General features: G+C 41.1%; 4 protein-coding genes across 4 annotated transcripts; 2 read left to right on the plus strand and 2 right to left on the minus strand.

Annotated features, from left to right (window-relative positions):
* Positions 1-17,757: 17,757 nt before the first annotated feature.
* On the plus strand, positions 17,758-20,455 carry cfd (complement factor D (adipsin)). Its single transcript, XM_071525752.1, has 5 exons — positions 17,758-17,822; positions 18,368-18,524; positions 18,813-18,951; positions 19,426-19,716; positions 20,301-20,455. The coding sequence occupies exons 1-5, from the start codon at positions 17,759-17,761 to the stop codon at positions 20,448-20,450; spliced, it is 801 nt and encodes a 266-aa protein (XP_071381853.1). The 5' UTR covers position 17,758; the 3' UTR covers positions 20,451-20,455.
* A 1,502-nt stretch (positions 20,456-21,957) lies between these two features.
* Positions 21,958-24,817, minus strand: LOC139649368 (GTPase IMAP family member 8-like). Its single transcript, XM_071525750.1, has 3 exons — positions 24,746-24,817; positions 23,451-24,293; positions 21,958-22,644 (listed from the first exon to the last, which is right to left on the minus strand). Exons 1-3 carry the CDS (start codon positions 24,753-24,755, stop codon positions 21,971-21,973), a joined length of 1,527 nt encoding a protein of 508 aa, XP_071381851.1. The 5' UTR covers positions 24,756-24,817; the 3' UTR covers positions 21,958-21,970.
* A 1,359-nt stretch (positions 24,818-26,176) lies between these two features.
* On the plus strand, positions 26,177-47,354 carry dnaaf9 (dynein axonemal assembly factor 9). Its single transcript, XM_071525758.1, has 37 exons — positions 26,177-26,307; positions 26,695-26,774; positions 26,951-27,076; positions 27,189-27,313; positions 27,545-27,641; positions 27,786-27,892; positions 28,118-28,195; positions 28,678-28,779; positions 29,121-29,176; positions 29,297-29,432; positions 30,629-30,710; positions 31,126-31,162; positions 31,263-31,347; positions 31,432-31,508; positions 31,898-31,942; positions 32,188-32,233; positions 32,350-32,461; positions 32,726-32,796; positions 33,199-33,246; positions 33,354-33,444; positions 33,791-33,894; positions 34,232-34,375; positions 34,822-34,907; positions 35,537-35,638; positions 36,309-36,426; positions 36,623-36,711; positions 36,901-37,035; positions 38,646-38,771; positions 41,419-41,456; positions 42,865-43,000; positions 43,447-43,533; positions 44,346-44,452; positions 44,801-44,875; positions 45,701-45,888; positions 46,309-46,374; positions 46,611-46,704; positions 47,200-47,354. The coding sequence occupies exons 1-37, from the start codon at positions 26,252-26,254 to the stop codon at positions 47,307-47,309; spliced, it is 3,462 nt and encodes a 1,153-aa protein (XP_071381859.1). The 5' UTR covers positions 26,177-26,251; the 3' UTR covers positions 47,310-47,354.
* Positions 47,355-54,943: 7,589 nt separating this feature from the next.
* ky (kyphoscoliosis peptidase) lies at positions 54,944-60,648 on the minus strand. The gene is made up of 6 exons (XM_071525754.1): positions 60,073-60,648; positions 59,289-59,403; positions 58,499-58,616; positions 57,519-57,710; positions 56,830-57,020; positions 54,944-56,268 (listed from the first exon to the last, which is right to left on the minus strand). Exons 1-6 carry the CDS (start codon positions 60,646-60,648, stop codon positions 54,944-54,946), a joined length of 2,517 nt encoding a protein of 838 aa, XP_071381855.1.
* Between the last annotated feature and the right edge of the window lie 11,126 nt (positions 60,649-71,774).

Consider the following 71,774-nt stretch of genomic DNA (forward strand, 5'->3'; position numbering starts at 1 on the left):
CCCAGCAGTAATGGAAATAACCTGCTGTCCTGGGCCAGGTAGCTCGACAGCCCCATAAATCAAACCTGTGTTTGGGGAGGAGGGGGGGGGTCACAGGGAGAGTGGGTAGAAGAGAAAAAGGAGGGTAAGGAAGGCAGGGAGGAGGAGGGAGGAGGTTCCTGTGCGTTTTGACAGGCTCAAACAGAGCAAACAGGCTCTTCGGGTGTGAGGAGCTTTCCAAATGCAGAGCAGGCCTGGAAGAGAGACAGGCAGGCAGGCAGGCAGGCAGGCAGGGATACACACAGACAGATTAGAAGGAGGACAGGCACACAGACCAGACCTGGAGCTTGGAAAAACTGTCAAAAAGAACACGACCCCAAAAAAATATTGAATTTGCTGATTAGTTCATGAAGTGCAAAAGAAGAGGTAAAAAAAAAAGTGCACTCACAGAAAATACCTGAAAGTCAGTTATTTATTTTCGGTGACTGACAATTTGTCTAACACTATCTGAGTTGTCCACTAACCCCATGATGATCCCCAAGAGCAGATTGGGTCATTATACCAACCAAAAACAGGTTTGAAAACAAAGAGTAAAAAGGGTAACAGAGCATGTAAATGAAAATGAAACAAAATTCAAAATATTGAAAGATGATATATACAAAAAGTTTATTATTATTATTATTATTATTATTATTATTATTATTATATAAGATGTTGTATCTCTGCAATGCTAATAAAACAGTAAAATGTTTCTCCATTATAGCTAAAATAAACAATGAATTCCACTCAAATTTGTAGAACATATCATACCAGCACAACTAGCTAACCTCAGATGGAAAACCCTGTTTTCCATTGGTTGCTAATGCAAATTGGAAGGTTGTTTATAATTAGCATATACACGTGTAATTCTCAGTGGTTTGCTTTGAAATAATTTGTCAAAGAGAGTCTGCGGCATTATAATAGTCAAAAGCCATTCCCGGATTTGTTTTACTTGGTTGGGATTTTGGTGATTTGTGTCTGTGAAGGGATGAAATTCCTTGTGGTGTTGTTGCCGAACAACTCTGCCTCTGTTTCCTCCTGAGTTATGGCTGATTGGGTGTCTAATTATGATCTTGCACTCTAACGGGGGGGAATCCCTGTGATCTCTATGGTTTATGTTGATTAGCTATTACGATGCGTGATTGCCGTATAATGGAGTTAGACTATGGAGTTAGTCAACTGTTTTGCACCCTGCAATGTCGGGAGAAAGTGTGCAGCATTGTACCTTCAGGCACAGGTGTTAAAACCCCAGTGAAAACACGTTTTTACTTTTTATGAGGGAAGTTTTGAGGTCACTTTGGCCAACATCCAGAACTGGCCCACAGCTTACACCCTACACTTTCAGAATAAAAGATGGAACCTCGTACCATCTGTTTAAATATAAAACATAAAAACATAAGCCATTTGTCTCTGAGAAAAAGTTAAAAAGCAATGCATTAGCCAATAAAATAAAGCCTATTTGCTTTTTCTATGAGTGGATTGCTTTGGATATTTATTTTGTTCTACTCAGTACAGATACCCCGACCTACAAGCAGCACCTCTCTGATATAATGAGGCCAAAGAAATATTCCCATTCTATGCTATTGTAACCTTTGCAACAGGAGCCATAAGAAAAAGCTATAAGAAAAGTGAAATGCATTTTTATTAAATTAAAACTTGACCTATATTAATGTCAAAATACTGTATATGGATTATTGATCGCCTTCTTCTTTGCACACAGTCATAAATGTGTTTCACAAGTGATTCAGGCACAGATGAAACTAATCCAGCTGTGTGGGCGCAGCCTGTCTGGTAGAGGTGCTATCATTGAGAGAAATCTAAAGGGAAGCCACTTAGAGAGCCGTATTTATCACTCCTATTAGTAAAAACCACAGAGGAAAACACAGTCGGGTACTAGGCACAATGGTGCAATTGTTTTCCTGGGGCGGGAGAGGATAATATTAAGTGCTTTTAATATTCGCATATATCTGTTACCAGTCTGGATTGCAGGCATCGCCTCCTTTCCAGGAGGGCTTATTTAGTGCAGAGCCCTGGGGGAAACAGGTGGATTTTAGGTGCGTTCTCTCGCTGTGCCTGCACAAACCCACACACAACAGGAGACAACATCTCAGAATGGATGGCATAGTTCAGATGTTTTTAATTAGCCAGTAATAGTGCCTTTGTGTCCCAGATTTGCGTCATTTGCATACCTCATGAGTCGGAAAAGGGCGATTATGTTCCATCATGCCACCCATAGCTGTTTTCTTTGGGCACGCGATGCTATGTGTACTTGGCAGGGGTGCCAGTCTCTGCATTTCAACACAAAGCATTTTGTTTTAGCGCTAATTACACGGCAGGCAAAGGCAGATGGGCCCTGTTTCTTCCTCCCCTCTGTGGGTGACAGTTATTGACAATCGGTCCTGTCTAGCCATAATACGCCAGAGGCAGAGGAATCAACCACTTCCAACGTAAACATTGCGGGGAGAGGCGCTTCAAATGGGGCGGCTTTTACCTTGACAACTGTAACTATGTTCAACAAATTAGTCCCAGAATCCCCAGGTGTTTACACTCCTTGAAATGAAAGAGATTGCCTTTCGCCTGACTGACAGTAGGGATCATTCAGATTCAGCGTTTGTTTTCATTGCCGTGATTGTGAATGGGCACAGCGGATGAAACCCACTCCAAGATGCCAGTTTGATTCTCCAGATCTCCAGGTTCAGAGTCCCGTGTGTATGTGCATATGTTTGTGTGTGTGTAATTGCCAGAGGGTCAAATGGTACTTCCAAACAATTCTTAGGTTATTTGTTTTAACCTGCATCACGTTCCAGATGGGTTTCCTACAGAACAGATCTGAACAATTGTCGGTTTAGCTGTCATTTACAGAAAACTACACTACATTGATTTTTTTAAAACTATATTCCAGTGATTGTCTTAATTCCCTGGCACTCATCCTATTCGTATCCTAGTCGGTGTGTGTGTATGTGTGTGTTTTTGAAGCCAGGATCAAAGATCAGCCACATAGGTCTATTTACGCCAGCAGACTGAGTCTCCGGCAGCATGCCTTCCTCCGCTGAGTGACTCTCAATCTTCTGTGAAAATGGTTTGAAGGGTCAACGGCAGTGAGTGACCCTCAGCCATTTCCCCCAGTCCTCCGCTCGTCCCCGGCCTGCATCCGACACTTAGTCACACCAGCATCAAAGGGGGGAACCCGTCACACCCCACACATCAAAGACACACCATTAACATCTATGCCAATCAAACCGTACGCACACACAAGAAGACTCGCGCTTATCGTAACATCTGGCAGAATCTTATATTTTATCACGTTGTTCTTGTGATCCTCTGTAAATGCATTGTCATATAAAAATAAAAGTTTGTACATCTTAGAGTGGGTCAGAAGATGCCACATCATTACCTGCTGTTCCAAACAGGCTAAAGACGTCCATCAATAATGTCACATGGGCTTCACATCAAAGGAGTTGTCATTGTGTCACTATGGGGCCTTGCAAGAGATGCAGCCTTTACCTGCAAGAGTTGCTTTGAACATTTAAAGGTGTTACTTAGCAGCATAGCATTTTTAAACATCAATATATCATTGTCAAATTAATTGAGATATCTTGGTATAATCACTGTAAACAAATAAGACCATGGTAGAGACGATTGTTAGCTTCTATCTCACCCCAGTGGTATTGTTGGTGCTGAGGTGCCCAAAATTAAGACCACATTACCCATAAACCCTGTTGCTTCATGTACAAAAAAGATGTTGCTACTTGTCCCCCTCCCTGGTGTCACTCCGGGTGTGTTTGTTTTCTTTTTTCACTTAACTGAGGAGGATAAACATGTTGGAGGCTTTCACTCCCTGTGAGAAACTCTGAAAGCGTTAGCTCCGTTTGTTCTGGAAGAACAGCGCCCTCTTCCTGTTTTGTGCCGTAAAGCAATCCAGCAGATTTCGCTCCAAAACCGACCCGATGGCTCACAATGAGGGCGTTTGTTTACGGTAATTATACTAATTTCTCAGAATTAATGTGGTAGACTAATGATTTATTGATGTTAAAATGCTTCACATAGCACCTTTAATTGAGGAGGATACATGATTAGTATAGACAAATATTAGTTTATTGGACAAGTTACACAATTGCTCATATGTTTGGATGAATGATTGTGCCACTCAATTGAAGTTTGTCTTTCCACATGTCCCTCCTACATACACACACAGTCCCCGACACATACACAACTGTATTTTCTCACAGAGGCCTCTCATGGAGTGCAGTTCGCCTGGTTCCTGGTGCAGTGTATGGTTTGCTGCCTTGCTCAAGGGCACTACAACAATGATGGTTGTTTTTTTTTTTGTGTTTTTTTTATCTTTAATTTATCTTTTATTTATCTTTTATCGCTGTTATCGCATATTGTTTTCATTTTAATTAGGTGAGATACTATAAACGCCTCTGGGCCTTTTTTCCTCACCTGCTTAATCTGTGTTTAGCTGCATGTTGTGTCTATTTGTTGTGATTTTCCTTACGAAAATAAACTAAACTAATGGTTGCTTGTAGATATATTCACATGCTAACAACTGCAAGCTTTTGTCAGTGTTGGGAACCTGCAACCTTCTGGTTTGTGGTCAACCTCTAAATCACTAAACGTCTAATCCTCCAGGCCAACCTGCCACCCTCAAACTGGCTAAGAACAGCCAGAGACAGAGTAGGAGTTGCAGGTAAAGAAGGGAATTACAAACAGCAACACACACTGTTCTCCGGGAGTGTGTCAAGTGTCTTCCTCAAAGGCAAAATAATGGTACTCTCCCATTTAATTCCTCCACTGAGATTTTCCCAGCCTGTCTGGGGGAATTCAACCAGACACAAGCCAGATATTTTCACATTTATATTAATTATTTAATCTTAGTCCAAATGAAATGAAGCGTAGTTTACAAGGTGTTTAAAGGAGACATCAGACCAAGACCGCAGCAGCACATTCAAATAAAGAAAGAAAAACTATAAAACATTTAATAATGTGTATAGGTAAATAACCCCAGATAAAAGTAAGAGGGCGAGAGAAAGGAGGGAGGACAGAAAGAGAGTCAGACAGAAGACACAGTGGCACAATGCATCAACAGTCAGCCCAATTAAAGCATTGACAGTTTCCAATAGATTCATCTTCCCTCACTCTGACAACCGCTTTAAACTCCCTGAACGCCTCGGGGCTAGCGCACCGCCCCACAGACATGCATGTACACCCAAACACACTGCAGATGTCAGGCTGTCAGAACTCAGAAGTGCGTCTATATGGCAGCTATAGTTATCGGCTTCAAATCTCTCGCTCAGTAAAACACCGGTTTTCCCTCGTCGCTCCCAGGAGTTTCGAAGTTGCTCACATGGGTGTGAAAACGCAGGTGGTCCGATATTCTGCCAGAGTGATCTGAATCTGAATCTGAGTAAATTACAACGTCTGAAAACCTCACTTTCACAACATGTTCAGACGAGGCTCGCGCTCCCAGATCATTCTCTCGCTCTCTCTCTCTCTCTCTCTCTCTCTCCCTCCCTTTCTCTCTCTCTCTGTCTCTTGTTCTCTCTCTACATGTTTCCCTCTCTTTTTCTCTTTCTCTGCCTTTCTTTTTAAACCCCCCCTCCCCCTCATCTCTCCCTTTTATTCTCTTTTGCCATCTCTTTTTTCTCTTTCATTGTCCCCTATTGTATTTAAATGTTTCCAATCAATGGTCATGGCAAACTTTTGAAATGTGAATTAAATTAGGTGCAGAGTACTAGTCAGCCTGCTATTGTTGCTATTGTTGGCCATATTTCATGCTTTAATCTGAAGAAATCCAAAGAAATGCACTTGGTGATATTGTAAACTAGTGTCTATACAACCGCAATGGAGACTTATACATGAGAGCAACAGTAGGTATAACATTTGTGGAGGTCATGGTGGACAGATATTTTACAGACAATATTACAGAGCATCCAAAGCCTCTTTTGAACTTTTGTGCAGTGACACTGAACTATTCTTCAGGCCGATCATGCCGAGCCTACGTTATTATTTATTCAACAAGTGCTTTTGCATTGCTATTTATCGCAGAATTCAAGCAAGCATAAAAAAAATCTTTTTTGCCTTGATGAGGAAATTTTGTTGTTTCTATTCAGCTTTTATAATTTGATACATCATAATTTGCAAAAATACTTTGATTAAAACCCAGTTTATGTGTCTCTTTATCCCTCTGTCCTGCTCATTTCCTCATTCTTTCATTGTCATGCTCGGTCTGTCAGAATCAGAGTCATGGTGGCTTTATTAGCAAGTGCCAAAGCACTCATGGATATTAAAGTAACAACACTTAACATACAATATACACAAGTAAAAGCAAGTTCATGCATGCATACAATACTTACAGATATATACAGTACTGTGCAAAAGTCTTAGGCGCCCTAGATTTTTTATATAAATTTCTTATAAGTCTTAGATGTTTATTTGTTTTCTGCATTAGTGTGTCAGTAGACTGCTGTTTATTGTAAATTTTTGATATTCAGAAACTTTTCATTTCATTTTGAAAGCATCTTCGCTTTATGGATTTCTTTGACATATGCCTAAGACCTTTGCACAGTACTGTACTTTAACAACAAAATTAATCAAAAACAAATCACACACAAAAACAATGAAATAAAATCTTTCAGGTATTAAGGGAGGTTTTTTTCTGTTTGTTCAATATTCATCTTTGTTACTCTTACTCCGCAAATTGTGAAATCTAAAAAATTGGCAGCAACATCAATTGTATTGCTCTCCTCACCTAATACAATTTTCATCTTTTCTGTATCTCTTACAGCCTTTGATTCTATGTCAAAAATATGGGAAATACACCTCTCTGATAGAGTTTTAAAAGTAAATGCATCTCATCTTTACACTCATTTTAATGACACTGTGGAGACATTCATGTCTTTCTTGCCATGAATTTTTATGACAGACTTTTTCAATTCCCAAGCTGTGGTCTCTGATTTGGCACTTTGAGATTTTCTGCTTGACTATCATTTCTTACCAGAGATTTATAACAGCAAAGTTTAAGTTTTATTTTGATTTCTTCAAGCCAGTTACAGATGTGTCTGGCTTTATTTTCTTTATGAACTTGGCACCTTTATGTACCTTTTCTCTTTCTGTGTTTCTTTATATCTTCCTCTCTCTCTCTCTCTCTCTCTCTCTCTCTCTCTCTCTCCCCTCTCTGTCTGGGAATCTGAGCAGTCGGTGTTCGGGGTTGTGTGGGACTGTCACACATTCTCACCCCGTTCTCTGGATGTACAAACAAACAGAGCGGTGTGCGCCGATGGGGACAAAAGGCAGGCTTATGGGCGAGGCGAGGAGGAGTCAGGTGGATCAAGGAGCGATGTGGGAAAGGTGGAATCTCCCGGCGATCCTCCTGAGACCACCACCAGGAAGAGAAGCGTTCTCCTGGGAAACACGGCAGGGCTTGACGCACACAGACACAGCCGTTCACACACGTGCACACACACATTTTCCTGGGAAAAATGGAATAGCTGAGCACCCAGATACAAAATCTACACAGTACAAACATGCATACACAAGCATTATGCACTCACCATGCACACGTACCTGCACCATGCCTGAGAAAACAGGCTGTTATATGGGACGCACACATGCACACACACACACACACACATACACACACACACACACACGCACACACACACACGCACACACACAGGCGTATTCAAACATGTAGAGTCACACACATTTCCTCCAAAATCTGGCTGGGATTGCTGGCATGCTGTACACACACTTGATTGTGCATTCACACACACGTACACACGTACTCACACACACACACACACATACACAGACGAGCAATGTCAGATTTACAGGATTCAACTTCTCCTGGGAAAGATGGAATTACTGAAATACACAGACACACACATCTAATCTGCATCTAAAAGTGGGAGTATTTGTTGTGTTCTTTTATCGTTCTATTTTCCTTGATTTGATTCTTTTAATGCAATGCATTTAGCTCGTTCTTTTATATGAATTTTATCTTTTTATCTGTCTTTGAGCAGCATGTTGTGTATGAAAGGTGCTATACAAATAAAGGTTATTATTATCATTATTATTAGTATTATATGAACACATTCACATCTATTCAAACACACACACACACACACACACACACACACACACAAAATACTGTATGCTGCTCTGGTTAAGAGCATTTGCTAAATGCCTAAAATATAAAAATCTATTCCAAAATCATTGCCTGAAATGTATCATGCAACATCCCTAAAATATAGATTATGTAGTTGGTATTTTCATTTTCAAAATCTTTTTTTTTTCAATGAAGGAATTATGTTACTGCTATCATATGGTTTCCTATGGTCCTATGAAACCATAGGACCATAGGAAACCATATGATAGCATCGTACTCGCCTTTAAAAAAGTGCTAGTTTTGTTGAACTTTTTTTGTAAGTGTCATGTTTTTCAAATGGTGGGATATCTCAGTTTTGGACCCAAACCTAGATGTGATCTGGAGAGACAGAGGCCTGTGGGACCCTGGCTGCAGTAATACAAGAGATTAGAGAGATTAGCGTTAAAGAGTATCTCCTCAGTGAAGCCCCTTCTAAACACCGGCTCCCATCAGATGGGTCCGGACTGAGCGAGGAAACAGCAGAGATTATACCTGTTTAACAGTAATCCCCCTCTTCTGGAGCCACGCCAGCACAGAGCAGAAGACCACCACTCTACTGGAGAGGGAGGGAGGGAGGGAGGGAGAGAGGGAGGAAGAGAGAGAGAGAGAGACATTATTCATCTGTTCAATTTACTAGCTGAACTGATTCTGTCTAATTTAGTAATGTATCTACTGTTTACTTTGCTGTTAGATCAATTGTATTCTTTTTAGTTGACTGTTCTGAGACGCTTTCGCGATTATGTTGTTATGACATTCATGCCAATAAAGCATATTGAATTGAATTGAGAGAGGGGGGGAGAGAGAGAGGGAGAGAGAGAGGGAGAGAGAGAGAGAGAGAGAGAGAGACAGACAGAGAGAGATGTGGGCTCCATTTATAGACTTACAGTTTTTCTCAGTCACTTTGGTACATTTCTCAGATCAGAATTGAAATTCTCAAAAGTACTTGTTCAACCTCCACATCATCTAGTCACTTGTGCACATCATAAAAGCAATTTCTCATTCTTTTGAACAAATTGCAAATGCTTTCGCACATTCATGCAAATGATTATGTACAATTGTCTGCTGTTTCCTACATTATCAATTGCTTCTGTCATGTTGATCAAAATGTATTATACTGATTCTCTGTTGAATAGTCTTACTCCCCAAAACATCTAGGCATTAGTTCATTGCATAAGTCATTACATGCAAAATGGTTGAACCAGTTGTCATAATCTGTCAAGCATATTTTCTATACATTTCTATTAGACTTTTTTTTATAAATGTGTCCTGAATTGATGAATTGCTCTCAGGTGAATCTTGACTTGATTCTCACTAATGAAGGGGAATGTGTGAAGCGTTAGATCAACCAATGATCAACCAGTTCTCTAAAATAGCTCAGAGGTGCATCTCATGAACCTTCAATTGACAAGTATATATAGACAGAGCACAACACAGTGTTACAAGACAGGAACGTTAGGTATAGAAAGACTGCACTGTAATTCCCCATACAGTGCTGCATGTACAGTTCTGCCTAAGGTTGTTTCTTATGTTTACATTTCTAATTTTGTATTTTTTTCCTTTGTGCTATGCAGTGCTGTAAAACAGTTGTGTCTTTTTCTTTTATGTATTGCAATGACATGGTCTGTCAACAAATTACAGTACAAACAGTAAAAGCGTAAATGTGAATCCTGTCCAATCTCTTGCAATCAATCTCCCATATACACTAAGGTGTAACTTACAATTTACAATAATTGTCTTCAAAACTTTAGCCATAGTTTACATCAGAACATCCCTCCAGAGTACACTGTTATATTGACAACATGACTAAGCAATTTGACTGTCTTATCCGTACACAATGACACAAGGACTTGTCATTCTGATGGCACTGACATGTTCATTGACACAGATATTTACTTTTGAGAGATGAACTAAGGATTTTGAGCAAGAGACTGGCTTTTGCAGGTAATCCATGGTGTTTTGCTATTTGTACGAATTGTTTTGAGAAATGCACTTACTGTTTTGCAAATGTCGAGGATGATTCGAGAAATGTACCAAAGCGACTGAGAAAAACTGTAATAAGGGAAAATACCGCTGAAGACGCTCTGAAATAATAACCAACACCTGTATGAAGATCTGGAGTATGGCTGTACATAATATTCATGTACCACACTTCTCCCTTTTTCTAGTTGTTTCATTATGATTACTATTATTAGAGCTGCACTAGGCAAGATTTTGATGTAAAAATACACCTGTCTTATCAGCCTAAATAACAAGGCAGCACTGCAATAGAGCGTCCCATCCTTGAGATGCCATGGATTCACCATATTTGCCCAAATTAAATTCTGGTGTTGGTTTGGTCACTTCTCCACCTACAGGAAGGAACAAATCAAAACTTCTGTCTCCTAAACAGCAGCAGAGAAAACTGGACTCACCAACATTAGATCTTTTCCTCTCTTGTCTCTTTGGTTTCCTTTCGTATAAAGCGTCACAGACCGGCTGGTTGGGGAACATGAGCGAGCTGTGTGACGTTTACTGACCTCATCTTACAGGATTTCTAGGTATTGAAGTTGAAACACTTTTCAGTTAATTAATTTGAGAGTCAGATTTATTTTGTGTGTGCTTCTTTCTTGATATTCTGTTTGTGTTTGCAATCTGTTGGGTGGTGAACATCCTTAAAAATCCCAAATTGAGAAAAAAAATAGGAGTGAGACAGACAGACCAATTAACAAGGACGGACAGAGAGACAGACAGACAGATGGACTGAATGTTGGAGAGACAGACAGACAGACAGACAGACAGAGAGACAGCCAGACAGACAGATTGACTGACAGACAGACAGACAGACAGATTGACTGATTAATGGACTGATGGATTGATCGCCTGCCAGACAGACTGACAGGCTTGCTGACTCAATGTCTGAGAATGAGAGGCAGAGATTGGAATGAGCGAGGGAGGGAGAGAGAGTGAGTGAGCGAGAGAGAGAGAGAGAGAGAGAGAGAGAGAGAGAGAGTAATGAAACATTTAGCAAACAGAAAATGGAAAATGACTCTGTTAAGATCTCCTCTGATAACTGGTTCAGTGCCAGACCACACACATGGATGAGATATGGATGTTGGCACACACACACAGACACACACAGACACACACACACACACACACACACATGCACACACACACACACACACGCACACAAATGTACACACAGGGACACGCGACACACACAGCAGTCTGTGTACCTGGGTGGGCTCAGTTGCTTGAGGGCATAGGTGTACTATTCACCATGGCAACAATAAAAATGCTCAGGTGACCATCAAAAGTGTGATACTTCACAATAGAGCATTTATATATTATAGAGATTTATCTAGAGATTTATCCTGAGATTTATAGAGCTTTATCTAGAGATTTATAGAGCTTTTCAGCTCATCAATAATACTCAGTACTGTAGCATTACAATAACATGGTGTTTTCATTATGTTCTTGTCCAAAATGCAATTAATCTATTCTGGAAAAAAAAATCCATTACGTGAATTTCACTCAATAAATATCTCTAAAATATAAAGGATCCAAGCCAAGTGGCTTGATTAGCATCCATCTTTCAAAAAGTACAATATTTTATTTTTTTGTTTTGTCAATTACTTTGTTGAAACAGGTGTCATTTTTTTCAGACAGTGGACATACTATTTTGGAATGAAGTTCTATTTACTGAATCTACCTCATCTTTAACTTCATCTTTGACTTAAAATGATGAGTAGAAAGAGACCTTACCATGCATTCGTATACAGGTATATAGAAAAATTAAAACAATGATAATCATGATACAAATTTGTATCCAGTCCAATCCCTTCACCCAGGACTACACATTTTAGAACAACTGGCACTAAAAACTTTTTCACCATTTAAAGGCTATATAACACTAGAATGCAGTTCATCAATTAGTGAATTCAACTAGTTTTACTACATTAAAACAACGACTCAGCACTATTACAGTTAACTTGTAATTACAAGGCAGCAAGACAACTTATGTTTTTAAGATGAAGTGCCTTATTCTATTTTTTTCCAGTATTCTTTGGCTGTTGATGCCTGCAGAGGGCAGTGCAGGTCAAGAAGTAACATCAGACTGTAGAGTAAGGAGTCCGATTTGTGTTGTTATCTCTGTCAGGTAAACAACTAGGCAAAAAAAAAAAAAAGAAACAGACTCAGCATCTTCATAGGCAAAATTCCAGACAGATATACTGTGAGCTAAACCACAAAAACATACCACACAACTTATATAGTAATAAGTTTGGTACAGGGACAACAGCATCTTGCATACAAGCAAAGGTATTGTATTTTGCTTCAAATATTATCATTATGTGACACAAACAGTATAATACATACCAGACTGTTAAATCTGTTTTGATTTTTGCCTTTGTACATTTTGACATGAACAGAATAGTATTATACTGCTGTTAATTTCTCCAATCAATAACAGATATAGCCTTAACTGTGAAAAAGTCAGAAAACTCAGACTATTAACATTTATATCACATTAAACTTTAGGTATTTAGGTGATGCTCTTATTCAAAACATCTTACACTGAGGAGTCAGGGGTTCAGTGTCGTGCTCAAGATATTTCAACAGGACACTTTGGCTGTTGTGGGGATTGAACCTGCGAGATTTCAGTTACTGGATGTTCTCCAAAAGCACCAGGCCCCTCTGCTGCCTTGTATTGAAGCAGCACTACTGCCAGCAAATGAATGGTGAGTCAGTAGCATGCAGAGGAAGTGAGGTCTGAAAAACACGAGGGTCACCGAGAGTCAAAATTGGCGCTGAGGCTCAATTAGAGTCTCAATGGAGGCGAGGGGTTCGGGGGCCTCATCTTTAGACCTGGGTGTTCAGTGTGGGGCCCGCGGGGTCACATGGAGGTGCTGGAGGTTAGCGTGTTCGAAATGTCATGAACAAAGACATTAATTTGTCTGATTTCTGCGATGAGGCCCCTTATCTGGTAATATAAAGACAATAATGTGAATTATTCTAGTTTCCTGAGGCGTTGCATCATTTGGAAGTTTGTTTCATGCTTCTCCGTACAGCAGATACAGATGTAGGTTAGTGGGGCTCAAATCAAAACATGAGGAAAGACAGCATGAGGTGCAAAAGGCTAAAAATATTTCATTTGCAAAAACAGATAGATTGACTGTTGTATGTAATGCTTCACATAACATACTTTCTGAGTCCAAAATCCATTTGGATATCGCTTATTGACAATGTATTACTAGTTTGATTGATATTACCTGAAAAAAAACCTGATTTATAGAAATGAATACAAATGGAGTTGTATGTTTTTGCAAACAAACTCTTCATTTGGAAAACTGTAAAAAATATCCATCGCTCTATAAAAAGAATAAACTGTTTTGTGAATGTGTGAACCTTTCATTGCTTCATTGCTGATTAAGCTCTAAAGCTTAAACATGTTCATTGTGAGCACTCAAACGCACAGTGCATGTTTTTGAGAATGCTGGTTGTTTTTCCAGTTCATACGCAGCAGAGCAACACAAAGGCGTATTCATAATCCATACAGCCCACTGGACACTGCAGGTACAGGCTGTATACAGCAGTGTGGCATCACTGGGACAAACCAAGCCAAGCTCGACGGATCCGACATACAGTAATTACCAGCAGCCATTCATCACAGACAATTTCCTCCTCACCAGTTCACTCTGCCTTGAGGGACCTCACAGCACAAAAGTTGTTTTGAAACCTGTTTTGAACCCACATTTCCCGCAGCAAAACAACTTACAAGGTGTGAGGCCAGGCTGCTCTGCCACAGTCATCCTCATGTGGCTCCAAACACAATCAGCCAAAGAGAAATTCTCCCAGGACAAGCGAGATATTTATTTATCATTTATACGTTCTCAAAAGTAGGCTATTATTGAGGTTTAACTAAACCAATGAGATTATTTCTGCCTCCAGAGCAGCTCTGTCTCCGATAAATGTTGTATAACTAAAACTACAATTTGTAAAAACACCTCAGCAGTCATATCCACTGTTGATTAATATTATCAAAAAAAATATTTGGTGATTAAGTTTACTTTTTTTTTACAGATGAGGCTTTCATATCTATTCAATTCAGGATGCGTAGGCTACAATACATGACAGATTTTTTTTTTTTTATTAATGTTATTACAGCAACCGTGGCAGTATGCACAGTTTATTAGGTCCTGATATCTTTGTATCATATATGTGCTCTGTACTACTGTAAGTTGTCAGTATATCTCTGCACCTCTACCACTACAACAAACTCTCATAGATTCATTGTACTTGTTAATAAAATGATTGTGACCCTGTGTGCTCCTCGGTGGCTTCAGACGGCAGGATGACGCTCCATCACCTCCTGTTCCAGGGTCCCAGAGCAGCCTGTTATCAATCTGTTGTCACCTTCCTAATGAAGTCTGGGAGGGGAGATGTCTGCCGTCTGGGTCTGCTCAGGTTTTCCTCTCTTTGTCAGAAGGTGTTGAACGAGGAATCCCCTTACATCACCTGTCTGTGCTCAGGTGCTGCTGGCTCTGCACTGGCTGAATATGGTCATGAATAATGGATGAATGGTTACACTACTAAAGTCATCATGGTGATTCAGCCAGACTACAGGAGTTTGAAACCTGGCTCATGTTATGCTGATGCATCTATCGCTGCTCGTCTTGCTTCACTGTGCTGTCAGAGGAAACCCACAGTAATCAGATTACAGTTAAAAACAGCTGGGTTACTCAGAAACATGTTTGAAAGGGAAAAGAAATGTATGTATATTGTGAGATTATAGACACAAACATCATTTTACATGTCTTGAAACTTGTAAAATGAATTGAAACTTGAAATTGTTGATACTGGTTTTAAATGATGATAACACAATTCAAATTGCTTGTTGCACTTATTATTTTACTATTATTATATATTATTCTAAAATGGACTCCCTGGCACAAATGATAGCAATACACCAAATGCTAAAATATAACCCTTAATTGGATAGTAAAGAGTGGTTGCACCGTAGACACACAGAATTGTTTAAATGTAAAGCAGCACAAGGCAACTTTGCTCTTTGGCAGCCCCAAGTGGCGTGGGAGATAATTAGAAGGACGTCATATGCAGATATTACCTACATTTCTTCTTTTTAGTGGCTGGTCGGGGCTTGAGGTGATGACAAAATGTCGACAAAATGAGTGCTCACTCGCTGCTGTTTAGTAGAAAGTTTTGTATTTCGTGTTTAAGTTTTCATTTGTCACATCCTGTGCCTTAAGAAGATTTCCTGCAAGTGACCGTACCCAACACCAGAACTTCATTTGAACAAATAAGGCAAATCTACAGGGCCTCAATTAGTTTTTCTCTACTGCAGCCCCTCTTTGTGATTTAAGCTGAAACAACAGCTGTATTATTACATTAAATTATGGCCTAGTGCAGCTTTAATGTACACCTCACAGTTCACTAGACTTCAAAGAAGTTATATTTTAATAGGTAAGTTAATAAAAAGTATAGCTGCTTGTGATCACTGCAAATTTAACCTTTACTGGAGAACTGGGACATTACAACCTTGGGCACCGCTCTCATCAACACAAATGTACTTAGGAAATGTGAATTTTTTGGGGCAGACTGAGAGAGAAGTGGACTTGTGACGGGAGGGTTGTCGGTTCAAATTCCAGACTAGCTGAGAAAATCTAGGTAGGGAAAGCGAGTGGGAAAAGGTTTCCATTCCCTCAACAACTGCTGTCGAGGAACATCGTGAATGTGAAGCAGGGCGGTGCTGAAAAACCTTCACTGGATAAATTAAGGTAAAAACAAAAAGTCAAACTCTCAGAAGAGCTGCAGCTGTTTTGTCAGTCAAACTGTGGCAAGTGAGTACATTATAATGTTATAATAAGACATTTTAACAGTGGCTGACAACCAATATCCAGGGAGACAAAGACATGTCATCACTTTACGTTGCCTCGCTAAAAACCAGAGTGTATCCAGAGTGACAAGTCATCATCAGGCTGCAGTCACAAGTTACAAAACAGCTTTTCATTGTAAGCCGCATAACTCACCATCCTCAGGAATTTCAGGACCTAGAAACAGACATTTAGATTGTCATGAAGTTGGTTATGATATTTACCACAGCCCCAAATCTGTAAAGTGCAGGAAAAAAAAAACATCTAACAAGGAATAAATGTTTGCCGCACACTCAGACTGACATATTCAGCTGACTGATCTGTTTTTATTCATAATTTATGCAAGTCGTTAAGTCACTTTGAGTGTGCGGCAAATATTTATTCCTTGTAAGATATTTAGATTGTATTTATGCAATAAATATCAAAACAAATAGTAGGCTATCCATCTGCATCAGTCTACAGTATATTTTGCCCTGCATCAGCTCAAGGCACTAATATTCTGATAGCATTTTTTCTAACTTTATGTCTAAGATATACTGAATATTCTAGTGTTTCATTAAATTATTTACAGGAAGGGTGGGTGTTTCAGCAATAGGTATATTGAATTTATGGTCTTGCGAGCGTGTTTGTGTGTGTGTGTGTGTGTGCGATGGACAAGCTGCTTATATTTTGTGACCTGACTGTAAAGATATATTGAATATTCCGGATAATCATTCTTGTTTATTCAAAGGAAGGGAAGGTATTTTTGTAAGGGGCACACAGTGTATTTGTTCACTGGAGAGGTCTTACAAGTGTGTGTGTGTGTGTGTGTGTGTGTGTGTGTGTGCATGCGCATGTATGTACACACGACCACGTGTGTGTGTGTGTGTGTGTGCGTCTATGCACGACCTTGTGGATTCCTCGTCTTACTTGCTCTAGATTGGCAGTGTTCCATGTTTTTCTGCTGCGATTTACGGGAAGAAGAGAAGAGGAGAATGTCCTCTTCCTGTGAGTGTTGCGTTTTTAGTGCAGGAGGTCAGAGGTCGGTGCAAAACTCAGCATTATGCAACATGAAACATTATTAAGGAGCACAATAATGACACACAGTAATAATTTCTACATTTCTGCTAAATTTATTCTCCTTTGGGAGCAAGCAACTGTGAGAGATAGAGAATTAATTCTGGCCCACACAGCACCTCATATTTCTTCCTTATATTTTGAATTCTGTCCAGTGCCTGTTGCTGAGGACTGGGATGTGTGTGTTTTTGCTCTTCTCTGATCCAAACTTCACCCACATGTAGGGCAGAAGAGGACAAGATATTAGAGTGAACGTGGCTCGAGGATGAAATATTTGTTTGTTTTGCGTTTGTTGTCAGTGCCTTCAGAGAATTCACATCACATTAAACACTAGCAGCAGGTTTAGGGGTTTGATTCCCAGTCGTACATACTATAAAGTCACACCATAAAAAAAGGATGCACTCATGGTACAGCAAATGGCATGTGTAAATGTCAAGAAATGCCAAGAAATTAGAAGCTGGGAAAGTGATCTATAAAAGTGAAAGTAGGTCTTGTAGATGTTGTTTGCTTTCCTGTTTTTCCAGCTGGGAAACGGGGAACAGGAGGATTGTCAGCCTCCCACTCGTGTCTTGCACCACATCTGCTTGATTTATGCTTCCTCCCCTCCGAGCTGCAGCCTTTAAAACACCAGCGCTGCCGCTGTTGGTCAAGTCGAACCGACATCATGGCCCCGGAGAAAGTGCTGCTCCTGGCTGCTGCCGTTTTTGTTGTTGCTCTCATTTCACAGAGTGAGTTTACTCTGACGATGTTTTCTAATAACTCTCTGATATATCTGTTAACGATGACTTTGTAGCAACTTTTTTTCTCTGTCAGCTTGTAGTACCAGATGTATATTGTTGCAGGTAGACTGGTATTATTCTAATAATGCTGATCTATTGCCTGTATGCAACACTCTATTTTGACCTTATTTACTCATTATTCTATTTTTTAACTTTCAGCTGATTGTACCTATATTTTGCTACATGTAGGTTATCAACATGAAATCTAAAGCTTATTTTGGCAATAACCTTCATTTTTTTTCTCTCTCAAATGTTACTGATTGTATTTTGTTACTATGTTCTTTTGTCCAAAAAGAAATGCTAAAATGCCTATTTTGAAATTTGTTTCATTAATAACTTTCTGCATGGACTGATGATGATTTCATACATTTTGATTTACATCAATATTTTCTTTTCTCTTTGAATGCTTATTCTTATGTTAACTCTTATCTTAAAAAGTCACCACTCTATCTAAATTCATTTGGTTTTGTGTGTGTGTGATTTGATCATTTCAGCTGAGGCTATAATGGGGGGCAGAGAGGCGGCGGCCCACTCACGACCCTACATGGCTTCCATCCAGTTCACAGAGGGAGAGACCACGAAACATGAGTGTGGAGGGTTTCTCATAGCAGATCAGTGGGTCATGACTGCAGCACATTGTCTGCCATCAGGGTGAGTAGGTCATGTTCTCAGCACGATGATTTGTTTTGGGAAGAGAAATGTTAATTAAAATATTGAGTTGTGTTCGTCAGTAGAAGACAAACTACCAATAATACAAAACCCAATAAAAACCCAATCTAAGATCAAATTGCACTAGGTAAAATGTCCTATTACTGGCCTCTTCTCAGTTTGTTCCAAAGTAATGTTCTCACCTACTTTTTGAACATCGTTCTGGTAGGACAGTTTTTGATTTGCAGGGGAGGCAGTTCCACAAATATGATCTGACTGCTGTTTTCACAGGCCAAATGGGAGGAGAGTAGTCCTGGGTGCCCACTCCCTGAGCGAGACTGAAGAGACGAAGCAAAGCTTTGACATTTTGCAAGTTCACAATCACCCAGATTACAGTACACATTATAATAATGACATTGCTTTGATTAAGGTAAGTTACTATTTTGTGTCATTTGTTATTGATACAGGATTTATCAATGCATGGTAAATTTAATTTCATTTTTTTTTTTTTCTGTAAGATGATTGCAATACTTCAGAAGAATATGGTTTCATAGTTTGGGAGTGTCTTGAAATGTCAGCAGGCGGGGAGTTTTTGTACCAAAGTACAGGCCAGAAAGTTTTGAAGAGTTTCAAAAGCCAGAAATCTCAGCACTTGGCAAATCACTGGTCTTGTTCAACAACCCTATCAACCCCCTGAGTTTTCTGCTATGGAGCAGCAAAAACTTTCTTGTTACCCCTTTAAGGAGAGGAAACAGGCTAAATAAATATTTCTAAGCTTTGAGATAGAAGAGAGACAGGACAAAAGTGGGTACAAGTCAATACTGGGAAGGTCTTTCTTATATTTTTTACATTCAGTGTAGGTGCACCTTTGAGAGCCAACATGTGTTTTGTCTGTGACTTCTAGTTGGATCGTCCCATCGTGGCCTCTGAAGCTGTAAGAGCGGTGGAATACCTGCGAACAAACGGCACGAACCCTGGCACAGGCGCTGCGGTCGACACGGCCGGCTGGGGATCCGTCAACAACCTGGCGGGCAGAACAGACAAGCTCAAAGAGCTGTTCATTGAAGTGGTCAACCACGCTCGCTGTGGACGCCGCGACTACTATGGCAGAAAGTTCACCATCAACATGATGTGTGCGTACAAGTTATGCCCGAAACCTTGCAATGAAACATACAGCATAGAAGACGCTTGTGATGTAAGTTTTACGGCTTGTTTTCTTCTCTTCTACACAATGGCTGTTCATGAATGTTGATCATATCATAGATGTTTGTACATGTCAACAAATAGTGTAGACTACATCAAGCTAGTTTGACTGTATTCTCCTAAAGGGGAATTCCACTCAATTCAAGGATTCACTTGTATTACTCTGGGACAGTTTAATCCATATCTGTGCACATGAAAAACCAGAGAGCAAAATAATCTATAATGTCGTCGATGGATAGCCAACGGTTGCTCTATTGACAATTAATTGGAGACTGATTTTCTGATTACAGAATTTTTATTTTAGGTTTCTTGCCAAAATTAGCTTTTATCTTTAATAGTGCCAACAGTTCTGAACTAGAAAACAAACATATGTCCGCAGAAAGTCACCCTGCATATTCTAGCAACTTTTCCATCTTTTTTAAATCAGTCTTAATGGAGTCATAATAACATAACAGTTTTGGGGAGGAGAGAAACTCATCTCTCTGTGTGTGTATTGTCTGGTGCAGCTTTAAATACTGAAACTCAGTTTTATGTCCCTTAAAGGTCTCATATTTTTGTGTTTTTGTTCTGTTTCAGGGCGACTCGGGAGGTCCTCTGCTTTACAATGGGGTGGCAGTGGGAATCACTTCAAATGGAGGGAAGAAGTGTGGCCAAGTGAAAAAGCCTGGAATATACACCATTATCTCCCAGTACACCCAGTGGATTGACAACACCCTGGCCCTGTAACCCAGACTGCTGTCAGACCAGAGCTGTTAAATAAATAAAGTGCACATATTACTGTTTTTAGCAGCAGCCATGTTTCCACAACATCCTGCCACATGGCTGCTGCTAAGTCACTGATTCTATGTTAATTGATCTTTTGAACATTGGGCATCTCATGATCTTAATATTATGGAGGAAAGGGTTGCATATTTGCAACCGATACTTGGTTCTAGAGCAGCTGCAGCAAAATGGTGCCAATACAACAAGCTGTTAACAGATTAAGCGGAATAATATTATATTTCACATCATATTATCAATGCAACTTATAAAGAACTCAATAAAATACAGTTTATCACACTGAGATATCATGTGTATCTTGATTTGTGTATAGTATCTTTCAATCCTGCAGCATAATAAGCTTCAGATGCATCGCAACCATACAAGAGATAAAACACCAACATAAAATGTCTTTAGAAGTACAAAGATGAGGTTAAAAGTAACCGTAAGAAAGACTGTAATGATTACAAAGATGATTAGCATATAGTAGGAAATAATAAGGATCATGATTTACATTTGTGAAATTGCAAGACAATCAAGTATGTCACAGACTGAACAGAAATAATTCAGCAGTTACCCTTTAACAACCATAATGAAATCTAATCATCAATCATGTTTTTATGCAATCGTGTCATTTCTTCACTCCAAATTTTTGGCAAGCGAGTGCATTTGAAGAATGCTATTTTAGGATGTAACTATTAAGCAATCACAGTATCAACAAACACATCTCATAAACTTGTCAGACCAATGTGCTTTTACCAAATGGGGAAGTTCCAAAGTAAATGAAATCTGCAGCTGTGCTTTTCTCTTCCTCCAACCTTTCTCTAATGTTATGAAGAAACATAATTATTTCTGTTGTGTTCTGCTATTGTTCCATTTGCATGTTTAAAAATCCCTACACCACCATAAAATCAAGTCATTATTTCAATACACATTATAAAGGAAAAATAATAATTGCTGCTGTGTGTTCTATTATTATTGCAAGCGTCAGAATCCCTTCTGGTGATGTAACACACCTTCTGGCGGCCATATGGGAGGTCCTCAGCTCTCGGTCAACACGGCCGGTGAACAGCTGATAGTGTTTATGAACTTTTTTTAATCACTGATACATCTGATCGATTTTGTGTTTAGATAATGTCAGCTTGTTAGATAGCTATCTGCAGTATCTGGTTAGCTAACTATCACTGTCTTGTAAAGACATCTGACTTGCACACTAGCTAGTAGAAACCAGCGTTAGTGGCTAGTAGTCACATGCTAACATTAATATCAGTTGCTTTATCAAATTAGCCTGCTGGCTAGTTAGCTAGCTAACAGTTTGTTCAGGTTAACTGAGCTGACTCTTCTCAAGCTACAACTCAGAGTGTTTTGGAGTAGAGACTAGGGCTAAAGACAAGACAGTTTACTGTGTCACAGTAACCTTTGGAAACAATTTATCAGACTATTTACTTTTACCTATAACATTACTGAATGGATCAACAGCCATGCCCCTAGTTTCTTTCCTCTATCACTTTCTTCCTCTCCTTTAGCTCCTCCATAGAAAATCTCCTAGTTGAGTAGCAGCCTCCCCCGTGTGAAGCAACCAGTTTGTTGATACCCGAGAGCAGGTCCTTCACCTGTGGGTAGCTCAGAGCATTCTGGGAGTTCCTGACGTTCAGCACATAATAACGGCTCCCACACTTCCGGATGAGATCCTGGAGACTTGCGTGGGCACCGGCCACATAGTCGGTGATCCTCTGAGCCCTGTGCAGGTTGTCGTCGCAGCGAGTGAACAGGACGACGGTGTGCTCCACAAACTCTCGTCCGAAGATCTTCTGCAGGTGCCCCAGCATCTCGCTCTCCCCCTGGGTGAAGCGCCCCACCTGGAGCACCAGCATGAAGACGTGGGGTCCTGGGAGGGACAGAGCCAGGCAGTCCTTGACCAGCTCCAGGTTCTCCGTCCCGTCCTCGTCCCACAGTTCGGGGGTGTCCACCAGGATGAGTCGACTCCCTTCTGCCAACACCTCCTTTCTCTCACAAGCCAAGGTTGGCTCAGGGCTGTCGCGACAATTCTCATTAACTGAGTATTGATTACCTGCCCTTTCTAGAATAAGATTTCCAGCAGAAGATTTCCCACTGCCGGACAGACCCAACAGGATGACTGAGGTTTTCCTCACATCCTCATCTTTTACGGCCAGGCCAAAAAAGAAAAAGAAAATGGATGTTAGAATACATCTTTAAAATGATTAGAATATGACACATGTTAAGGAGAGGTAGAAAATTAACATGCCCACTATGTACTATACTGTATGCAAAGTATTTTTTATTTACCATTCTACTTTTGACCTATTTATCTGTGAAAGTTTGCTGAACATGCACTCTAACAATATCCTACTGCAGTTGGGGGTTAAGTGCCTTGCCAAAGGGCACCTCGACTGTAGTTGTTGACAGTAGTTTTTATGAAGCATAGACATTTTATGACCATCTCTTCTATGTAGGCTGATGTATAAAACTGAATATTAGATGTAGACTTCCAGTAATGAATGCCCAAACCACTGTATAACTGTATCACCCCCTAGTGGGAGAAGTCGCTGCATCATAATGTCGTCCATATTAAAAGACAGCTACAAGGAAATTTTCTGAAAGCAGACAATTTCCTAAAAAAATCCTTACTATCTTTTTCTTCAGTTGTTTTGAGTTAGTAGCCCTCAGAAAAGATGACAGAGCAATCATGAAATTGAGTCACATGAAATGGTTGAAAGCAAATTGCATGGACATGTTACTATAACTATTAAACATCTACAATTTTGTTTTGTAGAAATTTAGATGTTTGGGGCACAGGAACGTGATGCCATAGGTTTGTATTGTCTTTTATCTTGAAAGCGAATGACTTGAAACTCATGAAACAGCTGAAAAAAAGAACTTGAGAAAATGTGTACTTTGGTAGAAAAACAACATAATAATCAAGTGGGATACTTTTTTAAGTCTTACCATTAGCGGTGCTCGTCTGGAGCTGTAACATGGCTCGGTGGCTCCTCACAGCCTCGTCCAGGCTCTCTCTCTTCGTTTCATATTGCCTTTTCTCAGCCGCCTCCTTCCTTCTTTCCTCAGCGTGCTTAGACTTCAGCTCCTCCGCCTCTCTTGCTCTACTTTCCTCCTGTTGTTGAACCAGTTGGTTGAAGGCCTGCTCCTTCTCCTCGGCCTCTTGGACCTTCTGCCTCAGCATCTTCATGGCTGTATCCTCTGTGGTCCTCCTCTTGGCTTCACTGAGCATGCTCTCAGTGTAACCAGCCGCACCATTTTCCGTCAGCATGTAGTCGACCATCTCAAGCAGCGCACCGAGTTCGTCACTTGTTGCAGGCGACCCGGTGATGCGGCAATACCTCCCATCACACACATTGATCAATTCCAGGAGGGAGTCATCTAAGACATCAACAACCGTGCCTCCTTCCAGAGAGAGAACTGAGAGGTATTTCAGAGCCTCGACCCCAAAGTATGCCTGCAGCATCTCTATCATCCTTCTCTCCTTCTTTGTATAACGTCCACCTTGGATCAGCAGCAGAAACGTACGGATTCCATGGGCACAAGACTTGAAGCAACTATCCACTGCCTGGCTGGTGCCCTCCTCTGTCATGTCTTGTTTCAAAACAGCGTAGTGCAAGGTCACCAATCTACCATCCATCGTCACGTCACAGACTTGATTTGGTCCCAGAGATCTAAAGGACAGCTGGTGGCTTTTATCCCCAAAACTATCCTGCAGCAGAGATTTGAAAGAGGACCATTCCTCCTCCATGGATACGACCATCATCGTCTGCTTCATGTCAGTCATGCCGTCTGCAAACCAACACAGTGATGATTGAAGGATACTTTCAAAATGTATCCCATTACAAATTACTAGTCACCTGCTTAATTGTAATGAGTGCTGTAATCAGCTGGAATACACAAACCCAGTAACATAATATGATTGCTGTTTTTTTTAACAGCAATTGTTACCATTTTTGTAATAAAATTACTGCAATCCCATTACATGCAATCTGTTATTTACCAGCCCTTCCAATGACTAACATAGAGCAAGTTGCATTACATTTGCAATACATGACACTGAGAAATAGAATGCACCTGTTTTTTATATATAGAACAAGAACAGAATTAGAGCATAACCTAGAGCAAGTTTTCCCTTTATTACAATGCATAACATTCATTTGCAATATATAACACTGATAGATTGTACATCTGAAAACATGAATCAAAGATTTTTTTTTTATATATAAAACAGATTTACTCACTGTGGGACATATCTTTTGCAGGTACTCTTATGTGGTTTAACTTCCTTGTCAGTTCATCTGAAACTGGATTCTCTGGCTCTGAAACAAGCACTATGAGGGTAAAAGGAGAGATGCTTCCTGCTCACAACATTTAACATGTGACCCACAGTTTTGTTGTCAAGGAAATGCATTCCGTAATGCAACTTGGAATCAATGCTGTAGACTACTGCTTCTTCCTCATGCCTGACATCACGCTTGAGTGCTGAGCAGTATTGCACATTTCATTCTGTACTGTATGTTTTGTAGGCTTTCTGTTAAGTGACGTTGCAAGCATTGTTTTGGTCACAAATAAAAAGCAGCACTTCTTCTTAAACCTGTATGTGGGTGAATTTAAGACAAAATTCTTCAAACCCCACCACTCTCCCTCTCTCTCTCACACACACACACACACACACACACACAAACACAGACACACGCAGAGGTAGAACAAACAGAGCAAATGTTCTACATTTCAAATACAAGTTTGAACATTTGAGGCAAATATATGAAACCAAAGCAAACTCGCAAAGATTTGCTAACCCCCAAACCAATTCGCTCAGTTACCTTTTCCTTTCCTTAATCCATTAAGTTGCAGCCTTCTCCACAATAGAGCTTGTCTGTCATACATCCTGTGATTGTTTCTGTATGTGTAATTGCTGAATCAGACATATTGTAGCAGCCTACACAGAGCAACCCACACAGAGATGGAGCATAGTTGATTATTTTAGGGCCATGACATGCAATTTAAAATCTGACTAAAGGGACAATCAATGTGGATATGCACATTCACAATGAAAACATGGGTGACCAACAATGGCAACATTTTCAAACAAAATTGACTATTATTTCTCAAAGAATCTGAAAAGACCCATTTCCTTGACCGACTGTTGCATTGGCTTCAGCAGGCCTGGTCAAAAATCTATTTCTATTTCTCTATTCTCTAATCTATCACTTATGATGAAGCCATGAAATGAAAGGAGGAATACTGGATGTAAACTATGGATTTAAGATTGATATCATTATGCATTGGTTATAATATTGAATGACATGTACATGCACTGGGTTCCTACACAGGCATTAACTGACATTATTACTGAGGGATTGCACCATCCCCCTGGCCGTGCTGCTGCCGGGCGCTGTCAAAACGGCTCAAAACAAGACAATACTACAATGCAAAATGGGGGAGGTAGTCTTATGCAGTTGAATGCATTTCCTATTATGAAAGGTTTAATGGTCCAATATTAAGTGTGTTACTATATTTATAACACACATGTTTAAAATTACAATCAATAATGGTATATATTGTCAGGATTACCCCAAAATATAATTACGGTATTCTTGACGCCCCTAAATATCGAATGGTTCAGTCGGTTGCTATGCTATCTTGTGTGTAGACATTCTCCAGGGTGATGGAGAAGATGTATTCGGCCTGAAAATAACGTCGTTCGGTTTGAGACGTGAATTGTGTGCACTGTGACAATAATTACAATGGCGGGTATACGGAGAGTTAACGGGAAATACCCCGGAATGAACCCAGCTGTCAGGTAACGTTAATATCGATTTGTGTTTACGGAATACGAAGCTACGAAGCTGGCAAGCTAACCTGGCTAACGTTAGCATAAACAGCTGTCCGTTATTCGACGACGTTCAAACGCCAGCTATCGACGGTTAAAATCGTTAATGTTAACGTTAGCTACTTAGTACAGCCAGCTACGTAGCTACATTTTTTATTAAACTGTGCCAAAACACCCAATCCTAGAAATAACAATGTTGTTTTGTTCTGGACTGTTAAGACAGCTAATTAAATTCGTATTGCCAAGACCTCTAACGTTAGCGCTAAATAGCGTTTACTGGTTCACTACAATTACTCATCTTATTCTGAAGTTAACGTTAATAATCTACAATGTCATGACTTTTGTTAACTTTTTCAGCTGCTGTCGTCTGCGCCATGTCCAGTCTCTTCTCAGTGATGGTGGCACTGCCACTCCTGATGGCATCCTCTGTTCTCTTGGTAAGTTGCAAACTTCACATCCTATGTTTGATCCTATTGTACTTCTATCCTACTTCTACAACCGGCCTTTATGACTGTACTGCCAAATAAACTGCCCAATTTAGATTGTAAATAAGCCAATTCAGATGCCCTAACAGATTAATAATGAATATTCATGTATTTTTGTTCTGTTTCAGGTATTGACAGCAGATATAACGATGGCTGCACTGAGCTGGCCACCTATCTGTTCTATGGACTATATGGAAGAAACCAGCTGAATCTGGAACACTTTCTGGAGGAGTTTCCTGAAGAGATGTTGGATGGTGCGTTTCTAGACTGGCATTGGCTGCAATTTTAATGTAATTGTTTGTTTGGTTTAGTTTTCATCTACTCTGATGAACAATATAAGACACATTACCTGTCTCTTCTTTCTAGATGTGATCCTGCTGATCAAAGCCGAGTGTGTCCACCTGTATTGCAACCCAGTGAACTACAGCTACCTGCTGCCCTATGTCTCCCACTGGAGGAACCTGCATCTCTACTGCCTGACCGAGACAGAGGTTAAAACTCACTCTTGCTCCTTCCTTTCTCCTGATCTTTATGAATTTGATGCTGTGTTTAAGAATACTGTTTCTGCATGCATGAGCTAAGAATAGGAGTACTGTTCTGTATCTGAACTTTATCTACAGTATATTGGCATCAGAACTGTATGCATAGTAAAAAAAATACATTGGTTCAAACATTTCTCATTCTTAATCCTGAAACCTATCTGTTCTCACTTCTACTCACAGTATGAAGATGAGGAGGCTGCAGAGGAGTTCAAAATCTCCAGTTTTGTCACAATGGTGCAGGACTGCCGTCGTATTGGAGTACCTTACAGTTCCCAGGGTACAGGATTACAGTTTAATCACCAAATTCATTCACCATATATGTAATCTAGAAACCTTGGCAGGCAATCACACACTCATTAACTATATGACATTACAGTGCAGTGAGGCACAGGTAGTAATACTTGATCTCCTATTATTTCAGGACACATGCAGAAGTTTGACATGTTTATGGTGGAAAAATGGCCCATAATTCAAGCATTTGCCCTGGAAGGAATTGGTGGCGGAAGCTTCTTTACCATGAGATACAAGGTACCCTCAAACATTAATGAAAAAGAGAAATATTGTTGTCAGTTCCTAAAGGGTGGGCTAACTTATTGGGAGCTATTTCTTCTTATGAAAAATACCCTGTTATTCACATGCAATGTTAAATGCTTGCAAAAAATAATGATGAATGGAGTGCTGCAGTGAGGAAAAGGCTGAGCAAAAAGCAGAGGCTCCTCTGCTCATTTTATGTATGTATCCCCTGTCTTCCAGCTAATGGACATGAGTGAGAGGCTGTGGCAGATCTACACCAGACTAGACCCGGTGTCTCTGGATAAACTCGTCACAGAGGTAACACTGAACCTCTTTATTCAGCAGCCATTCTAACTTTCATAGGATTCTTGTGACGTGGTTATTGTAATGTTCAAACCTGTGACCTCTCTGCTACAAGATCTCTCTAACCACTCTAACACCTCCCTGTGGACTTTGTTCCTCCAACTAATCCATTCATGACCGATGCTCCACCGTACCTGTATAAATTGAGCAATGGATTGAATTTATTTAATGGATTAAAATACACTGTAACACAGCTCTCACCAGCCAGTTTGTCTAGTGTACCATCACTTTGGCAGGTTACCAGACATCATTTGGAGCTCCCTTCTAGTCAAAAATCATGTTGGGCTAGTAAAAACGTGGCTGGTTAATATTGGGATTTACCTGTGGCCAACTGTGGCCAGTGGACTTGTGTCCTGTCCTGATTTTAACTATCATAAGTTTGAAGGTATCTATCATAAATCATACTGTCTGAGACCATGGGTGTTGTTGTTTTTTAGGACTTGGTTAACTTTGAGAAGCAGTGGAGTTGCTTTTACTCCAGCATGGACCTGGAGAGCCATCTGTCCATCTTGGAGCTGTCTGAAGCACAGGCAGGAGAGGTAAATTTGTTTTCATGATGGGTTTCAAGTTAAAAGCTTCAGAAATCAGTACTCTCAATCAGATGTGACTCGAATAAATATTTCTAAGTGTTACCATTGACAAGCTTGAAGTAACAGATGGATGAGGTTCACCACATCAGAACAATTCAGATAGTGACAACTAAGGTCTCAGTTAAGAGAATATTAAATTGACTTCAATTATTTGTCTAAACCTTCTAGCATTTATTGTATGTACCTGTGTGGCATTCCCCACCCATTTGGTACTCCAAGCAAAGAGTATTTGCAAATGGTATTGACCCAGGTTTACAACATACATAAACTGTGTTCTCGTCAATCCACAGGCATTCCGTAGTTATTACTCCCATGGCCTGATCTCGAGCAACATCACAGACAAAAGGTATTTTTTATGTCCAGAAATGTTAAATACTGAAACTAGAATTTGATTGCTTAATAAAAGTGGTCATGTACTTACTACATATTATGGAATGAAAAATTCACATACATTCCTTTGTTTCAGTAAAAGTCAGCAGCCCTTTGTGCTGTTTGGAAGCCATTCCTCCATGGAGGATCTGGAAAGCTACTCCTTCAACTTTCCTTCTGAGAGTCACCAGATCCGCAGCACAGGGCCTCAAGGTTCTACAGCCAGGCACATGGTAAGACAGGAGAGCAGCAGTTAAATGAGTGAGAATACGTGCATGCCACTGCTTTCTTCAGGCACGGTGCAGGGAACATCCTCAAAAAAAGCCTAAAAAAATATCTAGCACACGCTGTAGCTACCTCCATCTGAGGCTGGAAACTTCATTTTTTCTTTCCACCAATTACAATGCTGGTGCATCCCAAATTCTACCAGCCACAATCATTATTTAATTTACTATTTAATCATTCAGCTAGATTTTAAAATCGCATAGGACATCTATTAATGGCTGGTTCAGTGTCCGAAATTAACACCCGCCATCTGCCAAATGCGGATAAACCCGTAGAATGTAGGTTACCATTTGCTGACAGGGGAAGAGAGCAGATGAATTTGGTTGTTGTTGAAATTCAGTACTGCTGACTGAATAAAGAAGCTTTCTGACCATCTAAATCTCAAATGTGAGTTTCTAGTAAGTAAATAACGGGGACATAATTCATGTTCAAACCAAGTGGGAAAAATGTGAGTAATGAATAATAAATAAGATGTTATAAACATTCTAAGGCCTGTGGATCTGATTTGAATGTTTTCTGCATGGTTTTCTGCCTCAGTTATGGTGCAAAGAAGTAGCTGTTAATTTTAAAATCTACCTGCCACAGTGGCTGGTGGACAGAACAGAAACATTAATTCCAGATCCTAATTGTTACCTGTCAAAGTGGTTGTTAGATTAGACAAACTCACCTGCCATTGCCAAAATTTCCCAGCATTTGATTTGTGGCTGGTGTGAAATTTCCATTGTGTTAATAGAACAATTTTTTTATTGTTAATGTTTGATCAAACACATTCCTCAAGATGAAGAGGAAAACTGGCCTGCAGCACCACCTGGTGAAGTAACCAGGAACAACCAGCAGTCAACACTTTGACATTTTAAAGGCAGTGATATGCAGAGCAATGTTTTGGGCTGCAGTGCCCAATCAGTTACATCAGGATTATTGCTTTAAAAATGTTGGAGCATGTTGTTGCCAGGAAACATTTTGAAGTGATTTTTGACCCGTTGGCCATCTACATTTCCCCAAAATGTTGCCTAGTGTATGACCACCCCAACTTTCACATGATTCAGGTGACGTTAAACCACTTTTGTCTGTGTCATTTGTGAAGTGGGATTGCTTGCTGTGATTGTGTCTGGTTCCACAAGAGCTAACTGTTCGTGTCCTTTAGATTCTGCAGTGTGTGGCTCCCAAGGGACCTCTAGCCTGCTCTCGCACCTATTTCTTCGGGACCACCCACACCCCATACTTTGGTGAGCTTTTACTGTATGACTTTGTTGACTTTCATTTTCCTGTGCAGCTATAGATTGTATATACAGACCATCTGGGTCCTAGCGGGATACATAGCTCTCTCATTATGACTGTCAGCATTAAAAGTTATTTATCTTACCATTTTGTAGACAAACACAGTATCTAAAATCTGATATTGTTCGCATCATGACAGGCTAACAAAACAAGTATTTAGATGTGGCCCACCTACAATCTGAAAATACATTGTTTAGATCAGAATTTAAGAGCAAGTATGTACCTCGCTGTAGTGTTTTTTTTTCTGTTTTCTTCTTTTTTCACGTAATTCTTGTTTACTTAATTTAATTTGTCACTCGGCCTCAACTCTCTGTATCTTTACTGTATAATCAAATTTGTTCACACTTTTTGTTTCACTCATAGGAAATCAAAACATGCAGCAAAAGAAAACAGAGCTCCTGTAAGTAATTTGATCTCGAGTCTCATAAATGATATATTCCCCAATGAGCTGTAGCCAGTGTTAAATGCTCTGAGTGTAAGAGGTGATTTCTTTGTTTCAGGCTTTTGTCGCAGATTTATTCAGCTGCTGTCCAAGCTGTCCTTTCAGGAATCAAATGCTACTCCTGTACCTTCAGTGCTACCAAGGTAAAAATAAATAAATAACTCATATTTTAACATTTATCTTACATATTTGCATTTTGCTAATTGAGAAATGTTTATGCTTTTTAGGCCAAGGATGTAGCAGAACAAACCTTTCTAGTGACTTTGGACTCCATGAATTTGAGTCAGTACCGCAGTTCTCTCAGGTAATGATTGATTTACATTTTTTTTGTGTCATGAACTGTATGTGCCCAGTTCACATGGGCTAACAATACACATCCATATATATCACAGTGAAATGTGTGTATAACATACATGCTTCCGAACTCAGGTATCATGCAAACAAAGGATATTGCCTTTTTACTGATATAAAAGTCCTTTTTCTACAAAGCACACTTCTCAGCTCATATCCAACAAATTCTGTCTTCCTCAGCTGGTACTAATTTCCTCTGTCAATGTCCACTTGTTTGTTTTGGTTGGATTTATGCAATCAAATGACTTGACATCAGATTAGAATGTCTAAAGCCACTGAGACTTTTGGCTAAGCCTAATCTCTTGTTTGATTCTTTGTTTGATTCTGTGTTTCCCTCCTCAGATCCAAAAGTGAATTCAACATTCAAGCAGTGAATAAGGAAGGAAGGTGGGTGTCTACTTGTCCTTGCTTATTTTTGTCCTAATAACCAGCTCTGCACTAACTTTTTTTTCCCGTAGTTGGAAGTTTAGGTGGGCATTTATGAGTTTTATGACCCTCAGTCCCCTGAAACCTGTTAAATTCCCATTGTGTTTCAAAATGCATAATGGCAAAAACAATATTGTTTCCTTCCTTTCTGTAAATATGTGGTTTTAGTCCAACAACAACAATATGTGTTGTGTTTTTTTTTTCAGGATCATTCCTCTGAACGATGAAGAAAGTCGTTATGTAGTGAAAACTGTAAGTGAAGAAGCATGTTACTTTTTCCTTGACCTAAGAACTATGTTGACTTTCCAGATATCCCCTGGAAAAGCTCTTTTTAGCAATTTGAGTTGTTTCCCTTTTGTCCCTCCCAGGCCTCCATGACTGTTCATGACATCCCAGACCTGCAGTGGGGCAGGGGGGACCTGGGCTCTGTGGTTTTCTCTGAGTCCTTCTTGGAGTCCAGCATCAACATTCAACAGAAAGGCAAGATGTAGATTAGATTAAATTCAATTAAAATAGATCGTTGATTGATTCCAGAAAGGAAATTTGATTTACAATAGCAGGACAAAGTCACAGGTCACCGTAAACACAAATAAGCAAAAGTCATTTTGAAACAACAGAGGAACAGTCTAAAAATAGCCTATTTCCTCTCCAGAGGATCGTATTTCTGATTCATCTTGCATATTTGTCAGTCTTTGGCTTTGTTGTTTATTCTCCATGCCAAACAAGTCTGTTTTTGTCCTGCAGATGGCAGTGTGTCCTCAGACAGCTGCTACACCATCCTGACCACTAATGTGCCTCGCTACGCCTGCTGGCTGGTATGTATGAGGCTGAAAATGAGAGAGTCACACGTGCTTATATGGGCTCATGTTTATGCGATAAAAAGAACCAGTGTGGACTGTCCAGTTTGGACACAGACTGTAGTGACTTAGTCAGGATTTTTTGCAGTTGTGTGGGGATATCAGTATACTTATATATATTTTAAAAGTTATTTATCCAGGAAAGGGTATTGCTGAGAACGCATGCTTGTTTTCAGCAATTTCACACATTCACTCTGGGCCACCAAGCCGCTCGGGGGTCCCTTGGCATTAGTTGAGGTCCTAAAGTGATTTTATTTGGATTTTTACACCATGGCTTAGTTGTCAAAGAAAACATTTATTGTATTTGCCAATATCATTTATTTGCTGTTGCCAAAATTCTTACGGTCATGTTCTTTTTAGATGGAGTCTGATGTCAAGCAATCTGAGCAAGCCCAACACCTTATGAAGGTAAGTTCAAAAGCTTAAGATATCCATTGCAGTATATGTACAGTATATGTCTATAGTATGCTTGTATACATGTACATGTGCCCTCATGGTCTGTGTGTCTTTAGCAGAAAGAGGAAGCCACTTGTTTGGGAACTGCTCTGACTGTAGCAGATGCTGCATATGTGTTCTCCAATAGCCAGCTCTCCACACCAGAAGAAGGTAATGCTCTTTATTTACAGTCACATTTGAGGCATTTAGCTGATAGAGTGCAACAGTAGGATAAGCTCCAGTTCCTAGATTTCACACTTGCATGCAACCAATAATCAGCAACCAATAATGGGGGTAAAATTTACAGTGCCCCACCAATAAAAGGAACAAATACTCCTTTGTCCCTAGAATGATCACTTATTACAAAGAAGTGCTAGGTCAAGAAATAAGAGTGAGGGAGAAAAGATGAAGGGGTTTTTTTTTTACAAGAGAGGAGCAAGATCAGGTCAGGTGCAAGTGTCTTGTATAAAAACGCGTTGTGATTCTGTATCATTTCCTTTTCAAACGCTAATCCCAGGGAAAATCAGCTTCTTCTCTGAGGGACTCCTGTTTGTCCATCCTCAATATGGAAGCATCACCCTGTCCAAGGATCACATCAGGACTATCAAGTTCTATGATACGGTATGCACGTTAAACATATGCCCAAAAGAATTTATATACATGTAATATAATTCAGTAATTCAATTAAAAATTAGTCACATATGTTTACTATATACAATATACAACAATATAATACTGTGTAATATACATGAGATTTTTTTTGTCTTTGCAGTTGAATCTTCTACAGTATAATACTGATTTAAAAGTCTAATACGGACTTAAATGGGATCCTTACTGGCTTCCATATTAAAATGAGCTAAAACAATGGCAGCAGCAAAAGGACCAACTCTCTCCTAATATGTGTGCTATTTACTGTACCTACCTGTATGTGATTTAGCTTGTATCCTCTTACTGCCAGGACTCTGGTGCCGTGGCCTCTCTGTTTGTGGAGTACGAGAGCAATGTGCTCTCCCACCTCCCTTTCCCTCTCCACAGCTCTGACCAGTGTGTGGTCTTTGCTCTTCAGCCCAAGTCTAAGAGCCACAGGGCCTTTTATTCCAAGGTAAGACCTCTAGCCAGTGGCCTTGACAGGGTCTGAGATTGGAGATACACATGAGCCATCTTGAATACAGCCAACTAGTCAGGCTACCAGTCTCTTGCCAACATTATAAAGTTACTTAGCATTTTATAGTATGATGACAGCAGAGATAATAATTAAAAATTTGTCGACTCGACTAATTCATGACAGGCTAACAAATATACAAAATAGATATTTAGATTTGGTTTACAGATGATGTGAAAATAATTGTTTTTGTTGGACCAATGAGTTGGAGAATAGGGTGTGAAGAGGGTGTGATGGTTCTGTGTTGGTTCCAGGATGATCTACATCTTTAAATGTGGTCTGTGTGACTGAAAAACATGGTTTTTGAGTTTACCTTCTCTTGTGGATTTTCTGCTGCTCAGATTACATCTTCTTACTTGTATGAACCTTCTCATTCTTGGTTACAGGTTTTGCCAGTGTGGCAAAGCTCTGATTCTGGACTCACTGTGCAACTGTTGGACCAAGAACACCTGACCTGGGACCAGAGGAACATGTAAGGAAACTGAATCTCCTTCAGGACTGTATATAAATGTTCTATATCCTAGATTCCATTGTACATTTCAAAGAATTTGAAAAGATAGAAATCAGTTTTTGCTTTTGATATATCACACAATTGGAGAAAAATCTGTGTAACCCACAGATTTTGATATTAAGATCAGTTCAAAATGTCACAACCCCAAATGTATATGTAGGAATATTTCATTACAATTTAAATGGGGACATCAGTGTGATCATTTACCAACATTTTAACCATGCCCCTGCCACAACATGTCATAACATTTTGGGAGAGTCCTGCAATCTGTCTGATATATATGGCTTATTACCATTCTCACCATAGATTTATTGTGATTCTGTGTTAATGGTGAATCCATTTTGTGTTAATGGTGAATCCATTTCACATTTAGATGTTATTTTATTTTTCAGCTCTATCATTTATTGTGGTAGTTTTACATCACTGTGTTTTGGGGTTTTATTGTATGTAAAGCACTTTGTAAACATTGTTTTTAGAAAAGTGCTATACAAATAAAGCTATTATTATTATTATATAAGGGAGGTAACTGCGGTTATCTTTGTCCATGTAATCAGAAGAATGAAAAAAATGTAATGACTCTGTTCACCCAGGCACACCAGACTGCAGAAGCTGCATGACAGTCAAGAGCCACCAGTAGCCAAACGCAGAGGCAGCCTGAAGACTTCGTATTCCCAGCTACCAGAGCAGGACATGTTAGTACACACAATACAGTACAGTAACATTTCAATAGAGTTCTTCAGAGTCTTTTCAAACCAGTAATAAAACCTGACGTTGAGTATCAAATCATCAGCATCCCTTCTTTAAAGAGGATTTTAGACTTTCATTCAGCAGTGGTGGCCATCCACTGTTGGAAATTTTTTCCCACTGCGAGAAAAAGTATAAAGACAATGTATATTTATTATTTGGCCTTATTCCACACCCAAAATAAACAGTGCAAAGAAATTGCCACACATTTTGTCTTTCTTGCAATTAAAGCAATAGCAAGAAAGATAGTGTGCGGGTGTAACAGCACGTTTTGGCAACTTCTTTGTCTTCCCCTACGCATCTGTCACCCACTATAATTAGACAACCAACTGTTTTAAGCATGTACACCCAAAACAAAGATCAGTTAATTGCACTACCATTGTTCACATACAAAGGAAGAGACATTTTTAAACCACAGCATGTACTGGAACTAATACAACAAATTAGAAGTACAAGCCTCTCTTATTCAAGAAATCTTAAAAGTTAGATCTTAGCATTACGATCATAGCTCTCATTTTAGTCCAGTGCCTTACAAATATGATTTCGGCGACGATCCCTTTTTGAAACCTTTGAAACCTGATTCAGTTTCTATTTTCTGTGTGTTATGTCCTTGGCCAGGTTCCTTCAGCACTTTGCCCTGAGTAGTGTGGGTCAGGAGCCCATTCTGAATGACCACCTGGGGGCGCTCTTCAGCTCCGCAGAACTGAGGAACCCAATGAAAAGCGAGGGAGACAAGGTGAGCACACTGGCTGAGGTGCACTGAAACTTCCTTATTCGAAAAAGTAGACAAGATGAATAGTTTTGTGTTTTTCTGGGTCCTTCAAAGAACCCTTGGATATGCAGAAAAACCCTCCTCTCACAGTCAACTCACAGTGGAGCTGATACTATGGGAGGCTGATTTATTTATTTATTTTTTTTAAATCTCCAAACAGGTTGTCATTACCATCATCACTGGACTGCCAGGAAGCCATAAGAACAGGCTCTGCAACTTCCTGGTCCAGTTGAACAAAGAAGGCGGAAGGTGAGCAAGATTTCATCCAACATGTTCCTTAGGTTTTCTCAGACCCTTGTCGTCTGGGTCCTTCATTCACAAATCACTTGTTAAAACACATTTTTATAGACCAGTTTTTATACAATTTGTTTTGTTTCTCTCATGTTTTAGTACTTTTATAATAATAGTAATAATAATTGCATTTCATTGCACCCGCAGGTGGGTGGTGTACCAGCCTGGTCCTGACAGCTGTGACAGCTTCTCAGCCTCCCACCTCCAGCACTACCTGTCCAGCTTCCTGGAGAGCCAGAGAGGCCTGGGGGGCAAACCCCGCCTGCTGGTGCTCTCTCCTGGGTAAGAAAGGCCGCCGAGCAGCTTGATACAGAAGGTGACACAGAAACTAATACAGGAGAGCAGAGCTGGGTGTCATTCCAAAACACTATTTATCCAGAAAGAGAGAGAAAAATGTTATCTGATTGGTCAATATTTAAAGTACTGATGATAATGAAGATGATGATGATTTCATCCTCTAGAAAGCTACTGGTTGCAAATAACTTCAGTAATATCCAATAGTTTTACTTTAATGCCAGGTGTCATTTTGTCAAAGTAGGAATAACACTCATAATATTAAATTTATTTGTATATTTGTTTTGTTGGACAAAGTTAGAAAGTGCTTCACAGTCAAAACAACAGGAAATGCTCTTATGTGTCTCTTGTGGCTATATATATTTAAATCTGTGTTTGCGTTACTTTTCTCCACGTTCCCTCTCCATTCTTTTACATTGGGTGTATGTTCATTGTGGCTGGATTTTGTCCAGACTGCGTAGACTTGTGATCCCAATGCGAGACTGACCACTTCTATATGTGGTTTTAAAGATCCGATAACGCGAGCCAAATCTGTTTTTTGGTATCTAGACTAGTCACTTAATTTGGCCTTGCATGATTGGATGATAAAAATTGCACTAAAATGATGAGTATAACCGTAGCCATAGAATCAAGGTTACACAAGAAATGAAGAAAAACATACAGTAGCTCTTGGGATGGAGGAGGGATAAAAACCCTGATGAGGCTAAGGGGGGCAAGTTAATGCCAGCAAATCAATATACTGGGACAATAGAGGAAAGAAACATCATTAAATAAAAGCATGTCTGTGGTTTTAAGAAGCCATTTAAAAGGCAACAATGATACACTGATTGTTGCCTGAGCTCCTTGTGAAAGCATTCCTAAGATGGCAGCGAATGCGTGGGCCCTTTATTATTTAAGAAAGAGAATGCCGCACGATGCTGGCAATGTTCCCATATATTTATTTATCTTACAGTGTTTCCACTCTAGGTCTTCATCAGGTATCACTTGCACTCGAGTTCTTCAGTGGTTAAGAGGTCAGAAATATAACTGGGGGCCAAATCCATGCTTTAAAAGTGATCAGTAAAATCAATTCATTAAGTCAGCTCTGAAACCAACACATTAAATGAAATGATACCAGAATTGGAGTGATGCGATTTCTTCTGCTATCACCAGTTAAAATTCTAGCTGCTGCATTCTGTACAGGCTGGAGGTGTGACTTTTGATTTAGGCAGGAATAAAGAGAGTTGCATTGGCCTAGGCATGAGGAAATAAAAGCGTGAACGGCTTTTTTCAATTACTATTTACCATGGATTTGATTACTTTGGGGACTGATTGATTTTTCCTGGCAATATGAACAGGGCTCTACAGTTATATTTTTCCTAGAAGCATATGTGATGCTGAATTGAAAAAATGTAAAATGATGGTTATCACCATCACATTATTTGTAATTGTGAAAGTGGAGCAGGGCATTGCTGAAAAAGAGTATGTGTGCTCAGCCAACCTACACTGGGTAAATAAAGGTTAGAGAAATAATTACAAAATAGAAATAATCACTGTTTGTTTGCCAGTGTGTGCTGATGTTGATATTTGTAGATGTTGATTTCCTTCTCTTCATACAGATACACAGATGTTCTGGATGTGGTCCAGGCGGTGCTGTTCCACCCTGACCCGGTTGTCCAGGCCTGTTTCACCATTGGAGCTGTCACTGCCTGTGTCGACCCCCTCACCTCCTGCATGGAGCACAGGTGAAGTCTCTCTCTCACTGTCAACAGTAGACTCACATATAGATCAGATAAGATAAGATAAGATAATATAAACTTTGTTGTCCCTCGAGGGGATATTTGTTTGGGCTCATCGCTGCTGCTGTTAAAAAGAAACATCGAAACAGGCTTCAACAGACATAGACAAATACATATCATGGTCAAACAACTTTATATCCACTGACCCTGAGCTCCTTACATTTCTGAGTTGCCATTTAACAAAAAACCTTGCCCAGGAATCATACTATAAAGCAAGGAATCTCTGTCTGTATGTGTGTTCTTCGCATATGTTGAGAACCGTTCGTCCGATCTACTTCACACTTGGTGGGTGTATTGCTGGGGACCCAAGGACGTGCAGTGTCGGATTGGACGTGCAGTGTCAGATTGGACATGCGACACGTTCAATATTAATAAACTTTGAATAAACAACCGAACAGCAGCAGTGGGGCTCAAAGCAAGCGACTGATAGCCTACGCCTATTTTGAACGGGCACTGCACTAGTAATACTAAAGCCACAACATCTCTCATGTGGAAAAAGTGCCCCGACTGATATGGTTTTGGAACAGACCTAGTGAAATAGCACGTCCATGAAGCTCTCATTGTTTGGTTTAACCTCCCTGGAGTACCAGATGGGTGAAGCTTACCATATCAGGGCAGTTCAGATAGTGTCAGGTAAGTTGTAAGTCAGCATGTATATCATGGATATACATGCATATTCAATTGACGCTTGAATATTTTCCTATGATTGTCTGAAGTTTTCTCAGACATTTTTTTTACTGTCCTATGCGACACGCCCCACCCATCTGGTTCCTAAATAAGCTAAAACAAACCAGAGCAGCATTTGCAAATACAAATTGAGGATTTCACCCAGCTGTGTTTTTCAAGAAACACACGGACAGACCAGGGAATGACAGGCAGACAGGGTGGGATGTTGGTAAATCGTAGACCAAGGTTACATGACACTTTTAGCTATTAAAACTCAAGGCTGGTTCCCTTTTACAGAGAGGATCAGTCCTACATTTAATCTCACTCTCCTTTTGTTACAGGCTTTAGATGAAGCTTACAGAGCTTCTCACTGTCGTAGACTGACTGAGCTGCTCCACACAATATGACATACCACTCCGGTTAATAGCCTGGTTTCCACTGCACAGCCAAACAGGGCTAGTCAGTGCTAGTTATATACAGATGTAGCCACTGTAGTCCTAGTTTTTACTACATGCTTACCAAACTAGCCCTTGTGTTTTATCCCCCAAGAAAATCTATGGAAAAATCAAGTTGTGTTCTTTTTTCAGCCAGCACAAGTTGCAAAACATAGTCGAGTAACTAGTGGGTTAAGAGACATGAATTTCAAATTACAATATAGTCATTTGATTCTGCTCAATAACATTGAAAAAGTAAGTGTCTGCAGTACTAGCACAGCATAAATGCAGGATAGATGCTTGAATGGTGACCAGTATATGTCCCTCATTTTTCCTGCAAAACAAATTTCTCTGATTCTTTTTGCATGTTGCTGGCCAGATGGATGATTGTCTGTTGAGCTAAGCGGTAAAAATATATCTTAAGAGTGTTTTTGATCCTCTGCTTATGAACATTTGTGATGACCGTCCACCCCGACTCTGACAAGCCCTACTTGGCCCAGCTGTGGAAAAGTGTGCAACAAGATCCTTAGTTAGCAATGTGGTTAACGCTGACTTTTCCATTTGAGGCAACTTTGACAAGCCTTCTGTCACTGTCTGTTGCCATTGATTGTCTAGAGGTCCGTAGACCCCCACTGTGGCGCTAATTGGGTGTGTTTAGCCCAGCTCAGAGCTGACCTGCCTGTCACCCCCCTCAGCATAGCCCTCTAATCCCCCAGATCCACATGAGAGACCAACACACCCTCCTCAGTGGAGCTCATCAGTCAGTCATGATCCATTCTTTGTGATGGATGTAGACAGTTCATTACATCAGGACAGAAAAGATGAATGCCTCTCAAATAGCTGAACCCCCAGCCTGCAAGCTTCCCAAAAAACGGGGGGGGGGGGGGTCTGTGGTGGAGGGGGCTTTGATGCTATGAAGAAGGCTCAGAATGGTTATTCAGAGAGAGAGAGGGATAACACTGATCGATTAGAAAACTCAGGATAAATTACGTTAAGATTAAATGAAATTACAGAAAGCTTTTACATTGGTCAGTTGCCAGTCGCAGTCACGATGTCATCCTATGAGTTATGCCGCCTCAGGATGGATAATCAGATTGCTAGCCAAGAACCATAACATGGAATTAGCCTGTTTATCGCTGCAAAGCTTTGGCAAGCGCCCTTGAGTCATAAACAGTTATTGTTAGTGTTGATGTTATGGAATGCCACACAAGATGAAATAAAGAGGCTTCTTAAACTAAATAAATTGAAAGAAGGGTGTGGAATGTGTGACACTCATTTACATGAGGCTTATTTTGAGGGCAAGAAACTAACTTTTGAGCTACCACTTTCACAAGTTTACCAGCCAGATATGTTTTTGGAATAGAGAAAAACCTCGAAATGATGATTGGTCACCAGGCAAAGTGGCTGTTAAATTAAACAAACTTAAGTCAAACTTAAGTCAAACTGGCTGGTGGTAATTCCTCACCCTATGCTCTTCTTCTCTTTTACTCTAGGTTTGCCTTTCCCAAGCTGGTGGAGCAGTGTAGCCAAGGTAAGTCCTGTTTATTGTACTACCCTCCAGTCTCCCTGCAGTACGATCTTCAAACTGCTGTACCAGTGTTTCCTGTGGTTTTATGTAGCCATGGTGCTTGGTAATCATTTTAAATTGGTTCCTGTTAAATGGGTTCCTGTTATACTTCTACTGCAGGGTACAAAACGTTTTCCTCAGGATGCCTTATCGTAATAGAAACGTAAATTCTAAACATCCAGAGTATACTTTTTTTCTTTTAGAAACATTATAGTGTTGTTTTAATTTTACATTTTCTCTAGCAGCAGTGGTAATTTTCTTGCTGTGGCAGAGCACCAATGCTGAAGGAATACAGAGGAAACACTGTATTGATATTGATTTTTATACAAGGGTCATGCACTGTAGGAAGCCATTCGACATAGCCATTCCACACATCCATACATCGCACTGCTGGGTTTTGTAACAAACATATTCCTGAACAATTTTTAAAGGGCATCAAGTAATTTATGACTTTTATCGACCTCAATCAGCGACAAAGGAATTGCAACAACATCGACAGGTCTCTGGCACAGCTCACGGTGTATCTGTAATTGACAAAATAATAGTCCCATTTTCACAGTAGAGACGAGTAAGCTAGCTAATTAGAGCAGAGATCCAACAGAAACCTCTAATGAAGAGCTAATATATTATGATGCACGATAATACTGCTTTGTTGAAAACGAAATTTGTTGCATGCTCATAGCACTGTCCTCCAAATCTGACCCTTTGAAAATGTTAGTTGGGGGCGCTTGTTTCCAAAACAGAGTACAGGCTGGAAAGTGAGTTTTTAAAGGCAAAAATCTCAGCACCTGGCAAAATATTGCTGAGTCATTGGTATTGATCAACAGCCTTATCCACCCCCCACAGACATATTATGGTCATTTTGTGTTTTGGGGCAGTACAAATCTTATGCAAATCTTTATGTACCTTTAAGTATCACACATACAAAGTAAAGTGACATTTTCCTCAGGTTTTACAGAGTAAGTTTGTCACATATCACTGTGTCCAGTGGTAGCGGTCAAAACATCCCATCCTGCATCTGTCCTGCAGCTATCTTCCTAGTACTGCAACAGCACTGCAATCCTAGTTTTTGTAACGGTTGTAGATAGAGCTGAATAGGCATATTCTAATACAAAACCATAATCTTTCAAACTACTACTTGCTAGACCATTCTTTGCCTCTTTCTGGTGGATGAAAAGGGAAGAAAGCTTGAATTTCCCTAAAAATTCATGTCATAGGTGGAGAACAGTGCAGTAGTAATGCCAGTAAATCACAACACAGTATAATGTGGGACTTCTGCGATGGCTACATCAAAGTGTTTCTGTATTTTCATGAAAGGCAGCCAGTTTCTTCTGGAATTCATATTCTCCTTCTGTGCCTCATTGTATGTCAGGTATTGTGAGTACAGTGGTGTTCACCGGGCTGACAGCAGAGCAGAAGCACCCTCTCATGCAGCATGTTCAGCAGCTGGTACGCTCTGCCAACCCCACCGCAGCCTTCATACTGGCAGAGAGAGGAGCTGTCACCAGGTAGCCGCTCACAGAATCATGATCAATGCCGCAAACAGTCATTTAACAGCTTTTATCTTTGCCTAAAATATTCGCCCTAGCCTCCATTATATTCCTGTTTTTGAGTCTATATCAAAATCTGTTGGATAAGACTTCAGTATGAGCTGGTGTATTAACGTATGGAAAAGGGTTGTACCATAAATACACAGTAATGTGTAACAAAAATCTCCCTAATACATTCTGTTCTTAAAAGGACATAACATGATGTAAGTACAAAGTATACAAAACATAATTGAAAGTACATTATATTATATGTGAGGGAGGTTTTCAGTAAGTACTTGCACAGTATTTTCATGTCCAATATTTTCATAGGTTAATGCAAGGGTTAATGAAGTGGAATAAGGCCATTGTAAAGCTTAGTTTTAACCATCTGGTCTTTTTTGTTTATTTATTCATTATTTTGTTAGGAATGAAGATGTGAAGCTGATCTTGTCCGATAGCGGCTTCAATGAGCCACAGATGCTGAGAGCGCGCTACCTCCTCTACCCCGGCTGGTAAGACCTTCACCCCCATGGTCCATCCTATTGGCTGTGACCCCAACGTGTCCTCGTGTGTCCACGTACCCCCCCCAACCCCCCCTGACAGAGTTCACACTCAACCTTTTGGCCACTGAACGACAGATCGGTGTTGATTCCTGGCTCTGCGTACGTCAGTCCTGCCTCACCTCCCTCCCTGCAGTTTAATTGCAGCCTGGCTGCAGTGTTGGGGGTATCGGCTGCTGATTGCTGTAAAGCCCCACAGGGCATCTTGTGTTCTATCACCAGCTGCCTCCTAGTAGCCCAGTAACAAGCTGTTGGCCATGCAGTTGCCATGTACACAGAGGGGTTCTCCTTCCCTCTGGACCCTGTCCATTTCGACACCATGCCTCAGTGGTCAGCCTAATATGAACCTCTGCTAAATCCTCGCCTCAGATAATATACACTGGGTATCTGCCCCAAGCCCGCTATTTTGATTTACTCATTTTCAAGCCCTATTTTGTGTGTGTGTGTGCGCCCAAGCAAGCATATGAGTATGTACCTGTGTGAGTGTGAGATGCTTCAACCATACGCATGGTTAGCTCTGTAACCTGGACTTTTTTTCTCACTGGCGATTCAATGGTTTGTCAGCCACTTTCAAAATTTTACCAGCCAAGTCGACTTCTAGCATAGAATAGAACCCCCAAATGCTGGTTTAGTTGCTTGTTAAAGCGGCTGTTTGAGTAAACAAACTTTCCAGCCAAAGACAAACTATAGCAACACTAGCATTTGGATGGATCTGGTGTAAATTTCTCACCATGTGTGTAACGTGCATGTGTGATGTGTTTCAGGTGCAAGGGGCGCTTCTTCTCTGGCTCCGGGTCTCTTGTCCTCACCGAGCAGTGTGTGGTGTTCAGCCGGCCCCTAGAGAGGCCTCTGTTTGTCACCCGTTGTAAAGGTGAGACGGAAAGAAAGCCCCCCCCCCCCCATACACCCCCTACACGTGACACAAGCTCCAGATATGAGCTGGCAGGGTGCGACAATGATTACATAAGCTGCCTTTCCCTCCAAATATGGAGAGGACTGCGGTCTCAAAGTAATTGTCAGCAGTTGCTGTGAAATGATCTGTATTCCCAAAGGATGCATCATGCTACTACAGTATGCCTCTATGGTAGTAACTACGCTTGTGACACCTTGCTACAAATGTGGGTTTTTTATGTAAACTAGCAAATTGTATTGTAAAATCTTATAATTCTTTTCACAATTCTTTATACTAAATTTCAAAATTCTTTATTTTCTACCCTAGCATTCAAGTCATCGCTGAGGTCAAACCCCTTCAGAGGAAACGTGTACAATGTTTGGGGAAAAGTCAGGTTTTCTGGTAGGAATAAAGTTTCTCCATTTTATTTTGCTTGTATAAAAAACAGGTTTTGCTAATTTGTCTAATTTTCAAAGTTGAGTTTTAGAATTAAGACAGAGTTTGTCTGTTGTTAAACAATACTAAACAAATGTGATTTCTTTCCTTGGTAAATATTTGACCTGCATTTGCATTTCCCAGTTTTTGGGAATTATTAGAGAAAAGGTTGCCCTCAAGGCAAGCAAGAACCAGCTGACGGTAGGAATATTGCTCGAGTGTTGCTCTGGTGTCGTCGTGTTTAGACTTTAGCTCATAGTCCACTGGTTTGGTTTGCTCCACATAGTTTTCTCACTCCGTGTTCATTTGAGATTCTTGTGTAGAGTTGTTGCATGAGGAGAGAGTGCAGATGCCTGTGAAGAGATGTGCAGAGAGTGTGCAGATATTTGTGGAGAGTTGAGAAGATACAGTAGTATGGAGTGAGTGTGGAGACTGTATGATTCTGAAACTAGTTCTCGCATTCCTTTAGTGTCTATCTCAGTCACTGTCTTTAGGATAGTTTATCATTTACATCACCTTCTATTTAGTTGTTTTAATTCTCTTATTTAGCTGTTGTACATTCTATACATCTCTTACATTGAGTTGGGCCACATTTGACATGTCTTATATTGTTTTGTACTGCACACGTGAGTTCTGTGAGCCATTTTGGGAGCAAAGGGATTGTATGGATGTTAAAACATTAACACTCCACCTACAGCATGCTGTTTTCCATACGAGGCTGCTACAGCAAGCGTTACACTAGAACTGTATGTGAGACACGGTTGTGAGATCCTACATTTCTGGAACCTCCAGACTCAGAACGAATGATGGAGGTGAGCTACAACGCAGTGAGCGGGAACCTGAGCGTTGCCCCAGTCCAGGGCACCAACCTCTTGGCCCAGGACCCTCAGGAACCCAACACATCCTGCTTCCTGATCTTTCATGGTGTGGGACTTACTCAGGATGGACTGAAGGACTGGCTCAGGCTATGTGCCAAGCAGGTAGACACTTAACCAATCCCAGTGTTTCCTCTAAATTCATCCAGCAGTGATGCACTACCACATTAACAATGCAATGCTAATAAGGTGACATTAACAAAAAATTGTAATTCACGTCAGTTTCCCCCGAAAAACAGAAACAGGTATATTATTAGTGTTTAGATAGTATAATTTATCCACAAAAGAATAGTTTTTGTGCTGCACCCTATACTACAACCAAAACTGGTACCTGAAGGGGAGTGGGACATGGGACATGGAGCCAAAATCAGAAATTACCACCACTGCCACAAAACAGTTATGCAGAAAACACTGACCTATCCAGCTCATATATAGGTCCGGCATGATGGGCAAATGGGACAGCCAGGTATTTGTTAATAGATTGTACTGTAGCTACAAGGCTGTGTTTCTGTTTGGTGCTTACAGAGGGAGACAAGGAAGGCTAAGAAGACCAGGAATACCCTTTCACCACAGGAAATCAAGAGCATACATGTGAGTGTTGTCTTTTTGTGTAACTGCAGCTCGTTTTATTTTTTATCATTGGTGGAACGTAATTTTGTATGAACAGAAGCTGCATTAAGTACATGATCAATACATGCCACAGCAAGAGCAAAAATAGTATGATACTTCTTTTTTCACTTTTAATATAAGCCTCATTTGGCATTTTCCCTTGTTCTCTTGTTTGGCTGATGCTTACACCAGGATAAATATGTTGTGTCTCTGTTTAGGTGACCAGGCACCTGGACCCACTCCCATCAGGATACTTCTACAATGGTCATCAATATGTTGACATCTTCGGAGAAAAAAGGAGCTTCCATCCCAGTATCCTTTTCAGGGAACCTGTTGTCTAGATAAAACCTGGGCTGAGGCTTCATCTATCTTCTAGGCCTGGAAAAAGATATGGGGAATGACACATATGCAGAAGGTTTTGTTTAGATTTTTTGTTTTTTTCTGATATGTTCAAGTGTTTCTGTCAAGCTTGGCTGCTGGTTTATCTGTTACTTTTGAAGGAGTAATAAATCAAATAGCAATCTCCTAATTTTGTAAGCCAAAACATAACCATGTACATTGAAATCAGCTATTTAACAAAAAAGAAACATTTGAACATAGATGCCAATAAATATAGGTCATGAAAATTTCACTGTCATTGAATAGTCATGGAAAAGTCAAGAATTTAATTGACTAAACCCAAATTTGTGACCATGAGAAAGTAATTTTAAGTAAGCATGAATCATTATGGAGGTATGCCTGCCTCTCTATTTCACTGTAGTGTGTGGTGACTGTGTTGTTGCTTGCCTTACATTACTATCATTGTAGACATGGATGAGTTTATTAAAGAGTACATCGCAGAGGCCAACAAAGAGATTGAGCTGTTCAACCATCAGCTGGAGCTGCAGGCACAGCCAGACCTGTTTGATCAACAGTAGAGTCTCCGTCTGTATGTCCTTTCCATCCATCTGTCTGTCTTAACTCTAAAGGAACCGCTGTGGGAGGGGTGGGGGGGGGTTACTGTACACTCCAATAGAATGGTTAATGTGTGTTCACACCTCAGGCAACTGCAAAACAGTTGCTGGAAGTCCATGCATTTTCTATGAACAGAGTCACCTTGTTTTCTCATTGAGCAACATGGAAAAGTTGAGTGCAGTGACCTTTTGAACCATGACATCACCCATCAAAAGCCAATTACGTAATGACATTGCTGTATATCTTGCCTACCACTGCAGCACCACCGACGCTACAGCTAGTAATCTGGCGTGCTAGCTATCAAATCTGTCAGCCGAAAGTAGCGAGCTGATGTGATTGCTAGCGGTGTGCATGCAGAGTAAGACAAGTGACATGTTTGTCAAGAGATGAGGGTCCCTCACCTGACCACTGCTGCACACAATCTGAAACATAATGCAACACAAGACTTTAAACCAACCAAGCCCACAAGCTGTAAGACTTGCATGCTTAAAGGGAATTTCCCGCTGCACACTCCTACAGCTTGTGCGTTTCTGTTTATCACAGTTGGCCAATTAATGCCTCTATTTCTGGATAGGCGTGGAGAGCCGTGTGATTCTGGTGGGCTCCCTGGTGGGGTTTCTCAAGAATCGCTCCTGCTCTGTTGTCACCCAATCCATGGCCCACCTGTTAGCTTGTCTGCGTGCCACGCTGCGGCAGAGCGAGCGCTTGGCCACAGAGCTGTAAACATTGGACAGCCTGTTGGCTGCCGCCAACTGATGAATGATGCCATCAATCACATAGCTATACGCCATCCCAGTGCTTTATTTTAAGACTCCTAAAGTGAATCTAATGACAGTGCAATAAAGCAGACTTTGCTTTAGGAAAGTCTGCATTAAAAAGGAAAAGCACTATAGTGAAGCAGCTGAGGCAGTCTCAACAGAATCAAGCTCGAGCTTGAGAGTCGCTAAGCCTGCATGTCCACCAGGAACCTTTCTTTACAGCACTGGATTCTGTTTACTGTTATTTTCTGTGGAAACAATGTGCTGTTGTGTGCTCCCTACAGCATTGAGATCTTAGTTTGAGCTAGAGCTTAGTCCTCAGAGCGCCAAACTGATGTTAGAAATATTTCAACTTTTAGCAGAAGAGTGCCGCACTTCAAGTGGGGTTTCAGTAGTCTCATAGCAATAGCAGGAGCCACCAGCAGCGCTTCCCACAAGCATCTGTTTACTGCTGCTAGCTAAAATGAGGTTCAGCTTCAGTGCAGTTAGGTATGGATCACTCATTTCACCATTTTGGTCAACACTATGTGATGTTAATATATTGCTCCATTTAAATGTGTACATTCCCATACACTTCAAACATTTTGTGGGCCACTGGCTTTGGTTAGGGTTGGGAAAATGACAAGAGGGAAACCCAAATGTGGTTTAGTGTCCTTTGTGGGTAGGTTTGGCATGGGTACCAGTTGGGTCCAGGCCTTTAGAGAAAACGGTAAGGTAAGACTTTGTATTAGTGTTGTGATGTTGCAGAGAATTAGACTTCACATGTCCCGTGTGCGCTGTGATCCTGTGCAACAGTAGATTCTGTTCAACACACAGTAAGCCTGAGGTCTGATGTTCTATGCATGTCTTCCTCTTATCCACAGGGTTCCTACACAGGTCTAGAAATTTTGGAAATTAATAGAAAATTAATTTGATAATTTCCAGGCTGTGAGTATCATTTCACAAATTGTGATGTCTGTTGCTGTGAAGAATACTCTTCATCTCTAGATTGATATGGCATATTGCTCAGCCATTATCAGTGTACACCACTGAACACCAGCGAAAGTTTTCAGAGTAAAAACTGTGGAAAAAGTATTGAATTCTGAATTGGAAAATGTGTAGGAACCCTGCTGCTATCCAGGAGTCTTGATGGCTTTCATTCAACATGGGGTCAGCAGTGTAACAGACTAATGAAGAATCATTGGGTCAGATAGCGCTGACTTTGCCTTCAGTGAATTGATTCTGACAAAGGGACATTTCCATGCACATGGAAATGTGCGTATGCTGCTGCTACTACAATAGTACCGTATATTATATTGACCTTTGTATACTGTACCACAAAAATGGCCTGTAGTTATAAGTGCTCTGAGATTTTCATCATGTCAGCTAAGAGAGGAAGGACGTTTGTGTCTGAAGAGAAGAATAGAAATCCATAATGTAATTCCTCACAGAGGGTAGAAGTGCAGTAGATACATTCAGAGTGGCAGGGCTAAGCAGACGGGGAAAATGCTTGCTAGTGGGGAGCACACTCACCCCCTGTTGTTAGATAGATTCCTATTCAAACCAGATATTTTTTAGATCAGTGGTGAACCCAGTGTGTTTTGGCTTGCCATTCACAATGTTATAGCCGTGTCACATTTTACATATTTGTCTGTCAACACTGTCAACAGCCTGTAAAATTTTAAGAATCAATAATTTTCACAGTTATCAGGCAGAAAAAGAGAGTGACCGCCTTGCTAGCAAGTTAGCTTCCCACACAAGTCCTCAGATAGCCTGTGTGTATCTATACAGTTTGAAATAATCCCAAAGCTTTTCTAAACTCCCACACTGACACTGCTGGCCCCATCCGTCCTCTCAGTAGAGCCTACATTGATCTGACCAAGCCATACCATCCTATGCTAGATATGCCCCTGTCTTTTAGAAGAATAACATGATGCATAGAATAGCAACTAACATAGCACTGAAGTATGCCCCTAACATGTGTTACCCGGCATGTTCCAGATACCCAGCAAGAGAGGGGTTTACTTGGAGAGGAGGAGCTTCTCACAACTCTCCAGGGTCCCAAGTTGCTCATTCCATTACCCCCTCTCACACAATCCTTATCCTTAACTCTATAAAAGAAGTGCAATTGTACCTTGTGTTTTTATATATTGTACTTACAGTTCCCTTTGACAACTCTTTAAGGCTGAGGAAACAAATGAGCTGCTAAATTCTCAGTCTCTCACAGCTTGTATTCTGTGGTCTGGCGGACTCGAGCTTTGAGTGCCTGTAGCTCACATAACACAATAAAGGGTCTTAATAACAGGGGTTTTGTTCCAAAATGAGATGCCACTTGAAAAAAGTGATATCTACGCTTACAAAATGACTGATAGCACAAAATGCAAACAGATTATGGTGCTTTTTAAAGTGGGGTAGGATAATATGTAACTTAAACCCTTCGTCGACAAAATGATAACTCTTGTACAGGCTGGATCCTCTATTTAGCGTTTCAGAGATGAACTCTCGAAGCCTTCTGTTTTGAGCAACAGTTGCTGTCATTCTGTAGTTATGTAATACCACAGAGAGTTATCTTGACTGACAGTGAAATAGTTGTGAGGCTGATGTATAGAAGACTGAAGGTGCTATAACTGTGGGACCTGTTACGCATGTCAAAGAGCTTTGGAACTGATCCACTAATTGGCCTAGAGATCAAAATGAAGTCATCCTTAAAGAGTCAAGAGGGTTATGTAAGATGTTTGTGATATTCAAATCAAATTTCCACTAACACTAGTTGCACATATACACTACTACTACTACTACTAGTACGTCTACACTATTTTGCATGTGTTGAGATGTCATGTGAAGATGATACCATATATATTCTGAGAAAATTGCCTTTCACCAAACTGGTACAACAAAGAGAAAATAATCACATTTATTTTACATATCTGGTAAGAATTTGAATTACCTCGATGCGACGCATAGTATTTTTGTAAGACTGTGAATTGAACATACTACATGCAAAACGTCTCCTCGCACAAGCTACAAAAAGCAAAAGCAGATGCAGTTAAAAAAAAAACTCAAATAGAGAATCTGATCGGTTGTGAAACGTCAGGTTTCTCTGATCCAGCAGTGCCTTGGCTACAGCTAAGAAAAGCAGAGATTAAAGCTGCGTTCAGAGCTCCATCCCTCTCCCTGTCACAGGGGGAGGCCGGGTTGTCAGGCGAGGATCCGTCCTTAAACAGTGTTGGTGAAAGGAATCCGTGGAATCGTTCTCTAAAGCAATGTGTTTTACTAAGCCAGAGGGTGAAGTAGGCTCGGTCACACAGGAGGCCGCAGGAGGGCTCAGGACCATTCAGGTATTCAAACAAACGAACCAAAAATCTGTTGGGCATTAGGGCTGGGTGCCGTTCACTTGATACTGATTCTACAGCAGTACCTTCCTTTGTTAAATGTAAGCACATTTCATTACATTATATATTATTTTCTGTGTAGCAGGCCAAATTCAATTGATTTCTTCAATAAAAATGTTCATACACTTGAAGAAAATTTTAGTTCTCATCAACAGAAGCCAACATTTTGAAGCTTTTCAATGCATTTTGATAGTTTTTGATCCTTTAAAATCAATATCAATATAAAAAATCTGAATATTTTTTTGATGCCCAGCCCTAGTTGGAAATGGCAACCTTGTCTTTATGATCAGGGTTTGGAGACTGATGTGAAATGAGGATTCAGTTTGTGGCTAAAGTTGGGTGACCCCTACTTATTGCACATTGGGGGCCCAAGGAGCCCTCCATAAGTCTCACTGTAACTCCTATTCAACTCTCTGGCCATTACTAAGCACCCTGTTGTCTTCATCCTGTACGTGGAGGCTAGCAGTTTGTAGCTGAAGTTATAGGACAAAAAAAAAGTTTGGTGTTTATTGATTTTATATAGGGGGGATTGTGATGTTCTTGTACTGCAATGTGATAATGCAGTGTGAGAGTTTTTTCTTTTTTTGTTTGTTTTGTTTTTTGTTCTTTTCTAGTTTTGAAGATTGGCTCCGATGTTCAAAAGGGCCAAAAATTTGGAATGTATGCACTTTTTGATGAAATGGATATTTTTCATGGTATTTTTATGCTTGTAATGGAGAAGGGCGGCTTGGAAATGGATTTTTAACCGACCAAATATTTCTCAGGCCTCGGGGGACTGTTGATACTAATTGTTTGAGCTATTCTGTCCTGTAGAGGTTAAAAGGGAATCACTGACTCCGCCCCGACAGTCCTCACAGACAGTGAGAGGGATTTGCTCAGGTATACTTATTATTTCCATGCCTGAGATCACGGATTCGCCCTATCAAACTCAAACGTTGTAGCAGAAGACGGGTGTGAAATTGTGGTTAATATTTTCTGTCTATGCCCGCATACCAGTTGGCCACACAGCCGAGTACAAAAAAGGGATGTTGTTATTCATGTGGAGGAACAGTGACGATTCAAGTTGGGAGGTGTTTGATGTCATGATGGCAGAATTAGATCTGGGAAAAAGCAAAGGGCTCATTTCTTCTCCTTTATCTGCAAGCCGTCTAAAATGACAGTTAAAAATAACTTAATATGGTAATGAGAAGAAGAAAAAACGCTAAACTTCAAAAGTGCCAAACCAACTTCCACGTTTTGTTTTGAGGGTGGCGTTCACGGAAAGTGAGTGAAATTGAATTGCGTTTGCACAAACCTACTGTAACTTTTGTTTTTTCCTGTGACTGATGCTTTTATAATCTAATTGTTGTATTTATTGCACCACGTAATCCATTAAATATTTATATGGTTAATTGTTGTTTGTTCATTTCTCAAACACTTAAAGCTGCGTAACTTCATGCTTGACGCAAATTTCAGTTAAAAGCAGCACATTTTGTTGCTGCACTTTGATTATGTAATAACTCTGTCGCTGTCAGTTGTCAGCAGCTACACATCCAGCCAATTCAGATTGTGTGCTCAGCATAGTAGTGGATTTGTCACTTGGTGAGACGACACGGATTCGCTCGGTGCATCCAAACCCTGTATCAGCACCAGCCGAGGTGGAGAGCTCTCTGTTATGGGGACTGGAAGAGACAGACTAAACATAAAGTGTCTGTGGGTGTGGGCGAATGCTTGTGTGAGGATGTGCCTGAGTGTGTGTGTGTGTGTGTGTGTGTTGTGGCTGAGCAGTTGTACACTTATTAACACAACTCGGCAAAGAGAAGAGGCGGCTGAAATAGAGCTGAGAGAATGTGTGGAATCCACTCCTGCCCTACATAGCCCCGCTGTAGACATCCCTTTCCTCATGCTCTGTGTGTGTGTGTGTGTGTGTGTGTGTTGAAAACAAAGCAAGAGAGAGAGTGTGTGTGTCCTTGTATTGTTGCCAGGCAGATACAATCCTCCACATGGCTAACCTCTGACATCAGCGCTTCCTGGCTTCTCTCTTGCCACCACCGTGCCGCCAGCTTCTCCCCAGCGACTCAAGGCAAGACCCCCCCCCCCCCCCTTGCCCCCCCCCCCCCCCCCGCTCCTCCTCCTCCCCCCTCAGACACACACTTTAGCACACTTAAAACACACTCGTACAGTATCGCTTTGACCATTAACCACCCTCTCTCTCCTCCCCACCCCTCTATTGTTGTATTTTTACTGAGGCAGTGAGCCGAGGCTATTTGTGGGCTATTATGACAGCCACATGTAAACACTCATCACTCTCACTGGCGTCTGCCAAAGCCTGCTGAGTGGGCCCAGGTCACTGCAACAATGGCGTACTGTACACTGCGCCGGATTTGTTCGGTTTTAACGAGTGGGGTTGTGGGGGAGTTCTCCGTCACCTTTTCCTTACAACCGCGGCTGAAAAGGGGAGACGTTGCATGTTTTGGAGGGGTGGAGAGGGGAGGTGTCGTCATCTTTCACCCCGGCTTAACTCGTCCCCCTGGATGTGGATGCTTCCAACTGCATGGGCTTACTGGCTTGAATTCACATTGTTTTTCTGTGATTTACAGTGCTGAAGGCTTTTCAGTTTGTTCAGAAGTACTGAACTAGATTTTATAGATATATCTTTCCTTGACTTATAGCTCCACAGTTATGGCTAAAATGATAATCCCAGTTATTTTGCTGGATATTGTGATTATGGTTATTAATCACCTACTCCACTTTTGGCATCTCATACTGACATCTTGACTATTTTAAACCACAATGGATACTCTAAATGTTTCAGTACCGCCAATATGCCAGTATTGTATAATTATTAATTGTGGAAACTAAAATTGCAATATATGATTAGACACCATTAATCGTGCTGCCCGATCTTGACTATTAAAAAAATCATCCAGATTTAGATCAGGTTGTCACAGTATATTCTTTTATTGCACGCCTTTCAACAATCATCATTGCATCATACAGCCACAGCTCTTCATAACATCAAATAATTATGCACAAATCCACTCATGAATGTATATCATAGCACTCCAAGACGGCTGAGCACCATTGTCTATCTTGAAAAGTTTACGTACTGTATGTTTGACATTTTTACAAATGAAACTCCTTGAGCTTTTCTCAACCTGCTTGCAGCACCAGATGGGCGGGGCTTGCTACATACGTTGCTACATCTGAAGGTTTAGATCACAGTAGAGTATTTGAAAGTCAGTTTAATAATACACCTTTCTCTGATTGCCAACTTACCTGACACTACAGTATCTGTATTGTGCTGGTGCGGTTAGCCCCACCCATCTTGTGCTTCATGAAGGTTAAAGCTCACACTAATGATTATTTGCAAATATATTTCAACCCCAGTCTGATTTGCATTAGTCCATATAAAAAGCTTTGCAGACTCACTTATCAATCAATTATCTTCAGACCGCTATCCATCTGGTCTAAGCCAACCATCAGATTTCACGCTTCTCTCTCCAACTGCTTGATGTCAAAGGTCATCATAACAGCCATGTCGCCGGACTCCCCCGAGGCAGCAGCCAGTTTCAGTTGCTGGAGGCTCCCGGTGAACACTTCCCCCTCCCACACTCTGCTCTTATTCAGCTTCAGGTCGGTCCGTGTCTCGCCCACCACGCTCACCTTCTGCGCCCCGGGGACCCTCACCCTGAAGCGCACCCAGCAGAGGGGCTCCAGCAGGCCCACGCGGGGCTCAAAGAGCACGCAGCCTTTCCCCCAGGCGGAGTAGGCGCAGGGGAACGGGGGCCCCGGCTGATCGCAGCTGTTTCTCAGAACGAAGTCACACATGGGGTTGAAATCTCCTCCGGGGGCGATCCGGGCGTACAGGCCCAGCCGGTACACCCCGGCATCAGGCAGGCTGGCGCTCACCGTCACCTTGCTGTCTGTGTACGTGCAGAAGAGGTGGCGAGCGAGCGGGCGGGTCGTCGTTTTGCTCTCTTCCCTGCTGAGCACAGTGTGAAGCTCCAGGTCCCGCTGGTTGTGGAAGGTGATGTTACACTTGCCCTGCTGCGTGCTCACCAGCGCCGCCGTATGGCTGAACTTGGACAGCCCCGCGTCCGCCGTGCGGATCCCCGGCCCGCACGACGAGCCCAGGTTAGGAGGGAACAGCTCGTCCGGACTCACCACCTTCCCTTTGCAGTGCAGCAGGAAGTTCGCGGCGTTCTGGAACTTGACGTCCGTCTTCTCGTAGTCCCGCACGAACACCGCCAGGCGGTAGAAGCCGCGCAGGGGGCAGAGCACGTGGCAGGTCAGGAGGTTCTGCTGGATCTGAGTTGCCAGGCAGCGCTTGGCGACAGCAGCTTCCAGCCCCGGGTGCACCAGCTCACACAGCACCATCAGAGGCCTGGACGTCTTCAACGCCAACTCGAAGACGCCCGCCTCCAGCTCGGCCGCCTCGCTCCCCTGGCTGCTGCCCGCCACCCCCAGGGACCCCGCCGTGGGCTGCAGGCCCCAGGACACGAAGGGGTTCTCGGGGATCTCCTCCGTGGCCCTGGGCGTCGGACACTCGACCGTGAAGGAACAGACCCAGCTCAGAGACGCGGTGGCCAGTTCAGGTCTGGCGAACACCTTGACGTCGTACGTGCCGCTGGCAGGTGGCAGCAGCTGCAGCTTCATGCTCCGGTGGGAGACCGTTAGGAGGCCCGACGAGGAGTTGACGGACTCTCTCTGCTCCGAAGTTCCACAGTGCAGGAGGTCCTGATGATGGGTGATCTCATAGGCGAAAGTGACCGGCCTGGAGAAGCCGATGGACACGTTTGCCTCTCCGTCATCTGGGGAAGAAATCAAAGTTTTCTTAAAGATTTTTTTGGTTTGTTTTATGCCATTTCTCTTTTATTTGAAAAAGAGAGAAAGGAAAGTGAAAAGAGTGCAAGGAAAGATTGGAGAAAGAAAGAAGGGGAATGATGCAACACAGATTCAGAGCCTGTTTTATTTATGGCATGAAACTGAATGCCGACGTCCCAGAACACCCCAGTAAACTTTGTGGTGATTAAATATGCAAATGTTGTCTGGTCAATGCACCCAGGCAATCTGAAAATAAGGCCTTGGTGTGAGCTCAAATCAGATCACATCAAATCAAGATAAACCTAATTTGAGGCTCAATTTTAACACAATTTATCTAATGATGCAGCCACTGTGTAGCTGTCTCATCCATTTAATTAAAAACTTGACTTATTTGAAGATTGTACGTATTTATGTGACAACAGCAGTGATAAGATCTATTACACACTGTGAAGACTAGGCTAAATTTCATATCCCTGCCTGTGTAATATAATGATTGAAGTGTACTAAAATCCTAAAGCTAAATAAAATTGAGGAATTGAGCACCCCACCTGTGACTATGTAAAAGTGATGAGGCTGAATAAGTCTGAGCCCCATGGCGAAGAAGGCCGAGGTTTTGAAGACCCGCCTTTCAAACTCCTCCAGGGAGACGGGGGAGTCCAGGAGCTGCCACCTCTCCTCATCAGGGAAGTGTGAGTGGATGAAGTCCTCTGGGTCCGTTAGGAAATAGAAATCATCGAACCTTGGAGGCAACAGATGGAGACACCCGGCTGGTTTGAGACTCAACTCACTGCTGGTTTCAGTTGCATCAAAGCAGATGAACGATACAGAAAACTGGGAATTTTGTCAGAATGCTATCCTTTGCTGTAGTGCTTTTGTGGAATGATTTACAGGAATAATTTTGGGATTATGTACATTTTTATTTTTTCCTTGGACATGTGAATGATGTGATTAAACAAGGGTCAGGAGGTAAAGCAATGATTTCCTCTAATTTCTACCTTAAAAAAGGGGATGCATTGCGTAATTTATAGTTACCAAGCAGGTGATGCCAATCACCATTTGAAGAATGCGACACCTACTCATACATATGACTTTTTAAAGGGTAGCTCTTACAGAATACATCCTCTACATCAGACATACTGAATGATGAACTTCAGGTTCAATTTCTTTCTCCTAAGATGCATATGTAACATTTTGGAGCAGAACCTCTGATGTGGAGATCTGGTACTCTCTTTCGTACCTTTTGACAAAGCTTTTATGATCCATGTCCACTCGGCCTGCTCCCCAGCAGGCGTCCATTAGGAACCACTGTCCTCCCAGCAGCACAGCGTTCCACATGTGATCAGACTTGACGTTCTTCAGGCTCTGGCCCTGGCGGTGGCCGATACCCTTACTGTGGCCCGGCACTTCCTGGCACTCAATGCCCACCTCTCTGCCAAAACAGACCAAACACAGCACACTCAATGCCTTTTGTTTTGCATCCTGTCTCCTCAATCTCAGGTTCAGGTTTGCCTTTTGTAAGTCTTAAATTCAATTGTAATTCAGTGTAAGCATTTATAATACAAATGTCAAACTTGAACTTGAGATCAAGGATACAGGATGCAGCACAAAAGCAGTGAGTGAAAACACCATAGATCTAAATAGATGAATGGAGCAATATCCCTGTCTGTTTCTGAGAGTGTACACCGAGGCCTAGAGGAATGACAGCGTATTCCCTATACAAACAAATAGTGTTTGAGTTCAATGATTTGATTATGAACATTCTCAAAGAAAAAAATATTGTTTGTCCTTGTGGTATGATTTCTCCATGTGTATCCATGTGTTTTGTATGATGAATGTTTATTCTCTAAACAGATATCTCTTGAAAAAAGTTGCAAATCTCAATGAGACATACCTGTATAAATGGATTACTTCCAAGTAAACGATAATGATTTACTTGTAACTGCAAGTGCAAAATACAGCTGTTGGTGTTGTATTTGCCAAGTTACCACCAGTTAAAGTGATAAAAGTTAGCAATGTGTGTAGTATCATATATACTGCTGCTCCCAACACCTCTAGAAGTCAATGAATTTTTAGTTTCTTCAATTCAGAATTCCAATTTGCAGTTACAGAGCCTTACTCTCAAATACTTCTTTATGAATTGTATTTGAGGTATTTGGGGTAGAGGATACTGAACTGCAGGTGAGTTGCCCCCGACCCTCTTCCAGGTGTTGGGTTTACCTGCACATCTCCAGACAGAGGCTGGAGTAGCCGCAGCACACGCCCCGGCCCGCTGCGATCACCTCCTCTGGGGAGGACAGCTTCTCCGACTGGCCCAGGTACCCGCTCACATCGTACTCTGGAGACCACACACACACACACACACACACACACGCCGAGATGGAAACACCACTGAGCTCAAAATGAAGAATTTCAGTCCAAAATGAGGTGTAAATGTGACGCCTACTCTTAAATATAGATAGATTACCAAAGCTGAAATCTATAATATGCTAATTTGCTTTTAATTCTTACATAAATAAAATGATTGCAACAAATAAGCACATTTGGGTCAGAAATATAGCTTACCAAACCTGAACTGTAGTATGATTGTATGCTTATAGAATCAAAGTATATGAAATTAACAATAACACTACTAACACAGTATGACAAGTTGACAGGTGAGGGGTGTGTACATGAAGACTTTATCACATTCTAAAATGCTAAATATAAAAAATAAAAATAAAAATCACCTTAATTCAACATTCAATATCTCTGAAATATTAAAGATCCAGTTTGGAAAGAGTTTTGTCAACCAAGGACTTAACTAACCTACTACCAGTCCCATAATTAGTTTTCATTTTGTTCTGTCAATCATTTTAGTGGAGTAGGATTTGGTGTTTTTAAATAATGGATATCTCATTTTTAAACAAAACGCTTGATATGAACCAATGATATGAATCTGAAACATGTTTTCAGGATGTAGGATGTACATTATGATATGTCATAAACTCTAGTTCAGTAAAATACTAACCGATGTTGTGGCACAGCCAGACCCAGATGGCACGAAGTCTCTCCAGCTCAGTTCTGGCTCCTTGTGTGATGCTCTGTGCTATGGTCTTCACCTCAAACACACACTTTTCCTTCAGCTGAAACACACACACACACACATACATACTGTAAGATAACATAGGATGCAGGCAAACAAACCTGCGGTGTTGAGGGCATTAATCATCCTATCAGCCTTGTGTTTCCACTGTCTAACATAGATGACTGCAGAAATAAGTGCTACCCCCTCTAACACTTTCACCAAAATCATTCAGTCATTTGGCAAAACATGCTGTACAGCATGCATGTAAACTGTTTCTTTTTCCTTCTTGCAGTATCATCCTGTTTGCCAGCATCTTACACTGTCATCCAGTGTATTGAACAAACCCGGTGACACTCCAGGCTCAAGGTTGTGAGTGCTGCCTGGGTGCTACTTGTTATGGGTTCAGTGCAGTAGATGTTATCATTCCTCAGTGCTTTTCCTGCAGGGTTCAGGAACACACAGACCCTCCTCTGTTGTGGCTTCTTCTGTTGCCATGCTTTTATTTGGTTTTGGTTCTATTTTATCCTTGCAATAACCCTGTACCGCCTAAGAATAGGCCCTTATAGTTTATCGGCATTGAAAACTTATGGAACAGTAGGGAAGTTTGCCATGTTTGCATGTGTGATATAGGAGTGTGTAAATTGGTGGAGCATGCTACTAAAACTATGCATGGTATTATCTTATATCATGTGATCTTATGTTTCAGTGGAATGTGAGTGTCCCCCACCTCTGTCCCGGCCCGGATGGCATGAGCGTCGACTCTGTGGAAAACCTCGGAGCTAGAGAACAGGTCCTTTCGACGCCTCCTCTTCCCCGCCGCTCCGCCTGCCCTCTGTCCCGGCTGGGGTTTAGGTTTCAGGTGCCTCTCTTCCTCCGCCTCCTTCCTCACCGCGCTCTTCTTCACCACGGCGACGGTCCTGGCCGCGCTCTCGGAGGACAGCTGTCTCTTAGCCGCGGGGCGCTGATCCTCGCTCTCAACTGTCAGTTTCTCAAACACGCAGCGCCTGGAGAGCACAGCGCTCTGGGGCTCAGTGGAGACCAGCTTGGCCTGGGCCGGGGCAGCAGCTATGTCTCCCCCAAGAGGAGGCTTTGGATTGTCCTGGGCCTGGGTCTCATTCTGGACTAGGGCTCCTATAACTGTGACAGGACTCTGATCATTTAAGATGGGGTTCTCCTGAAGGCCTTGAAGCTCCAGCGCCTTCACCTGGATGCATCCCTTCTGTGGCAGCTCATCTTGTTGGGAAAGGCGCGCGGTGCAGGAGAAGGGGAAGGAGAACTTCTGTATTGCAACCTCAGCTGACATTATGCTGGAAGCATGGCGTCCTAACCAGAGAGACGTGGGATATTATTCAGATGACAGCAGGCATTTTCTTTGAGCCATTTTTAGCTGATGCTCTTATCCTGAGCAACTGAGAATGTGTGAGCAGGTAGCGCTTCAGTGTATTGCTCAACACTTTCATACAGGACACAAGGCTGTTGTGGGGATTGAACTTATGACTGTTCAGTTGTGGGACAATCTCACTAAATATTAGGCCACCTTCCCGCTCTACACATGAGTACGTAGCACCACAGTACCATACTGAGCCAAGCAGAAAGTGGAATGATATTCTATACCGTACATTCTGTGCAAGACAGTGATGAATTGGCAATTATATCATGTCTATTCATGAACATAAATGAACGCAAAGGGTGGAATCATTAGTCACTGTCACAGCTAGAAGCCCGAAGAAAGTCAAAGCGTTCCCCAAATTAGTACGACCATATAACTTTTGACGACAGTACGGTGAGCCTGCTTATACTGCACTTTCTTTACAAATCTATTACACACTCTTTATTTTTAGCACTCCCTTGATGAGTGTAGTTACTTTTCAACCTAATGTGTAAAAAATATGCTGTAAGTAACATATGTTAACACATTACAACATGTGTTTTGTTGAAATTTAACATGAGGTCTGTTGTTTTTCTAGCATGTAAAGATATTTAAGTAGGAACACGACTCCTACTACTTACTGTTAACATGCGTTGTGTTGAAAGGTAACCCAAGGTGTAGGCTGTCCTGAACTAAACTCACGAATGTGTTGACAAATGACTCATCACTTTGAAGGGGCAGCAGGGTTACACAGTGGTTAGAGACACCGTCCCTGAACGGGGGGACACAGTTTCAAGCCCCTGTTGAAGTGTCCTTGAGCAAGACACTGAATCCCTACCAACAGCTCACCCTGACCTCTGACCTCCCTGGAGCTGAGCCAACAGAGAATATCGCCACGGGGATCAGTTGGGTATCACATTATTATTTAGAGTACATCTTTGAACGTCACCAGTAATGCTGAGGTAAATAAACAGGTGATCAAATTATAAACTCCGGTCAGTGATCAACATGAAGCAAATAATGAACAAAACTATATATATATCTTTTCAGAATAGTATTCATTTATCTTATTTCCTTGAAAAGATCCTATTTTTACCTAAAAGTATCAGTCTGACACTACTCACTATATGCTAACTTTGCATCATACAGATTTAAATCAGCTTTAAAATGTGGCTAAACTCTTACCACACAAATGAAAAGGTGGGTAAATGAAAAGCGAGTGTAGGTGGGTTTTACCCGTCGCTACATCTAAATGCCGCCGAGGCTTTTACTTACCCAGTGAGGATTTAAAATGCCCGTTGGGTGTTTGCTAGTGTTCAGCGGAGATGTTTCCACTGTGCGTTCTCAGTGGTCCCCAGTTGCAGGGGGAGGCTTATATACTCTCCCAGTGGCTTGCCAGGCCAGGCCCCAGAATAACAGGCCTAAAAATACTACAAAGCAGTTAAGACCAGCCAATAGAGTAAGCCCCAACTGAGGAGTGTGACGTACGTCTGTGTGTGTGTGTGTGTGTGTGTGTGTGTGTGTGTGTGTGTGTGTGTGAGCTTGCATGGTTACAGATGTATGAAACTGTGTGCTTTTGTGTTTCTCTGTGTGCGCATTTGTGAATGTGAATCAGTAAATTACAGTATATCTGTGTGCACCAGAGTGTGTGAATTTATGACTGTGTGTGTGTGTGTGTGTGTTCATGCACGTGTGCATGGAAACATATGTATTGTGAATGTGTGCATTTGTAATGGGGGTGGAGGTGGGTGGTGCGCACGTGTTCGGTGTGATGAAGGGGACAGATTCAATGAATAGTTGGCTGTTCATAGAAAGGGACAAGGGTTTATGGAGTGCATGGCATACGATAACGCCCACTTCAACATCAAACGCACACACACACACACACACAAACACACACACCCACACCCACAGATACACAATTCACTCGATCGCAGTTGTGTTCTCTCTTGTCTTAATGATAACTATGGATGTTGTTAATTTGTGGACGTTATTTACATGTTGCTCAAATGTTGTGTATGATTTTCTTGTTGAGATATTTGGCCAACATGTTAAATTATAAAAACAGAACGAATAATTTCATAAAAAGTAACAGGTAATATCAGAAAAACCTGAGGAGGAGAGGAACGAGAGGGGGAGACAGAGGCAGAGACCGAAGAGAAACACTGACACAGTCCTGAAACAGTCAAATTTAATCAAAGCACTGTCCAATAGAGTCATCTCCTACAGTCCTAACAACTGCTTTGAACTCTTATTAAGCTGAACCGGTTCTGTGAGTTTCAAGTCTTTCTGCAGGCTATTTCGTGCAGTGGGGCCCACAACAGGATGAAGCTACAATACAAATGACTCTGTACTGCCCCCTCCTCCTCGTTTCTATATGATATAACTACATGAATAGGAAGGAAAACAGGTCTTGAATACAATGTATGGAAATATTAGAAAGAAAAATTCAAATATTAAAAGATTTCGCACTAAATGGCATCGTATCGAAGCACTACAAAACCCACAAAAAACAGGAGAAAGAAGAAAAACTTGTTGGGTGACCTGCTCGCTCTCACCCTGTAACGTACAGTACAGTATTGCATGTTTTTGCAGGTACCATACCACAGTATTACATAACAGCACCATATGTTTGTGTTGATGTGGACGGGTGGGCACGGGGGTGGGACAGCCACCTCTGGCGGTGGTGGATCCTCAGCTGGCTGACTGAAACCGCGGTGTAATAATGCCATCTGGAACAGATGCCTGCCAAGGAATCTCTCTCCAGCTTGTTAGGGAGAGCAAAGGAGCAGGGGGGATTCTCTCTAACTCAAAGAGAGGTGAAACACCTGGAGAGGAGTTGTGAAATATCAAATATGGCAAAGCAATAAAGACAAAGTTGAAAAGAAAATCACTGTAGGCTGAAAAAAAAAGTAATGTTTCTTTACTTTTGGCTGCTATTGGATTTCTTACAATGTCAAAATATGGATCTCAGGCCGTTTGGGTTCATGTTCTTTACATGTCTAACATGATGCAAAGTAGTCTCATTCAACAGGCAGGACAGGAAACTAACTTTTATTGCCAACAGTGGGTGGTTCATCCCAAAATTCACCAACCGCTCACACTATTTCACCATCAAATGAAGGCTACCTGCAGTGAGAGCAGCAGTTTTCAAACTTTGGTCCAGGGATCCCCAGCAAAATGAGGATTAGATCAGTTTAACCGTTACTTCATTCAGTAAAAGTTAGCACAGTTGAAGAACTGATAAGAATGACTATTATGATCTGAGGTTTCAGTTTCTCCACCTAGAGTACAGGACATCAAAAAGCTTCTCAGCGTCTCAGGCTCTCCAGGACAATACTGTTATCGGATAGGGGTGTGTGGTGTAAAGCACACCTACCTGAGGGTTTCTGACATGAAATAATCTGGGAACACCTGCGGCAGAGTATGCAAATTTACCAGCCACACATAGAAATTCCCAGCACTTAGCTCATGGCGATTCTCCATCCTGTTAACAGCTGGTGAATGCGGCTTAAAAACGGCATAATCTGGACAGCTGGGCTCTAAAAATACAATTCAATAATGGATGGGTTATGCATTGTAATTTTCAATGCTAACAGTCTACCCTAAAAAAAAAAATCAAGCGATAGTGTACCACATGTTCCTGTAGTACTAATACCTCAGAAGCTATGGTACCTTTCCATAGAAATTCCTGTGGTAGTCTGAATTTTGTGGGTTTTTTTAGGCTTGTTTTGGTTAATAACTAGCTCTTGCACTTTCTTGCCTATGTGATATTTTGCATAGCCTTCTATCTATTTGAAATGATCCCCTGTACGTGTTGGGCTGTGACCCATTGTGTTTTAGTGTTTGATGTGACGTATTTTAACTGTTTTTTGTTGGTGTGGTGTGGTTTGTGATGTATTTATAATGAGTCCTGGCTGCAACCAAATAGGTTCCAAAGTTCCACTGGTGGGACTTGAACTTGAACTTGAAATCCTTCATAAAAGATCTCCAAATTTACCTGCTAAAAGGTGGCTGGTAGAGTAGCCTATCCTCGCCAAAATGTCCCAGCATTTAGCTACTGGCTGGTGTCAATTCCCCACTCAGGTGAATGGCGCCAGTACTGGCACCACGGAAGCTATGGTACTTTACTAGGCTATAGGAACACCTGTAGTATAATACTTGTGGTAGGCTACTGGCTTTTTGGGATAGTTTGCCACGGGTAAGCTATTCATAGAAGACATGCAAATGATGGTTGGTTACTTGCTAAAATTGGCTGGTAGAATAGACAAACCCACCAGCAAGAGCCAAAAACTCCCAGCAGCAGGTAGCTGGTGGCAGGTGTATCCCCTCCTAATTTTACAGCAGGTGAATGCAGTGCAATTGCTGGTTGTTTAATATAAAATAATTTTAAAAAAAATGTATGCAATTTGTTGTACCTCGGAACAGTCTCACACTGGATTGGACCGGTTTGGACAAATCAAGGGACACCAAGGATGAGGAGAGGCAGTAAGTCTCGCGCCTGGTGGGCGGGGCCCTTGTTCCAGGCACTCTGCTGGCGCGTGCTGACTGTCACCAACACCTGGTGATGACCGTTGACTACTAACGGCTGTAACGTTACTCTAAGTTAATGTAGTTACCGTACCAAATAACGTGTAAGAGTTGTTTTTTTATACATTTCTCGGGGAGAAAAGGAGAAAACGCCGTCAGCAGTGTAATCTCGACGTTATCCGGAGACCGGGAACAGTATGAAAACTGTTAAGGACAATGGAGACTTGACAGGGGTGACAGAAAATCGATTTACCGAAGGTAAGCGAAGTGTTTTAGTTTTTAAACGTCTACCAATGTCCCGTTTAACTTAGAACTTATTACAGTTTTGGTTTAGGAGAGTGGATATTTTTTGGTCTTTCTGAACTCTGTCTCAAACTCAAACTGAACAATTAAGAACTGTTAGCTAACCTAACTACTACTTCTGTTAACTTATATGCCAGTTTACCATACTCAGCATTCCATAACGGCAGTTGGTAGTTGCTACAATGCTATGATTCATTGTTTTAACTCAGGGGAAATTATAGTCATAAGTTTAACTACAAGTGTATGTGTGTGTGTGTGTGTGTGTGTGTGTGTGAGAGAGAGAGAGAGAGAGAAGGGGGGGTCCTTAATTAATTTGGGTACACAAGCTACACCAGAGGAGGGCCAATTTACTAAAGAGGAAAATGAAGTACTGTAGAAACAAGACTTCATCCCTGAGAAACAGCCTCTGGAAATGTTTCACAGACCTGCATTGTGCTGTATAATACTGAGTAGAGCAAAATTAAACACACCTTGATGTTCAAGCTCAGTCTATTTTGGTGCGATGTCTGAACTCATACAACTCAAACTACAATATCGTAGCCTACTTCTAGTACTTTAGGAAACCTGCACACTATATAGTTACAAATGGGAATGAGAGGTTTCCTAAGAGAGATTTTAGTACTCAAAAAATAAAACACTAACTCTCTGTTTAGCTATTGTTTTTATTTCTTTCCTGAGCACTTAAATTATTTTGTGGTCACAGGAGTATTGTTAAGACAATATGGCTCTGACTTCAGCACTCCTTACTGTTTGTTCCTCATAATGTAGGCGATCTGGGTATTGAAACCTACCTATTCTACATTTGCTGTAATTGTAAGACTTTTTGGATAAAGAGTGCCAACAGAATGCCTAGCATGTAAAATGTGATGCTCTCATTTTATTTCAGAATGGAAAAAGTGCAAGGTGCATTGCAGTTTTGGTCAACTGTCCATTCTCGCATCCTCGCATAGGCTGCAATCTAATATGTCCTAAAACATTGCATTGAACTATTATGAGTTATGAGACAAGACAGAATTCGTCAGACATGGATGGAGAAATGCTGAACAAACAAGCAGAGTAAACAGTGTCATCAGCCAAACAAATCTGCCACAAACAAGCAGCTTTGATTCCAACAAACAGTGAAATGTGGTTACTTGAATAGGTCCTGAATCATTTGTTGCAGTCTTACACCATGGGCCATCAGACAGTCTGCTTTTTTCTTGTCTTCTAACAGTAGCTGGCTTTTGTTTGAAGGAGTATTTTAGTTATTTAGCTGACACTTACAATGTGTGAAACAGTGGAATAAGCTTCAATTCCCAGATCACCAACATTATAAGCAAGTGCAATGGTCACAGCTACAGTGCCTTCAAAATATTCTGGTAACCATAGAATGATCATGTAAGAGAGAAGTGTTGGGAAAGAAATAAGAAAAATAAAACTAAAGAGAGAAGAATAGGGGGTTTTCTTCATCCAGAATTGCCCCCCGGGGACCAGAATTGCCCTCAGGGGACAGTAAAGATTTATTGAATTGAATTAAATACTACAGCCTTGCAATAGGCCAGTATGGAAGATTTTTTTGTCACATTTCGATACTCAATTCCTACATCATATAATGAAATCAAGGTGCTTGTAATGGGAACAGTTCACAGCCAGACACACTATTAGCCCCGTTAACCTTCTTTTGCCTTATCTTGTAACTTTAATTGGCCTTTGTTGAAGGGAGCCTAAGCTTTATTGTCCTGAATCCTTGCAATGTTCAGCGTCTTGTTAAATTTCCTTATTCCCTTGACCTTGAATTTCCCCAAACATGCACTTTTTGGAGGAGGTTTCCACATTGCAGTGTGTATTGTGTAACGCTCTGTCTTAACCAGGATTAGCTCTTTTTTATATGCCATTTGGCTCACTGTTTTATCCCGAGCGACTCACAGACTTGCAAGTGCATACATGTTAAGTATGGATTGCCCCAGTGGGATTCAAGCTCCTAACTCTGACAGTGTTAGTGCCATGCTCTACATGTTGAGCTACACAGGAAAATGAACCCCTAACCCTGGCAACATTAGTACCATGCTCTACACATTAGGCTTAGGCTACATAGCAGGATTTGACCCTTGGGGGTTTTTCAGGGCCGATGCCAATACCGATATTTTAGCTGCTGATAGCTGATATTTTGTACTGGTAACCACTGTATTTAAATTTGACCATTGTCATATCTAAAGCTTTCAAAAACTACAAGTATTTTGTGTTTCCCCCAGAATTTAGGCTGTCCTTAGCAGGGTGGAAAAGCAGTATTTAGACCATGGGACACTAAAACGTTCACTGAAACCTAGGGTAGTAATAATAATAATAATAATAATAATAATAAACATATTCATGCATACTTGTGTGGAATCCTGTCTAAATGTTGCATTAGTATCAGCTTCAGGTTCTCCCATAGACAACTAATGTAGTGTTGATCAATACAATAAGTATCTAATCAGACAAACTGTGTCATCTCCATCATACCGGAGGTGGACGACAATGACTGGCCAACGTCCGATTTTTAATAAAATGCTAATATTGGCCCAATATATCAGTCTGCCCCTGCTACATAGGGAGCTGAACCCCTAACCCTGACAGTGTTAGTGCTGTACTCTACTGAGCTACACAAGGAGTGAAACCGTCATCCGTTATTTTGCTGTCATGTGGTATGTTTTTTGTGTATTGTTTTATTCTGATTTTTGTGTACCATTGAGGACCACGTTGGAAAAGTGTTTAAGCATGCTTTTACATGTTACCCTCTGGGTTGTACTATTGTTTGTACCTTTTTATACCCAATAAATCAATCAGTCAATCCCAGATAATGTTAGGGCCATGCGTAATCCATTGAATTACACAGGACCTCTTTTCATTTGAAGGATATTCCAAAATGAGATCATCAGGATTTAAAAAAAATTACACCTACCTTGATAAAATGATTGCTTATCTGAAAGTAAAACTCACAATTGGGTATTACTTAAGTTAGTAGCTGTCTTGAGCCCTTACGAAAAAGTGACAATTTAGAAGATGTAATATGTTATTTTACTATATTGAGCAAGGAACATTAGGTAGCAGTTTTTAAAATGCGTACAGTACTAGTTGTTGTAACCTGATGTGGAGGAGCTGACCCTCTCTGCCTTCTCTGTCTCTCTTAAACAATGGTGTCAGCGGTGTGTTCATGGCCATGTGGGAATTAGGTTCGCAGTGTTAATTGTTTGTTAAGTGTCATTCATTAACCGCTGTCTGGTGGGACTGCAGTGGAATCAAGTAGCTACTGGTGAAGCCATTAATCAATCAGCCCAGACACACGGCTACTGTGGACAGTCACTTAGGCTCCGGCACAGTCTATTATAGGAGTTTGTCTGGGCGAGATTGGTGCAGATAACATTAAAAGCATTTACACACAGAATGACAACAGCGTCTCATGTAAAGTGCAAAGAGAAAGAGAGTGTGAAACATACTGCGAACATTAGACTGTACATCCCACTCTGCACATAGGGCCTACTGATTCATTCATTCATGTGCTCATTGCGTGAGTGATTGAGCTATTCGTTCATTCATTCATTGTCATGGTGACATTGTTGCAGAGACTTATTGTCAGCTTAGCACAGCATATACTGACACACATGGTACAGAGACAGCAGGATCCTCACATGCATAAAAACATAGTAGTAGTAGACATTCGAACGAAATCCGAGTTAAGAGCAAACATCCTGGAGTAACTGACGACTCTGTTCACCTTGGTCTTAAAGAGGAATGTCATCCATTTTAAGAATTCACACGTTATTCCTGTGCCTCAGGACAGTTCAGTCAATACTTGTGAACATGCAACACTCTTTCCTAAAATTAGAAACTGGAGAACTAACCCTTGAATTTGTGATGTCACTGGGATGTAAAATCTGACACTCCATAGAGAATGAATGGGGCACAGACTTTATGTGAGTTCTTGCATCCAAATGAGGTTTCAATTCTGGTTCACACCTGTTAGCAATGCTCGAGTATAAATTTCATTTTGGTGTGACAATTCAACTTAGCATCTTATGGCTCCACAAAGTGAGTGCCCCATTCATTGTCTATGGAGCAGCCCCTGATTTTACATCCCAGTGATAATACAAGTTCAAGTTGATCAAGTATTCTCTCTCTGATTTCTAGCTTTAGTAAAGAGTGTTGCAAAAAAATGGGTGGTATTCCTCTTTAAGTCAAGTGTGATTGATGTATGATTTTTGAGTCAAATAACAATAATTGGGTAAGAAAATCACAGATTGTGTGATATTGTTGTTGCTCAACATAACGCAATATTATAAAATCTCTCTGTATCAAATTCTCAAATCATACCCTAATTGTGCCAAAATCTCTTTTTTGTGCTTATCTTAACATCCTCTCTCTAAAAAAAACAATACCTGTACCAGTATACTTGTGAAAGGCCAATATTGGCCGATGTTGGCGCACCAATAAATCAGTTGGGCCATTATTCTGTGTGCGTGTGTGTGTGTGTGTGTGTGTGTGGCTTCATGACAGCCGCATTTTGTTATTCTCCTTGGCTAGCCAAACTTGGCCAGCATCTAAAAACAGACAATGCAAGGCAGGAGCCAGGCAAGAGGAGAGGAAATCCCACCCTCTGTTTGTCCACTAACTGTGTCTTTGCTGTCTTCCTGCTTGGAGCACAATACAACAAGGTGCCCTTTGCATTTTATTGCAGCGTTTAATGCGTGGTGTGAACAGAATTTTAAAGCTTGTGGCAGCGTGACATATTTGTTGAGCAGAGCTACTGCTGTATGAGGGAAGACCTTTCCAAAATGAGGTATTCCCCCTTTTGAAAATAGTGACACCCACTCTTCCAGAAATGTCGATAGCACAAAGTTCGCACAAATTTGATGACTGTAGTCCTTGGCTGACAAAATGAAACATTTGTACAGGCTCAATACTGTAAGATGAACTTCAGGAAATTAAGAGATGCATAGTGTTTTGGAAATGAACTCTTTAATAATACATCAGATTAAGTTGCTGCTATGTGCAGTTTTATTGTAATTACCATAATTATTAATGTCATGTGCTTTCAACATTTCTTTGTTATGGATGAAAACATTATAAGAATCTGAGTGAAATATGACCCACTCATGCAACATTTGCTGATGTCCTTGTTGTCCATTATAGAGTATTTGGTTTGATGCAGACCTGACTCAAATAGTATTTGCCAGTGATTCTTAGTCTTTGCTTTAATCTTCTGGGAGTACTATAAGGATGGGCTTTACTACTTTTTAGTATATTTTACTGTGACTGAAAACTTACCTGACATTAACCCGAATTTACCTGATGCAATAAACCCCACCCATTTGGTATTCTGAGTAGGTTAAAACAAACACCAAGAAGTGTTTTCCAGTCGTATTTTACTCAGGTCTGCTCGTAGGAGAGAGTGATTTACAGTAATGGCAGGGAGGAGCCAGGATGATCCATGTTGCTGACCTGACCGTTTCACTTGCTCACTTGAAAGTTAAAAGTATCTGTGTCAGCATCACTTCCCCATAAGGGCATGTGGAAATGTAAAGACAACAAACATTTCCTGTGGAGCAGCGTGTGTGTGTCAGACTAGTGTGCCACGCTGAGGTGGGAAACATGCAGGGGAAACTGGGGGTCAGAGGGCACGGCCGCCAGATTCTCTATGATGTTGCTTCTACTCTTGACACATTCTGAAACTCACCAATCAAAGATAAGACGAACCTCACTGAGATCTGTCCAAGTTTTTGAAGCTGTACTTTTGACAGTACAGAAATAGAACTAAATCCTACTGTTGATCACACTTTTTTGCTTGGTAAGTGTCACTTTAAAATTGATAGCATAAAACAGAAAGAGGAGTATTATATAGATTCTTTCTTAATTCCCCAGCGTACCTGTTCTGAGCTTCTGTAGTTTCCAGCAGAGGGCAGTGTGTATGTGTCTCTCTCATACTGGAGCACACACACTTTGTCCTGTTGAATATGCATGTGATGCTGTCCAAGATCCTTCACACAGAAATCACTGGTTTAAGGGATGTTTTTGCCTCATTTTCAGTGTTATTTGTGAGTGGTTATACATTTCCTCAGTGCTGAATTCTTTTAGCTATGCTCTGTAAAGCAGTAGTTGTCTGTACATCTGTTTATTTGAATAGTCAACAACGAACATTATCACATTCTGTGCGTATGATTTTTGCACATTACTCAGCTATTATTGGTTACATCTGTAAATCCGTAGGCTGT

The sequence above is a fragment of the Centroberyx affinis genome, unplaced genomic scaffold (genome assembly GCF_046629955.1).
Source record: "Centroberyx affinis isolate AG114_WGS23_722 - 3 ecotype Tasmania unplaced genomic scaffold, CSIRO-AGI_Caff_v1 ptg001336l_1, whole genome shotgun sequence".
Taxonomy (NCBI): Eukaryota; Metazoa; Chordata; class Actinopteri; order Beryciformes; family Berycidae; genus Centroberyx; species Centroberyx affinis.

Bases quoted from the DNA above. Each gene is read 5' to 3' on its own strand.
- LOC139649368 (XM_071525750.1), bottom strand. The intron at 22,645-23,450 runs GTAAGACTTAAA...TGGCCGTAAAAG, and splicing joins CCAGACGAGCACCGCTAATG to ATGAGGATGTGAGGAAAACC.
- cfd (XM_071525752.1), top strand. From the start codon at position 17,759: ATGGCCCCGGAGAAAGTGCTGCTCCTGGCTGCTGCCGTTTTTGTTGTT. The intron at 17,823-18,367 runs GTGAGTTTACTC...TGATCATTTCAG, and splicing joins TGTTGCTCTCATTTCACAGA to CTGAGGCTATAATGGGGGGC. The intron at 18,952-19,425 runs GTAAGTTACTAT...TGTGACTTCTAG, and splicing joins ATGACATTGCTTTGATTAAG to TTGGATCGTCCCATCGTGGC.
- ky (XM_071525754.1), bottom strand. From the start codon at position 60,648: ATGTCAGCTGAGGTTGCAATACAGAAGTTCTCCTTCCCCTTCTCCTGC. The intron at 57,021-57,518 runs GTACGAAAGAGA...GTTGCCTCCAAG, and splicing joins CATAAAAGCTTTGTCAAAAG to GTTCGATGATTTCTATTTCC. The intron at 56,269-56,829 runs GTGGGGTGCTCA...TTTCTTCCCCAG, and splicing joins TCACTTTTACATAGTCACAG to ATGACGGAGAGGCAAACGTG.
- dnaaf9 (XM_071525758.1), top strand. From the start codon at position 26,252: ATGGCGGGTATACGGAGAGTTAACGGGAAATACCCCGGAATGAACCCA. The intron at 26,308-26,694 runs GTAACGTTAATA...TAACTTTTTCAG, and splicing joins GGAATGAACCCAGCTGTCAG to CTGCTGTCGTCTGCGCCATG. The intron at 38,772-41,418 runs GTGAAGTCTCTC...CTTTTACTCTAG, and splicing joins ACCTCCTGCATGGAGCACAG to GTTTGCCTTTCCCAAGCTGG.